We start from the raw sequence: 72,089 nt of genomic DNA, 5'->3' as shown, positions 1-72,089 counted from the left end.
TCTTTGATGAAGAGCATCCACAAACAGGCTACCACTATTTGCTGGTGAGAACTATCATTTTTGGAAAACTAGAATGAAAATCTTTTAGGAATCAATAGACAAGGGTGTGTGGGATGCTATGATAAATGGTCCCTATAAACCAACCAAGATTGAAGATGGAAAGACCAAACCTAAGGAGTTTTCTGAATGGACTCCGGATGAGAACAAGAGGGCTCACTATGATGTGAGGGCTAAAAGTATAATTTCTTCTGCACTAACCATTGATGAATTTTATAGCATTTATGTGTGTGAATCAACAAAAGAAATGTGAGACGTTCTTGATGTCACACATGAGGGAACCGATGAAGTTAAAAGGGCTACAAAGAACTCCTTGATTCAAGAGTATGAACTGTTTAAAATGAAAAATGGAGAAAGTATCTATGATGTGCAGAAAAGGTTTACACTCATAATCAACCATCTCCTTGCCCTTGGTAAAACGTTTGACAAAGAAAAATTAAACATCAAGATCCTGAAAAGTCTAAACATTGTTTGGAAAATTAAGAGACCTTACCACCATGAACATGGCAACATTGTTTGGAAAATTAAGGGAACATGAACTGGAACTAAGAAGGCTGAAAGAAGAAGAAGGGGAGAAAAGACATACAATTTCCCTGAAATCAGCTGCAAGAACAACCAACATACCCAACTCAAGAAAGAATGAATCTGAAGATGATCAAGAGGCTGAAAATTTTGACAGTGAATAGAACTAACAATGATTCTGCATAGAAGGTCCTATAGAAAGAAAGAAAATATAAAACCAGAGTGCCCTGTTTTAAAGATGAAACAAAAGTTGGAGGAGAAGAATGGATCTAACAGCAGAAACAAGAAAAAGAAGAAAGCATATATAACTTGGGAAGACAATGCTTCCAACACTTCCAATGAATCTTGTGAAAGCATTGAAGAAAAGACAAACCCATGTTTGATAGGTGGATCAACTTCATCAGAAAACAGTATAAGTAGTCTTGAAAATGAAAGCATAGAAGATAAATACTATCAACTGCTTGATGCATTGCAAGAGTTGCATGAAGAGGCTAGGAAACTTCAATACACAAATAATAGGCTTAAGAGTGAAAACAAGTGCCTAGAAGGAAAATTAGAAGCTCTGGATAAGGAAAAGAAAAGTCTGAAATCTAAACTAAAGTCCTTAGAAAATGCACCTAGGAAAAATATACATGGAAACAAAGTGTGTACTCAAGAGTGTGAAAATTGTTCAAGTCAAATGGAAATAGTAAAATACCTTATGAAAACACTATCCAAGTTCACCCTAGGAAGCTCCAACTTAGAAGTTCTTCTAGGATCACAAAGAAGTGAGTTAAACAAACAAGGAATTGGTTACACTGGCCAAAATAGCAAAATAAAAGCTAGAAAATTTGTTGACATTAGCAAACCATCATCAATTGCATGCTTTTACTGTAACCATATAGGCCATGCATCAAAATCTTGCTATTACAAAAATGTGAGTGTTCTAAAAGGCAAATTCAAGTGGATTCTTAAGGAATCATTGAAACCCCCTAATATGAGAGGACCCAAATTTAACTGGTACATGCCATCAACACTTAAACTATTTTGTAGGGAGATGGAAGAGGAAAGGAGTCCACGTGGTATCTTGATAGTTGCTGCTCAAGACACATGACAGGAGATGCTACAAAATTCAACAGCATATCTCATAAAACCAATGGACATGTCACCTATGGAGACAATAATAAGGGTAAAATCCTTAGTATTGGTAAAGTACAAACTCCTTCCTCATATACAATTTAAAATTTATTACTAGTTGATGGACTTAAACAAAATCTACTTAACATTAATCAACTTTGTGATAAGGGCTTAAAAGTCATCTTTGAATCAAATCACTGCTTGATTTGTTGTGCATCCTCAAATTAACTTATACTAGTAGGAAAAAGGTATCACAACATATACATGGTTGACTTTAAGAATACTTCCTTTGAATCTCATGTTTTCTACCAAAAGAAGACGAACCTTGGTTATGGCACAAAAGACTTGCACACATACACATGCCTCACCTGAATAAGCTTGTAACCAAGGACCTATTACTATGATTTCCAACAATCAAGTTTGAACCTAATAGATTGTGTGATGCATGCCAAAAGGGAAAACAAATAAAAACATCCTTCAAGTCCAAACAGGTCATATCCAACACTAGACCACTATAGTTGATACATATAGATCTTTATGGTCCATCTAGAACAAAATATCTAGGAGGAAACTATTATGGATTGGTTCTAGTAGATGACTATTCTAGACTTACATGGACATTTTTCATTGCATCTAAAAGTGACACATTAAGAGTCTTCAAGAAATTTGCCTCCATAATCCAGAATGAAAAAGAGCTTAAAATAAAGGCTATTAAGAGTGACCATAGAAGGGAATTTCAAAATGAGAATTTTTAGATCTTTTATGAAAATCAAGGAATTTCACATAATTTCTTTGCGCCTAGAACACCACAGCAAAACGATGTAGTTGAAAGAAAAAATAGGTCCCTAAGGGAACTTGCTAGAACCATGCTTAATGACAAAATCATTGCCCAAATACTTTTGGACTGATGTAGTTAGCACAACATGCTATGTGCTTAATAGAACCCTCATAAGACCGATACTAAAGCTTACTCCTTATGAGTTGTTCAAAAGAAGAAAACCTAACATCACCCAATTAAGGGTATTTGGTTGTAAAGGCTTTGTGTTAAATAATGGTAAAAGTAATCTTGGCAAGTTTGACTCCAAAGCAGATGAAGGAATTTTTCTAGGCTATTCCACAACAAGCAAGGCCTATAGGATCTATAATAAACATACTCTAACTGTAGAGGAATTTATTCATGTTGCTATTGATGAAAACTTTGATACTTTGACTAACATTATGAAAACTATTTTGTAGGGAAATGGAAGAGGAAATGAGCCCATGTGGTATCTTGATAGTTGCTGCTCAAGACACATGACAACAGATGCTACAAAATTCAACAGCATATCTCATAAAACCAATGGACATGTCACCTATGGACACAATAACAAGGGTAAAATCCTTAGTATTGGTAAAGTACAAACTCCTTCCTTATATACAATTTAAAATTTATTACTAGTTGATGGACTTAAACAGAATCTACTTAACATTAGTCAACTTTGTGATAAGGGCTTAAAAGTCATCTTTGAATCAAATCACTGCTTGATTTGTTGTGCATCCTCAAATGAACTTATACTAGTAGGCAAAAGGTATCACAACATATACATGGTTGACTTTAAGAATACTTCCTTTGAATCTCATGTTTTCTATCAAAAGAAGACGAACCTTGGTTATGGCACAAAAGACTTGCACACATACACATGCCTCACCTGAATAAGCTTGTAACCAAGGACCTATTACTACGATTTCCAACAATCAAGTTTGAACCTAATAGATTGTGTGATGCATGCCAAAAGGGAAAACAAATAAAAACATCCTTCAAGTCCAAATTGGTCATATCCAACACTAGACCACTATAGTTGATACATATAGATCTTTATGGTCCATCTAGAACAAAATATCTAGGAGGAAACTATTATGGATTGGTTCTAGTAGATGACTATTCTAGACTTACATGGACATTTTTCATTGCATCTAAAAGTGACACATTAAGAGTCTTCAAGAAATTTGCCTCCATAATCTAGATATGAGAAAGGACATGAAAGACACTCAATAGGCAAAAACACCTACTGAAATAGAAGATAAGAAGACAAAAGATCTTCCCAAGGACTGGAAAATACCAAGAGACATGTCAATAGACAATGTAATAGGTGATATCACCAAAGGTGTGTCCACAAGAAAACAACTAGGACAATTTTGCATGAATGTAGCCTTTGTATAACAAACAGAACCAAAAAACATCAATGATGCATTACAAGATGAAAATTGTTACTTGGCCATGTAAGAGGAATTAAATCAATTCACAAGGAACAATGTTTGGGAGCTTGTCCCACGAAACAATGCCCATCAAGTAATTGGAACCAAATGGGTATTTAGAAACAAGATGGATAATGTAGGAGCTAGCATAAAGAATAAGGGCAGACGAGTGACAAAGGGTTATAGTCAAGAAGAAGTGATTGACTATGATGAGACATATGCACTAGTTGCCAGACTTGAAGCAATTATAATTTTACTTGCTATTGCATCTATACTCAACTTCAAACTATTCCAAATGGATGTGAGAAACGCCTTTTTAAATGGATACATCAAAGAAGAAGTTTTTGTAGAGCAACCTCTTAGCTTCCAAGACTTTGACTTTCCTAATCACATCTTCAAGCTAAGAAAGGCACTCTATGGACTCAAGCAAGCACTTCGTTCATGGTATGAAAGTGTTAAAATAGAAAGGCTTAATTTCTCACACGAAGAGGGGAAGGAGGGGGGGGGGGGGGGGGGGGGGGGTGAATTGGTGAAATGTAAAAACAATGTTTCTTTAAATCTTTTTTCGCAAAGTATATGCCTTTAAAAGCTTTCTTGAAACGCAAGGAAAAAAACTTTGTAGTGCAACGGAATATAGTCGAATGCATGAAAAATAAAGTCGACTGAATGTAACAGAGTAGGGATAGAAAGATCAAACACTGGGTTTTTGTACTGGTTCGGCCAAGCCTACATCCAATGTCCTTCCTCACCAGGGAGAAAATGCACTATAATGATCAAGGTTTTTACAATAAGGCTTTTATAGAGACCTCCACGTCAAAAATATAAAACACCTCTCTAAACCTCTAATCAAAATATAGGCATACAACACACAAAGACCAACAACAAGATGTCCCCTCTCCTACCGTCTTCAACCCTTTGAGAAACCCCTCAAAGTCAAGAACCCCGCACGCTCTTCTTCCTGTAATCACAACAGGGAAATAACCCAATCTTCAGTAGATTGTCAACTCTGATTTTCTAGCAACACCTGTCTGTGCAGATTTGATTAGCTCTTTCAAAGTACAACAATCTTGTTCTTCAAGAAATCACAAGAGATGATCACCACAGTCTTCTTCTTTGATTCTTGGAGTGTTTTCATCTTCTCTGTAAGATCACACCTTTCTGTAATGAATATCAAAATGTTAGAATTCACAAAAGTTCTTACAGAATTCAAATTCGCGTCAATATATAGATAAACACATCCCAGACACATTTTAGTCGACTTAGCTACTAATGCAATCGAATATCACAATTTAGTTAAGGCAGTTAGCAGCAATCAATGGAGTTAATTGAATGGAAAATTAATGTAGTCGAATCACAATAAATGTTTGGTCAACATATTTAAAAATATAGATGTTATAACATTTAATACAAGCATTAACAGAATTTCAAAACTGTAACAAACTTAGTCGAATGCAGGTTGCATGTAGTCGACTATATAACACAGTTAAACAAAGTTTTGAAAAACTTTCACTTTGAAAATCTCACAGCACACTTTGAAAATGGTTTGTGCAAAGACACGAGTTTTAATTGACTCACCCCATAATGAAGTCGACTTAAAATTGTTGTTTTGCCACACAATCAAAAGTTCAACATAAGTGCTTGTGGTTTTCTTTTATAAAACATCAGACATGCATTCACCAATAAAATCAATTATATAACACAATGAAATGCAATGTATCAACACAATTATTTTCTTCAAATCCTTCAAACAGATTTAACACATATATAATATGCAAGTATAGAACATGTAACACAATGTAATACAATATAACAGAATAAACATGTGTTATCAATTATGTGTTGTCATCATCAAAAACAAACAGAGATATTACTGATATGTCAGTAATCTCAACAATCTCTCCCTTTTTTTATGATGCACAACAATGATTGATAATCAACCATGTTGCACAATTCAGCACATGTAAACAATCAATTACAATCATCAAAATTCTCCCCCTTTGGGAATTAGCAAAAAAGGTAAGCACAAAGTAATTGATTTGCATATAACCAGTCACAGAGATGCATAAGATATAACAGTTTAATCAGTTTATGATGCTCCCCCTTTCACAAATATTCACATGAATTAAAAAAATCTCTCCCCCTGAAATGAAGGCATGTGAATTTTATGAAAGATATGCAGTACTCCCCTTGTCATTATGCGTGTATTCATCTCAAGTTGCAGATACATAATGCAGTATACAAAATCAGTATCAGAGCACATTACAACATATATCAGCATCTAATCATATCAGATATATCACATTATGTAAAGCATCAATGATATAACTTCACTCATAAAAAACAATTTCATTTCTTTATCATTTCAAGACATGTAACAGAGACAAGAATAAGTAGTTTATATCACAAATATCAAGAACTAAAGTAGCAGATATTCCAGTTTTTGGAATCTTTAAACCTTGTTGAAACACATTCGATTAGTGCACAGTCTTAGTCGACTTCATTGTTGTCCTGTGAATTGATTTTCTAGATTTATCCTTCCAGTCAGCAATGTTCCTGTAAAACCTTTCAAGACCTTTACAGATCAAGCATTTTAAAATCATTGTAATGCAAGAATTAATACAGGTATAATTTGTGTGTGTAAATGTATGAATGCAATGATAAATAGTAAAGCAATCAACTTCATACATAACACAATTGACTTTAATCAGATATAAATCACTACTTTATACTATTGTCATTTAATATTCTTAGTTCATTTCGAATAGTGTAAAATCTTTCTTTGTTCAACGGTTTTGTAAAAATATCAGCCCATTGATGTAAGGTATCTACATATTCGACCTTAATTTCACCCTTGAGAATTTGGTCTCGTATGAAGTGACGCCTTATTTCAATATGCTTAGTTTTTTAATGAAGAACAAGATTTTTAGTCAAATTTATTGCACTTGTGTTATCACATTTTAAGGGAATGTGATCTAGTGATATACCGTAATCTTCTAGTTGGCTCTTCATCCAAAGAGAATGAGCACAATAGCTACTAGCTGCTATGTATTTAGCTTCTGTGGTAGATAATGCCACACAAGCTTGTTTTTTTGAATGCCAAGAGACTAAAGAAGATCCAAGTAGATGACAAGTGCCACTAGTGCTCTTTCTATCTAACTTACAACCTCCAAAGTCAGAATCACTATAACCTTCAAGAAAAATATTTGTACCGTTTGGATACCACAGTCCAAGACTTTTGGTTCCTTTAAGATATTTCAAAAATCTTTTTATAGCAATTAGGTGTGACTCTTTAGGTGAAGACTGAAATCTAGCACAAAGACATACACTTGCATGATGTCAGGTATACTGACAGTTAGATATAACAAAGATCTGATCATACCTCTGACATCTTTTGATTAACGTCCTTACTAGCTTCATCAAGATCTAGGTAGCAGTTTGTAGCCATAGGAGTTGCAGCTTCCTTGCAATCCAGCATTTTTGAATTTCTTCAACAGATCAGTACAGTACTTGGATTGGTGAATGAAAATGCCATTTTTAGCTTGCTTGACTTGAAGACCAAGAAAGTAAGTAAGCTCTCCCATCATGGACATCTCAAACTCATCCTGCATAGTCTTGCAAAATTCTTTGCACAAAGTAGGATTAGTTGATCCGAAGATAATGTCATCAACATAAATTTGAACATACAATTTATCTTTATTTGAACTTTTAATGAAGAGAGTTGAGTCAACTTTACCCTTGGAGAATCCCTTCTTTACCAGAAACTCACTTAAGCGCTCATACCATGACCTTGGCGCTTGCTTCAACCCATACAAAGCCTTTTTGAGCTTGAAGACATAGTCTGGATGTTCAAAATCCTCAAATCCTGGTGGTTGTTCCACATAAACTTCCTCTTTAATATATCCATTTAGGAATGCATTTTTGACATCCATTTGATATAGCTTGAATTTCATCACTGATGCAATAGCAAGAAGAATTCTTATTGCCTCCAGTCTAGCCACAAATGCATATATTTCGTCATAATCGATTCCTTCCTCTTGGCAATAGCCTTTTGCAACTATCTTGCTTTATTTTTTATGATTTCACCTGAATCATCCATCTTATTTCTGAAAACCCATTTTGTACCTATGACCTGCAAGTTATCTATTCTTGGTACCAGTTCCCATACATTATTCCTCTTAAACTGGTTTAGTTCCTCTTGCATGGCCATCATCCGATTTTCATCTACAAGAGCATCTTCAACCCTTTTTGGCTCAATCTTAGACACGTATGCAACATTCATGCAGAACTGATTCAGTTGCCTTCTTGTAGACACACCTTTCGTAATATCACCAATTATGTTGCCTGTAGAGACATTTTTAGGAACTTTCCATTCCTTAACCGATTTTGTTTTGGGAGAATAGATTACGTCTTCAAAATTCTCTTCTTCTAGAATTTCCTCATGTTCTTCCTCTTCTCCAACAGAGTTGTCAGTTTCTATAGATTTTCTAGTCTCTTCAGGATTAACAGCGGTTTCAACATTGTCAACACTCAATTTTGTCCGGGTTGTAAAAAATTCTATTTTTATTGGTTATTTATTATTTTCCTTTTTTTTATTTTACCTTTTTGTTTTATTCTATTTTTATGTATTTAGATCTTTGCTTTTAATTCAATTTCTATTTTATTTCTTATTTTCAATTTTTTTAATAGAGTTAATTAATCAAAATAATTAAAAAATTGAAAAATAAAATTAAAATTAAAAATAATGAAAATAAATAAAATAAAATTGAAATAAAAAATAAAAAATAAAAAAAACGTGGAAAAGGGGGAGAGGATGAATGGGACGCGTGTCTGGAATGAGGGGGACAAGGTGGTTAAGGGAAGATTTTTCGAAGATTTTTGGAAGGAGAAAGGAGAGGAGACCAGGTGGTTAGGGGGAGATTTCCAAGATTTTTGGAAAGAAGAAAAGGAGGTTTTGATAGCTCTGGTGATTATCTTGGATCATCCATCACTGAGGAATTTTTGACCATTTTTTGCACCGGCAGAGAACGAAAAACGCCAGCTACAAAGGTGAGAGATCATCGGAGACGAAGCAAAAAAGGCAAGCAGAGCTACAAGAGGTAAGCACTCACTCGTATGGATGTAATCAGGTAAGTTTGCTGCATTATGCTTCATTTTTTATGCTTGAAGTCGCCTTGTTTGAATATGTATCGTGGTAGGAGTCTTCCCCTTTCTCTATTCTACATTCTTACTGAAAATTTTCATCACTTTTCTCTAAGAACCCCTGCACATTGGAGCTCTGAAAATCCCTTTGGTGTCAATCCGTTTCAAAATACTTGAGCATCACGAGTTCTCCCAATTTCAACATTCTTTAATGCCTCTGTTCACCCCCTAACCAACAACAAAATTGAATCATTAAGCAGAAATTCATACACAACCTATAATTCCCTTCCTCTGCAAGAAGAACAAACAACCACCACACTGGTCTCACATAGCCAAAAAGCTCCAACTCACTCACTTCCAAGCCTCCACTAGGCTCCCATCATCATCTCGCCAACCCATTTTTACGTATGATCTTCCTAGAGTTAGTAGAGATCTCACACAGAGCACTACGTAATGAAACCAATGGTACCTGTCCTCTATTCATCCCTCACTTGCGCCAAATGAAACGAACCATTTAAAGTTAAATGCAAATACCTTAGTGTGGGTTTCAATTTCTTGAGTTTTAGAAGAATACAAGAGGGAATTTCCATAAAATTTCTTCCGTAAGCCATAAGCCATTTTTTCTCCTCATTCGAAAGTTGCAAGGACCCCATTTAACCTCACCGGCAGCGGCTGGTCTAGGTGGGGTCAGGAAGACTTCATCCCAGGGAGTGCGTTTTCGTCATTCACGAGAAGGGAAAGAGAGAGTTGAACGCCGCAACCGGCGGTAGCTCCGGTGGAGTGTGGTGTCGCTGGCGACGTCGAGACTAATAGAAGGAGGTGGCGGTGGCTGGTTCCAGCCGAGGTGGCGGCAGCGTGCCTCCCAGATTTAGGGTTTTCCTGGTCAGAGAGAAAGAAACTTGGGTCTCTGGAGAGTGTGTGAGATAAGAGAGGGAGCTTACGGGAGGGTGTTGGATCTGAGTGGGTGAGGAATGGAAGGGAAGATACTGAACCCCTAGGAGATTCTAGGTTAGAAGCCAACCGGGTGGGCCAAACCCAGAACGAACGCACGTCATTTGGCCTTTTTCGAACGTTCGTCATCCAGCCACATCTTCCCGACGAACGCTCGTCCATAACGAGCGTTCGTCATCCGGCCACATCTTCCCAACGAACGCTCGTCCATAATGAGCGTTCGTCATCCAACCTCATTTTCCCAACGAACGCTCGTCCCAAACGAGCGCTCGTCATTCAGCCTCCACTTCCCACAGCTTCCCAACGAACGCTCTTCCATAACGAGCGTTCGTTATCCCACCTCATCTACCCAACGAACGCTCATCCCCAACGAGCGCTCGTCGACTAGCCTCCTCTTCTCAGCGTCCGTTCGTCACATCATCCAATGAACGCTCGTCATCTACCTTACTGTACTCAACGTACGTTCGTCGTATCACCCAACGAACGCTCGTCATTCAGTCTATTTTTCTCAACGTACGTTCGTCACCTCTCCACAACGAGCGCTCGTGACTCTGAATCTTTTCCTAACGTACGTTCGGCCTTTACCACGGACCGTTCGTTATCCAAGCTTTTAGACTGACCGTTCGACATTATATTATTTTTATTTTGGTACCCCTATTTTTATTATTATTTAATTATTCATTTGCCTTTTTATTTATCTTATTTCATTTCATTTTTATTTTATTACTTTATCTTATTTATTTCTTTTAAATATCCAATTATTTCAAAATATATATATATATAATAATTTTACTTATATACATATATAAAATAGAAAATTACAAAAATTTGTTTTAAAGGTTAAGCACACGTGTGACCGCTCGCGTCGTCCTTGTGCTAAAAACCTTTTCTTCTTCTTTAAATAAATTTACAAAAGAAATAGTTTTGAAGGTTAAGCACACGTGTGACCGCTCGCGTCGTCCTTGTGCTAAAAACCTTTTCTTCTTCTTTAAATAAATTTACAAAAGAAATACGTTTTGAAGGTTAAGCACACGTGTGACCGCTCACGTCGTCCTTGTGCTAAAAACCTTTTCTTTTCTTAAATAAAATTTCAAAAAATACGTTTAAAGGTTGAACACTCGTGTGATCGTTCGCATCGTCCTAGTGTTCAATACTTTTCTCTCTTATTTACGTAATATTAAACGAGGGTACGAGTGCTCGTGCGATCGTCCGCATCAGCCTAGCACTCAATACTCTCAGGTCTTCCTAAATAAGTAAATAACGATATGAGTGCTCGTGTGATCGTCCGCATCGTCCTAGTGCTTAATATCGTTATTTCTCTTTTTAAAAAAGATGATTAAAAATATTTAAATATCATTTTAAAGGTATGAGTACTCGTGCGACCGTTCGCGTTGGCCTAGTACTCATTACCTTCTTTTTCTCAAAAATATTAAAAAACATAAAATCTCCAAAAATTAAAAACATCTGCTTTTCCAAACAACAAACAATCTCTTAACTAGAACTACGTAACCCTGATTTCTCATTTTGAATGAGAATACGTAGGAGCAAGGTCAATCCTTGTCGGGCCCAAAAAACTAAAAATATGTTTTGTTTATTTAGAATTTTATTTTAGGGGATAATTAAACATTTTGAAAAACCACATCATATTCGTGCATTTAGTTAAAGGTACTGCCTTAGGGCAGGCGTTGTGGGGTGCTAACACCTTCCCCACGCGTAACCGACTCCCGAACCCAATCTTTGGTTTTCGTGGACCGTGCTTTATCGTTTTGAGGTTTTTCCATAGTTTTCCATAATAAACTATGGTGGCGACTCCAAATCTCTTTTTAAAACCCGTTTCTTATTCGGATCGTCGTCCCGTCGCGATTCCGGTTGCGACAGATGGCGACTTCACTGGGGAGATCTAGAGAGTCGAGCCATTTAATTAGAGGCGCGAATTTGGTGTGGTTTTGCTTTGTGTTTTTCTTTCCCTTTTCTCTATCTATGTGTGATATTTGGAATAACTGCAATAACTGTGGAATATTGAACCCTAGGGTAGACAATATGTTTATATCTGCCTGGGAATTTTTCTGGTTGTTTTGCAGGTGAGGGTTTGGGTGTGCATAATTTCCTCCCTTCACACACACACTTTTGGCATATCATGAGTGGGGCCCTATACCCGGGTCTGAGCGTAGCTTAGAATTAGAGGAGTTGTGTAGCGGTGTCACTCTGGGATGCACTTCCTGTTTGGCTATCGTGAGAACTCCAGCTAGAGTCTGTTCTCTTCATATGTGTTTTCACACCTAGTTGATTACTCGACTGTTGTGGAAATGTTATGACGGGGGCCATAGCTCTAGTGACCTTTGACCTTTAGGTTCAGGAAATCATCCTTGTGAGATTGCATATACTTGACCTTGAACTCAAAGCAATGAACCTTTGGTAGGGCACGATGGGAGGAATATATGCTTCTGTAACCCTCACACTGTTCATGTTTTTTATGATATTACATTTCATATCATGCATGTGCTTTGTTTCGTCATGTTGTTTTATTATCATGCATCATATTCATACATCATTTAGTAACATGTTAATTTTAAGGGAAATCACAGGTACCTACTTGACTTCATACGAGATGGATGTTAACACAAGATCCGATGCTACACGGCATACCGACTCTTCCGATTTAAGAAAGAAGTATAGTCTAAGGACTCATGTTGGAAATTTGACCGGGCTGATAAACTTGGGCAAAAGGCTTAAGACGATAAAGAGAGAAACCTTTCAGAGAAGATATGGAAATTTGTTGAATTTAATGGAGGTTGAAGTACAAATACCCGCTATCACAGCCTTGGCACAATATTATGATTCTCCGCTTCGATGTTTCACATTTCAAGACTTTCAGTTGGCGCCAACCATAGAAGAGTTCGAGTATATCTTGGGTTTGCCACTGGAAGGCACCACTCCCTATCAACATTTAGAGCATCATGCCTCTATACCCACCATTGCTACCATCATGAAATTACATCCCAAGGAGCTAGAAGACAGGATGATGATGAGGAATCAAGTGCATGGGTTATCACAGGGATATCTAGAGCAATATTTACATCACTTGGCTGATAAAGAGGATTGGGAAACTTTCATGGATGTATTAGCCCTCACCATATATGGCATTGTCTTGTTTCCCAAAATAGAAGAATTTGTGGATTACACCGCGAGAGACGTCTTCGTGGCGAGTAAAACCAGGTCAGAGAATCCTATAACAGCAGTTCTTGCGGATGTTTATGGGACTTTGAGTTTTTGCCATGAGAGAAAGGGAAAGAAGATTCTATGTTGCTTACCGGCGTTGTATACATGGATGACAACGCGCGTGTTTAAGGAGATGGTCGACGTCAAGAGTCTATCGGAGACTCTGTCACACCAAGGGCTTAAAGGTAAAGGAGGAAACGATTGGGCCCGATTCCTTGCCGGCTTGAGCGAAAGAAGTATAAAATGGCGCCTTCCTTGGCTCGGAAATAAACTGGCCATACAGCATTGCGGTAGTTTTCCTAATGTGCCTCTCATAGGTGCCCGGTACTGTATAAATTACAACCCTCTTTTGGTGCAAAGACAATTTGGGCATCCCATGAAAGGGGCACCTTCATCAGATTACCTTGCTACCCTATTCATTTATTACGAAGACGGGCATTTCATCGAATTGTTAAGAAAGGTTAAAAGCACCTGGGAAAATGTTGTTCGAGCAGAGAAGGACTTGAGGGATGGAGTAGTGGATAGCAGGGTTAGTTATCACACTTGGATTCTGGAGAGAGTGAAAGTAGTCAAGCTGCCTTTCAAGCCGATCAAGGATCAATCAGCTAGTGAAGGACCATCCCAAGCTCCAGAAAGTGAAGAGGTGCAACAACTAAAAGCTGAGATGGAGAAATTGAAAATTAGGAATGCTAGGTTGGAGAATGAATTACAAAGAGCGCGTAATGATCTTATGGATATGAGAAGTGAAAATGAAGAAAAGTCGCGAGCTTATGAAAACATTATCAAAAGCCAGAAGGCTAAGAGGGATTACACATTTCGAGTGAAACAGGATTTAGCTGCCGCGAGTAAGGAATTATCCATGAGGGTAAATGAGAAGAAGGTAGCTTTAGAAGAGGGAAAGGAGTGGAAGCACCTCTACGAAGAAGCCAAAAGAGATAAACGAGAAGCCCTGAAAAGACTAAGAGAAGCGCAGGTTCAGGTAGAAAAAGCGGGGCATGAGATGAAAGAGATGGCCATGTCGTTTGAGGCGGATATGAACCGGGAGCGTTGGAAGCTAGCAGAAGCAGAAGAAGAGCATCGAACTCTGATAAAACAAATGGAGGAATATATTGAGGAACAGGAGGAGCGATGGAGGTCGATAGAATTTGAAGAAAGGCATCAGGCCTTGATAAAGCGAATGGAAGAGCACATCGCCGAGCAAGAAATGGCTGTAAAGCACTGGAAGGAAAGATTCTCTCAGTTGGCTGCTTTGGCAAACGGGGCAATTGAAGACATCCCCAGGATGGTGTCGAATGCTGAAGCAAGCACTCATTTTTGTAACTCACCAGCAGAAATAGAATTGTTTATTAATCATTGTAAATGGTTGGTGGGAGAGATGAAATCTTTCATTGCCCGGGTGCGGGATTGATGTACATCAGAATCGTGCGTTTTGTTCCTTAGACGATGTAATGGATCAAATTTTCTTTAAATGAAAGATATGGGATGTTTGGTATCGGCTTGTGTTAATTTTCCATCAGTATTGTCATTGTTATCCTGTGATTTCCATTTATCACTAGCATGCATCATGTTTTCTTTTTGCATTTTTCATCCTTATCTAATTTAATTTAATAAAAAAAATAATCAGCAGTACAAGTGAGAAAACAACGGCAAATTTTCCACGACATCCGTACAGGACCAGAGCTAACTCAAAGGTCATGGAGAATTGGGAGCAGTCACACGAATCTATTAAGGCCGATGTCAACCAGTTGAAGGATCAAATGGCCCAGATTTTGGCGGCTCTCGAAGCCCTAAAGACTACGGGAGGGACGACGCCTGCGCAAGTTGAGGGAAGTGCTCAATATTACCCTCCGGTGTTCAGTTCTGGGAGCCAGTCTGTTCCGTTCCCAATGTATGGATTACCTCCAGGTTACACCCCACCTGTGGGAGAATACACAGAAGGGAAGCAGACTTCATTCTCTTTCCCTACCACTGCCAACGTACCGCCAATCAGTATTCAGGGACCTGTTGTAATGTCCGCACCCATGGTAAATGAAGGAATGCATGCAAGCATGTCTGATGGAATACGAGTAACTCCGGTGCCACCTGTGATTACCGGAAAGGGCTTTTCTACAGGGGCTGCGCCGTATACTTTGTTTCAGGGAGTAACTAGTAATGTCGATGGGGCCAAGGATAAACTTGAGAGCCTAGAGGCAAGATTGAGGGCTGTGGAGGGGTATGAAAGTTATGGATTTGGGGATGTTTCTAGATTGAGCTTGGTTCCTGGCGTCAAAATTCCACATAAGTTCAAGGCGCCAGATTTTGAGAAGTATAAGGGAAATACATGCCCAAAGAGCCATCTAACCATGTTTTGCAAAAAGATGGCTGCATATGCTTACGATGAGCAGCTGCTCATTCATGTTTTTCAAGATAGTTTGGCTGGAGTGGCATTAAACTGGTATACCCATTTGGAGCCGACTCGAATTCGTTGTTGGGCAGACTTGGCTGATGCTTTTGTGAAGCAGTACATATACAATACACATGTCGCGCCAGATTGTTTACAGCTGCAAAACATGTCGAAGAAAGACAACGAAACTTTTAAGGAGTATGCTCAGCGGTGGAGGGAATTGGCTGCACAAGTTGAGCCGCCTTTGTATGATAAAGAAATGGTGGCAATGTTTGTAAATACGCTCCAACCACCATTTTATGAACATATGGTGGGAAATGTATCTTCAAATTTTGCCGATATCATCGTGATAGGCGAGCGAATAGAGATCGGGTTGAAAAATGGGAAGATTGCATATGGCTCGTCGGCGGGTGCAAACTCCAAAAAACCCAATTTCAACTCAGGGAAAAGAAAGGAGGGAGATGTGCATGCAGCATCTGCAACCCCCGTGTGGAGAGGTCAAGCTGCCACCCATAACTATCGACCATACTGGGGTCAACATCCACATGCAGCTAACGCGTCATTTGGTCATTAAATTAGACCTCAACAACAACCAGGGTACTATCAACCACAATACATTCCGATGAATAATTGGAGGGGTGGGGCAAATATAGGTTCCAATATGAATGTGGATCCCAATACTTATCCAAGAAGGAACCAGGAAAGAAATTATGTTAACTTTACCCCAATTCCTACAACTTATACGGAATTATTGCCTCATCTTATCAAACAAGGTTTAGTTGTTGTTTGTCCCCTGAAGCCTTTGCAGCCTCCGTACCCAAGAGGTTATGATGCAGATGCAAAGTGTAGTTATCATGGAGGGGCCGCTGGTCATTCCACTGAGAGGTGTCTGGCTTTCAAGCATAAAGTGCAGACTCTAATTGATTCTGGGTGGTTAAAGTTCCAAGAGGATAAGCCTAATGTCGAGGCCAATCCTTTATCGGGGCATGGAAGTGCTTCGACGAATGCTATCGAAGTGAAAGAACATGAGCTGGTGAGAAATGTGAAAGAAATCAGGAGCTCTAGGAGGTTTATTTTGGAGGCGTTGCTGAAAGTGGGTATCTTGAAGGGTGATTATGATGAGAGTATGGCATGCGTGCTTCACTCAGATGATGAGCACTCTATTGAGGAGTGTGTTGAGTTTGAAGAAATTCTGCAAGACCTGCTAGATCGTGGTCTGATGCAGGTATGTTACAAGAATGAGGATGGAGAGGTATTTGCACAAACTGGTGATGAATCCGGCATGATTGTACCAGAACCATTGGTGATTCGTTTCACTAAGACTATTTCTATCCCACCAACTCAAGGAAGGTCGCCTGTAGTTATCCATGTACCAGCCCCTTTTCCTTACAAGAACGAAAAAGCCGTCCCATGGAGATATGGGACGCATGCGTCAGGCGAAACGCAAAGCGTTGATCCTGTCGTCAAAAACATATCAGGGATAGGGGGAATGACTAGGAGTGGTCGAATTTTCACATCACCAGAGTTGGCTCGAGAAAGGGTTAATGATAAGGAAGCAACGATGGCCGCGAAGGCAAAAGAATTCTTAAAGGGGAAGGGTGCACAGACAGAGGAAATCCCCGACAAGGAAGAGAAGAGAGAAGTTTCTGAGGAGGAGGCTTGCGAATTTTTAAAATTCATACAACAAAGTGAATATAAGGTGGTGGAACAGTTAAATCGTATGCCTGCTCGTATATCCTTGTTAGACTTGCTCATGCATTCGGCATCACATAGAAAGTTGCTAATGAAGATACTCAGTGAGGCTCATGTGGAGCAAGGTATTTCGTTGAATAAATTCGAAGGTATTGTTGGCAATATTGTTGCTAATAATTATCTCACTTTTACGGATGATGAGATACCAGCTGAGGGAAGAGGGCATAACAAGGCTCTTCACGTCTCTGTGAAATGCCTGGATCATGTTATTGCGCGTGTTTTAGTGGACAATGGGTCCTCCTTGAATGTCATGCCGAAAGCAACTCTGGAAAAGCTACCTTGCGAAGGAATGCATATGAGGCCAAGTTCAATGATTGTGAGGGCGTTTGATGGCAGTAAAAGAGAAGTGATGGGAGAAGTGGATTTACCAATGCAAGTTGGCCCATGCGTTTTTCAAATAACATTCCAGGTTATGGATATCCTGCCAGCTTATAGTTGTCTGTTGGGGCGCCCATGGATTCATTCGGCGGGAGTTGTGCCTTCTACACTACACCAGAAGTTGAAGTATGTGATAGGAGATAAGCTGGTGATAGTATCAGGAGAAGAGGATCTTCTTGTGAGTGGACCATCATCCACGCGCTACATCGAGGCGGCTGAAGAAGCTCTCGAGACAGCCTTCCAATCGTTGGAAATTGTGGGAAATGCTTGTGTGGAACCGTTTCCAGTATATCCTCGCCTATCATGTGCTTCTATTATGATGGCCAAGATTATGATAAAAGAGGGCTATGTATATGGGGAAGGTTTGGGCAAATATCGGCAGGGGCGAACATTCCCTCTAGAAATTGTTGAAAATAAGAACAGATATGGCTTGGGGTACAAACCTACCAAGGAAGACAGGAAAAGGATGATTGAAGAAAGAAAAGAGCGCAGTCTGGCCCGTGCAGAAAGACGAGGGCCCAGAGAGAGCAAAATTCACATTGTTGACATCAAGGAAAGCTTTCGTAGTGCTGGGTGGATCAACACTGGCCAGATAGCAGCCGTGGAGGATGAAGAAAGGCCTCAAAGTTTGAGCTTTGTGTGGGCTTGCTCCCCTGATACTCAACTCGACAATTGGGAAACACTGGATTTACCTGTGATGCTTAATGTGAACAAAATGTAATAGTTTTAATTAAGCTTATAGTTTCGATTGGGGCTTTAGAACTGAGGTTTTGCGGATTGATTCTTTTTACTTTTCACTCAGCGTGATAATAAAGTTGCATTTCATCATCATTTGGCATTTTTCTTTGTTTATCTTATTTATTTATACTTTTTCATAAATTTAAATGATGCAGATGTGACAATGATTGTTTTGAAAATAATGATATCAATGTTCCTAATTTTGAGCACCCTATCAATAATACGGAAGATGATTTCGAAGATGATGTGGAACCCTCTCCAGAATTGTTGAGATTAGTGGAACAAGAATCTAAGGAGATAAAACCCCATCAGGAGGAGATTGAAATACTCAACTTGGGAGAGAAGGATGAGATAAGGGAAGTGAAAATCGGTACTAGTATGAAAACGGAAGTGAGGGAAAGATTGCGTGCCCTATTGAAGGAGTTTAAAGATGTGTTCGCATGGTCTTACAATGACATGCCGGGTCTGGATACTGATATTGTGCAGCATAAGCTCCCACTCAAGCCAGAATGCCCTCCAGTCAAGCAAAAACTAAGAAGAATGAAGCCGGAAATGTCACTAAAAATTAAAGAAGAGGTCCAAAAGCAATTTGACGCAGGATTTTTGGCTGTGGCAAGATACCCACAATGGGTAGCGAATGTGGTACCAGTGCCTAAGAAGGATGGGAAAGTTCGGATGTGTGTTGACTACCGTGATTTAAATCGTGCAAGTCCGAAAGATAATTTCTCGTTACCACACATTGATACTCTGGTTGATAATACGGCCAAATTTTCGTTATTTTCATTCATGGATGGATTCTCGGGATATAATCAAATTAAAATGGCACCGGAAGATATGGAGAAGACGACCTTTATCACGTTGTGGGGAACATTCTGTTATAAGGTGATGTCTTTCGGACTCAAGAATGCTGGGGCAACATACCAAAGGGCAATGGTGACACTCTTTCATGATATGATGCATAAGGAAATTGAAGTTTATGTGGATGACATGATTGCAAAGTCGGAATCAGAAGAGGAGCATATTTTCAATCTAAGGAAATTATTTGAGAGGCTGAGAAAGTACAAACTCAGGTTAAATCCTGCCAAATGCACGTTTGGAGTAAAGTCTGGAAAATTGTTGGGCTTTATTGTCAGCCAAAGAGGGATAGAAGTTGATCCGGACAAAGTAAGAGCGATAACGGAAATGCCTGCGCCCAGAACAGAAAAGGAGGTTCGAGGTTTTTTGGGAAGATTGAACTACATTGCTAGGTTCATCTCCCAATTAACTGCTACTTGTGAACCAATGTTCAAGTTACTACGGAAAAATCAGGCCGTAGTCTGGAATGAAGATTGTCAAGTTGCTTTTGAAAAGGTCAAACAATACCTGCAAGACCCTCCTGTATTGCGTCCACCTATGCCAGGAAGACCGCTCATTTTGTATTTGACCGTATTGGATAATTCAATGGGTTGTGTATTGGGTCAGCATGATGAAGACGGGAAAAGAGAGCATGCTATATATTACTTGAGCAAAAGATTCACAGATTGCGAACAACGATATTCGTCGTTAGAGCGAACTTGTTGTGCACTGGCGTGGGCTACTCATCGTTTAAGGCAATACATGTTGAGCCACTCTACTTGGTTGATATCTAAAATGGATCCTATCAAGTATATTTTCGAAAAGCCCGCTCTAACTGGAAGGATAGCTCGATGGCAGATGCTATTGTCAGAGTACGATATTGTATATGTTACTCAGAAATCTATCAAGGGTAGCGCTTTAGCGGAATATTTAGCCCATCAGCCCATTAATGATTATCAGCCAATGCAACCTGAATTTCCTGATGAAGATATCATGGCTTTATTTGCTGAGAATAAAGAGGACAAAAATGAAAAAGCCTGGACGGTATTATTCGATGGGGCCTCGAATGTAATGGGGCATGGAATAGGGGCAGTGCTTATCTCTCCTAAGAATCAATACATTCCAATGACGGCAAGGTTGTGTTTTAATTGCACGAATAATATCGCAGAATATGAAGCCTGTGCCATGGGAATTCGAGCAGCTATAAAGTCTAAAGCAAAAATTCTGGATGTATATGGAGATTCAGCTTTGGTCATCCATCAATTGAAGGGAGAATGGGAGACTAGGGATACTAAATTAATTCCATACCAAGCTTACATCAGGGGATTAATTGAGTATTTCGATTCCATCACGTTTAATCATATACCACGAGAAGATAATCAATTAGCAGACGCATTGGCTACCTTGTCATCGATGTTTGAAGTTGATCAAGATGCAGAATTGCCAATGATTGAAATGAAGAGTCATGCGAAGCCAGCGTATTGTCATTTTATCGAAGAGGAGGTAGATGGTAAACCTTGGTACTTTGATATCAAGCATTATCTTAGGACCCGAGAATATCCAGAGAAGGCATCAAAAAACGATAAAAGGGCGTTAAGGAGGTTGGTTGGCAGTTTCATTTTGAGTGGGGATATTCTATATAAGAGGAATCATGATATGGTTCTCCTTAGATGCGTAGATGCAAAAGAAGCCGAGCTGATACTAAAAGAAGTACACGAGGGTACATTTGGCACGCACATGAATGGGCACTCAATGGCCAGGAAGATACTGAGAGCGGGGTATTTTTGGTTGACTATGGAAAATGATTGTTGTACACATGTGAGAAAGTGTGAGAAATGCCAGGTATACGCAAGTAATATCAATGTTCCACCCACGACCTTGAACGTGTTGTCTGCACCATGGCCCTTTTCGATGTGGGGAATAGATGTCATCGGAGCTATAGAGCCAAAGGCGTCAAATGGACACCGTTTCATATTAGTTGCAATCGATTACTTCACCAAATGGGTTGAGGCCGCTTCTTATGCTAATGTGACTAGAAAGGTGGTGACCAAGTTCATAAAAAGGGAGTTGATTTGCAGATACGGGCTCCCTAACAGGATCATCACTGATAATGCCACTAACTTGAATAACCAGATGATGACAGAGTTATGTGAGGAGTTCAAAATTCATCATCTTAATTCTTCTCCTTATCGTCCAAAGATGAATGGGGCAGTAGAAGCTGCTAACAAAAATATCAAGAAGATTGTGCAGAAAATGGTAGTCACATATAAGGATTGGCATGAAATGCTTCCTTTTGCTTTGCATGGTTATCGCACTTCGGTACAAACATCGACTGGGGCAACGCCTTTCTCGCTCGTATATGGAATGGAGGCAGTACTTCCGTTTGAAGTGGAAATTCCGTCCTTACGAGTTTTAATGGAAACCCAATTAGAAGAGGCGGAATGGGTTCAAGCTCGTTTCGACCAACTCAATTTCATCGATGAAAAAAGACTAACAGCAGTATGCCATGGACAATTGTACCAAAGAAGAATGAAGAAGGCATTTGACAAAAAGGTACACCCAAGAGAATTTCATGAAGGTGAGCTGGTGTTGAAGAAGATTCTACCCATACAAAAGGATCATAGAGGCAAATGGACTCCAAATTATGAAGGGCCATTTGTAGTGAAGAAAGCATTTTCTGGCGGGGCACTAATTCTCACGAGAATGGACGGAGAGGAGTTACCATTGCCAGTTAATTCTGATGTAGTAAAAAAATTTTACGCATGATGATTCCGTGATAGTGGTTGCTATTAAGAGGATGTTGATATTATCTTCAACGCTTATTGTACGCTGTGTTTTATTCAATAAATTTCACGTGATTTCATTCATATTTTGGTTGTTTGCATTCCATCTGAAATATTGCATGTCACGCTGAGTTGTTAAGTAGTCAAGTGAAAATGGAAATGAAAATAAGTAAACACGTGTTGATAAAAGCATCACAGGTATGTCAGGTTGGCAAGCTCGGTCCTGGAGGATGTTGAAAAGGAAAAACGAAAAAAAGAAAAAAAAAGGTTACATGTTGAGTTTGTTGTTAATAAAGTTGTCAAGGACATAGTATTTTCGAAAAAAAAAAAGTTTTGAAAAATACCGTTGGTGAGTACTTCCCTGATTCAAGGTTTTGGGAGTAACCGGTGTTCTTTTCTTGATAAAGCATCTGCATTCACATTACTTGAACCCTAATGTTTTCGCTTCCCATAAGATGAAGGATTTCGCCATACGCCTAATATTGGGGCAGTTTTCATTATGTTACATATCACCGATAATCCGTTGATCAGGGAGATATATATATATATATATATATATATATATATATATATATATATATATATATATATATATATATATATATATATATATATATATAAAGAAACAAAGCAAAGGGAAAATGAAGTGGATGTGTCAAGCACTACATAGTTTTGTTTCAGGTTTAAATTCAAGAGAAAGTCAGACAAACAAGATTCAGAGTGACGTGTGGCCATTTTTCGTTATCCAATCGTCAAAAGCAGTTCATCCAATTGCACCCCTTTTGAGCCAAAATTCATAATTGTTTTCATCACCCTAGACAAGAATCATTAGCATATCGACGTCAACTTAAAAAGATACATCATAAGCATCCAAAGTTGAGGAGGAAATCTCTAGAAGGAAGAAAGAAAAACGAAACAAAAATGAAAAGGAAAGTATCATAAAGGACCACAGCAGGGGCAACAAAAAGAATGATCCAAAAGGAAAGAAAAAAAACAACAATAAAGGATGCCTGAAGTTCAAATCTCTAAAGACAGTTGACTGGGCACCTTGCAAATGATTCTTGTTTAAAAACTTTAACCGTCAAACACTTATTTGGGCCTTCATTATCCTTTCTTTCAAAACCTTTTGACCTTTAACCACGGTACAAGCTAATAAAAGTCCACGCTGACTGAAAACTGTTTGTCCTAATCTTTCTCACGAATTTAACTTGGAAACGGAATGATGTGGTGAACGACGCATTCAGTTAAAAAAAAAAAAAAAATGGGTCTCCCTGTCAATCGAAGATCATCCAATTTGGGGGGAATTCTTCATACACAAATCTTTTCACTTTTCCAAAGCATACTTATTGTGCAAAATTGGGGCAATATGGGAGCCCAACATGTTAATAGCACTTTCCCCCAAATAAGGGACACGCATACGTTAATATTTGCTCACAGAAAATCATTATTCATATGCTTTTCATAACCATTCTTCCACATCCTACAGGGTTCAAGTTAATTTGGATTGCAAAAAGCGATAAAAAGAATTTTAACTCAGGGTTACGCTTTCTTCCTGCTCATCAAAGGGTTTTATACATATCAACGTTGTTTTTAAGGAATGCGTTTTGAACGTACATCGTGTTTGATGACAATATTAACAATGGATTCCAAGCATGGAACTTTCAAAAAAAAAAAAAAAAATTGATGATGATGAGAAGCGAGAGTAAAAGAAAAGAACAAAATGAAAGTCTCATGTGTCTATGCATTCATGCACCATCATGACATAACATCGTCTCAGAGGAAGCGAGGAGAATTGTTTAACTCGGCATTTATCAACTTTTCAAAGCTACAAATCATGTTTTAATTTTCTGTTATCGGCCCTCTGCATGGCAATCGCCGGATTTAAATTTCTGTTCTGTGAGTTTGGCCCTCTGCGAGGCAATGGTCAAATCCAGGTTTTAATTTTCTGTTATCGACCCTCTGCATGGCAATGGTCGGATTTAAATTTCCGTTCTGTGAGTTTGGCCCTCTGCGAGGCAATGGTCAAATCCAGGTTTTAGTTTTCTGTTATCGACCCTCTGCATGGCAATGGTCGGATTTAAATTTCCGTTCTGTGAGTTTGGCCCTCTGCGAGGCAATGGTCAAATCCAGGTTTTAGTTTTCTGTTATCGACCCTCTGCATGGCAATGGTCGGATTTAAATTTCCGTTCTGTGAGTTTGGCCCTCTGCGAGGCAATGGTCAAATCCAGGTTTTAGTTTTCTGTTATCGACCCTCTGCATGGCAATGGTCGGATTTAAATTTCTGTTCTGTGAGTTTGGCCCTCTGCGAGGCAATGGTCAAATCCAGGTTTTAGTTTTCTGTTATTGACCCTCTGCATGGCAATGGTCGGATTTAAATTTTTGTTCTATGAGTTTGGCCCTCTGCGAGGCAATGGTCAAATCCAGGTTTTAGTTTTTTTGTTACTGATACTTTACTTGACATTGGTCGTTTGGCATCGTGACTTGAACCATTTGGTTTTTTTTTCTTCTTTCATGATTGAAACCCGGACAAAATTAGTGTCTTTATCTTTACTTAGCTTTACTTAAATAATACGAAAAGATTAAATTTTCATATTATTTAGTAATATCTAAGTAAAGAGGGGCAGCTGTCAACACTCAATTTTGTCCGGGTTGTAAAAAATTCTATTTTTATTGGTTATTTATTATTTTCCTTTTTTTTATTTTACCTTTTTGTTTTATTCTATTTTTATGTATTTAGATCTTTGCTTTTAATTCAATTTCTATTTTATTTCTTATTTTCCATTTTTTTTAATAGAGTTAATTAATCAAAATAATTAAAAAATTGAAAAATAAAATTAAAATTAAAAATAATGAAAATAAATAAAATAAAATTGAAATAAAAAATAAAAAATAAAAAAAAACGTGGAAAAGGGGGAGAGGATGAATGGGACGCGTGTCTGGAATGAGGGGGACAAGGTGGTTAAGGGAAGATTTTTCGAAGATTTTTGGAAGGAGAAAGGAGAGGAGACCAGGTGGTTAGGGGGAGATTTCCAAGATTTTGGGAAAGAAGAAAAGGAGGTTTTGATAGCTTTGGTGATTATCTTGGATCATCCATCGCTGAGGAATTTTTGACCATTTTTTGCACCGGCAGAGAACGAAAAACGCCAGCTACAAAGGTGAGAGATCATCGGAGACGAAGCAAAAAAGGCAAGCAGAGCTACAAGAGGTAAGCACTCACTCGTATGGATGTAATCAGGTAAGTTTGCTGCATTATGCTTCATTTTTTATGCTTGAAGTCGCCTTGTTTGAATATGTATCGTGGTAGGAGTCTTCCCCTTTCTCTATTCTACATTCTTACTGAAAATTTTCATCACTTTTCTCTAAGAACCCCTGCACATTGGAGCTCTGAAAATCCCTTTGGTGTCAATCCGTTTCAAAATACTTGAGCATCACGAGTTCTCCCAATTTCAACATTCTTTAATGCCTCTGTTCACCGCCCAACCAACAAAAAAATTGAATCATTAAGCAGAAATTCATACACAACCTATAATTCCCTTCCTCTGCAAGAAGAAGAAACAACCACCACACTGGTCTCACATAGCCAAAAAGCTCCAACTCACTCACTTCCAAGCCTCCACTAGGCTCCCATCATCATCTCGCCAACCCATTTTTACGTATGATCTTCCTAGAGTTAGTAGAGAAATCACACAGAGCACTACGTAATGAAACCAATGGTACCTGTCCTCTATTCATCCCTCACTTGCGCCAAATGAAACGAACCATTTAAAGTTAAATGCAAATACCTTAGTGTGGGTTTCAATTTCTTGAGTTTTAGAAGAATACAAGAGGGAATTTCCATAAAATTTCTTCCGTAAGCCATAAGCCATTTTTTCTCCTCATTCGAAAGTTGCAAGGACCCCATTTAACCTCACCGGCAGCGGCTGGTCTAGGTGGGGTCAGGAAGAGTTCATCCCAGGGAGTGCGTTTTCGTCATTCACGAGAAGGGAAAGAGAGAGTTGAACGCCGCAACCGGCGGTAGCTCCGGTGGAGTGTGGTGTCGCTGGCGACGTCGAGACTAATAGAAGGAGGTGGCGGTGGCTGGTTCCAGCCGAGGTGGCGGCAGCGTGCCTCCCAGATTTAGGGTTTTCCTGGTCAGAGAGAAAGAAACTTGGGTCTCTGGAGAGTGTGTGAGATAAGAGAGGGAGCTTACGGGAGGGTGTTGGATCTGAGTGGGTGAGGAATGGAAGGGAAGATACTGAACCCCTAGGAGATTCTAGGTTAGAAGCCAACCGGGTGGGCCAAACCCAGAACGAACGCACGTCATTTGGCCTTTTTCGAACGTTCGTCATCCAGCCACATCTTCCCGACGAACGCTCGTCCATAACGAGCGTTCGTCATCCGGCCACATCTTCCCAACGAACGCTCGTCCATAATGAGCGTTCGTCATCCAACCTCATTTTCCCAACGAACGCTCGTCCCAAACGAGCGCTCGTCATTCAGCCTCCACTTCCCACAGCTTCCCAACGAACGCTCTTCCATAACGAGCGTTCGTTATCCCACCTCATCTACCCAACGAACGCTCATCCCCAACGAGCGCTCGTCGACTAGCCTCCTCTTCTCAGCGTCCGTTCGTCACATCATCCAATGAACGCTCGTCATCTACCTTACTGTACTCAACGTACGTTCATCGTATCACCCAACGAACGCTCGTCATTCAGTCTATTTTTCTCAACGTACGTTCGTCACCTCTCCACAACGAGCGCTCGTGACTCTGAATCTTTTCCTAACGTACGTTCGGCCTTTACCACGGACCGTTCGTTATCCAAGCTTTTAGACTGACCGTTCGACATTATATTATTTTTATTTTGGTACCCCTATTTTTATTATTATTTAATTATTCATTTGCCTTTTTATTTATCTTATTTCATTTCATTTTTATTTTATTACTTTATCTTATTTATTTCTTTTAAATATCCAATTATTTCAAAATATATATATATATAATAATTTTACTTATATACATATATAAAATAGAAAATTACAAAAATTTGTTTTAAAGGTTAAGCACACGTGTGACCGCTCGCGTCGTCCTTGTGCTAAAAACCTTTTCTTCTTCTTTAAATAAATTTACAAAAGAAATAGTTTTGAAGGTTAAGCACACGTGTGACCGCTCGCGTCGTCCTTGTGCTAAAAACCTTTTCTTCTTCTTTAAATAAATTTACAAAAGAAATACGTTTTGAAGGTTAAGCACACGTGTGACCGCTCGCGTCGTCCTTGTGCTAAAAACCTTTTCTTTTCTTAAATAAAATTTCAAAAAATACGTTTAAAGGTTGAACACTCGTGTGATCGTTCGCATCGTCCTAGTGTTCAATACTTTTCTCTCTTATTTACGTAATATTAAACGAGGGTACGAGTGCTCGTGCGATCGTCCGCATCAGCCTAACACTCAATACTCTCAGGTCTTCCTAAATAAGTAAATAACGGTATGAGTGCTCGTGCGATCGTCCGCATCAGCCTAGCACTCAATACTCTCAGGTCTTCCTAAATAAGTAAATAACGATATGAGTGCTCGTGTGATCGTCCGCATCGTCCTAGTGCTTAATATCGTTATTTCTCTTTTTAAAAAAGATGATTAAAAATATTTAAATATCATTTTAAAGGTATGAGTACTCGTGCGACCGTTCGCGTTGGCCTAGTACTCATTACCTTCTTTTTCTCAAAAATATTAAAAAACATAAAATCTCCAAAAATTAAAAACATCTGCTTTTCCAAACAACAAACAATCTCTTAACTAGAACTACGTAACCATGATTTCTCATTTTGAATGAGAATACGTAGGAGCAAGGTCAATCCTTGTCGGGCCCAAAAAACTAAAAATATGTTTTGTTTATTTAGAATTTTATTTTAGGGGATAATTAAACATTTTGAAAAACCACATCATATTCGTGCATTTAGTTAAAGGTACTGCCTTAGGGCAGGCGTTGTGGGGTGCTAACACCTTCCCCACGCGTAACCGACTTCCGAACCCAATCTTTGGTTTTCGTGGACCGTGCTTTATCGTTTTGAGGTTTTTCCATAGTTTTCCATAATAAAATATGGTGGCGACTCCAAATCTCTTTTTAAAACCCGTTTCTTATTCGGATCGTCGTCCCGTCGCGATTCCGGTTGCGACAAACATACTCATCAAACACAACGTGAACTGATTCTTCAACACACATTGTTCTCTTATTGTATACCCAATAAGCTTTACTTATAAGTGAATATCCTATAAAAATTGCTTCATCAACCTTGGAGTCAAACTTACCAAGGTTTTCCTTTCCATTGTTTAGTACAAAACATTTGCATTCGAAGATCCTTAGATGTGAGATATTTGTCTTTCTTCTTTTGAATAGCTCATATGGAGTTACTTTCAACATTGATCTTATTACAGTTCTGTTCAAGACATAGCATTTTGTACTTACTGCATCTGCCCAGAAATACTTTGGCACGTTCCTTTCATTCAGCATTGTTCTTGCTAACTCTTCCAATGCCCTATTCTTTCTTTCAACCACACCATTTTGTTGAGGTGTTCTAGGTGCTGAGAAATTGTGAGATATTCTCATTTCTGCACAGTATTCATCAAATGTTTCATTCTGAAATTCTTTGACGTGGTCACTTATAATCGATTTGATTATGAGTTCCTTCTCATTTTGAATAATAGCAGCAAACTTCTTAAACACTTTGAATGTATCACTCTTGGCAGGGATGAAGAAGGTCTAAGTGAAGCGAGAATAGTCATCCACGATTACTAATCCATAAGAATTTCCACCTAGACTTTTCATCCTTGAGGGACTGAATAAGTCCATGTGTAGAAGTTGCAAAGGTCTGGAAGTTGACATCTCCCTTTTGTTCTTGAAGGACTACCTAGTTTGTTTTCCCTTTTGGCATGCATCACATAATCTCTCAGAAGCGTAGTGAATGTTGGGAGGACCAATGACAAGATCCTTTGATACTAGCTTGTTCAGTTGACCCATGTTGATGTGAGCTAGTCTCTTGTGCCACAGCTAGGCATCATCTTCCTTAGTCATCAAACAAACGACAGACTTGAATGACGTTTCTTTGAAGTCGATTATGTAGATATTATTATGTCTTTTTCCCACAAGTAACAACTCATCAGTTGAACCGTTGCTGGTCAGACAATATTTAGGTTCAAATGTAATCTTCAATCCTCTATCACATAGTTGACTGATGCTGAGTAGATTGTGCTTTAACCCCTCAACAAGAAGTACATTTTTAATTTCATAAGAAGAAGGAGTTTTGATTTTACCTATACCGATGATCTTTCCTTTGTTGTTGTCGCCGTATGTGACATAACCAGAAGTCTTGTAAGATATACTAATGAACTTTGTTGGATCTTCTGTCATATGTCTTGAGCATCCACTGTCCAGGTGCCACATGGAGCTTTTGGTTCCTTGTCTGAAGCATTGTTCTGCTGTCTCAGATTTTGCCATCATGATGAGATCCCTTTCATGTACATTTTCTTTGTTTTCACTTTGAATCCTGTCATCTTTCTTCATATTGAGGAATCTCGTAAATCTTTCAGCCTGCAGATTTAATCTTTGTGATCTGGAGCTGAACTTGTTGACACAAGTAACTTCTTTGTTTCGTGAAATCCCTGTTTCAAAATATTCATAGAAGCCGTTAGTAACAGAGTTTAATTTTTCATTACAAGTAGTTGATATTAGTTCAAATGCAGATTCACTTATCCTTCTTGTTTGAGAAACATAAGCCATTTTCCAAGAATGGTCGATTTAAAGAAAAAGATAATCGACTTGTTTTTCAAATATCTTGTGAAAACCAGCTCTAGTGCCAATTTTTAAAATAGAAAGGCTTAATTTCTCACACCAAGAGGGGGGTGAATTGATGAAATGTAAAAACAATTTTTCTTTAAATCTTTTTCGCAAAGTAGATGTCTTTAAAAGCTTTCTTGAAAAATAAAGTTGACTGAATGTAACAGAGTAGGGATAGAAAGATCAAACACTGGTTTTTATACTGGTTCGACCAAGCCTACATCTAGTGTCCTTCCTCACCAGGAAGCAAATGCACTATAATGATCAAGGTTTTTACAACAAGGCTTTTATAGAGACCTCCACGTCAAAAATATAAAACACCTCTCTAACCCTCTAATCAAAATATAGGCATACAACACACAAAGACCAGCAACAAGATGTCCCCTCTCCTACCGTCTTCAACCCATTGAGAAACCCCTCAAAGTCAAGAACGCCGCACGTTCTTCTTCCTATAATCACAACAGGGAAATAACCCAATCTTTAATAGATTGTCAACTCTGATCTTCTAGCAACACCTCTCTGTGCAGATTTGATCAGCTCTTTCAAAGCATTGCTCTTCAAGAAATCACAAGAGATTATCACCACAGTCTTCATCTTTAATTCTTGCAGCATTTTGCTCTTCTTTGTAAGATCACACCTTTCTGTAATGAATATGAAAATGTTAGAATTCATAAAATTTCTTATAGAATTCAAATTTGCGTCAATATATAGATAAACACATCTCAGATGCATTTTAGTCGACTTAGCTACTAATGCAGTCGAATACCACAATTCAGTTAAGGCAGTTAGTAGCAATCAATGCAGTTAATTGAATGGACAAGTAATGCAGTCGAATCACAATAAATTCTTGGTCAACATATTTAAAAATATAGTCGTTGTAACATTTAATACAAGCATTAACAAAATTTCAAACTTGTAACAAACTTAGTCGAATGAAGGTTGCAATTAGTCGACTATATAACACAGTTACACAAAATTTTGAAAAACTTTCACTTTAGAAATCTCGCAGAACACTTTGAAAATGGTTTGTGCGAAGACACGAGTTTTAATCGACTCACCCCATAATGAACTGATGAGTCAATATTTTCTTGACTTCACTTAGTTTATTGTACCGAATTTAATTAGGGAAGTGTGCTTAAATGTCCAGTATTTCCCCATTTTTGCTAATTGTGCTTAATTTGACCAGAAATTCTTATTTTTTATTAATTTGAATTATTTGAGGCTAATTATTTGCATTATTAATTGTAGGGAAATTGTTGGATTATAATTTGGTACATTTGGAGGGTTGTCACATAATTCAAGACTCTCCAAAAAAAAGTGTGCAGAAAAAAAGGGCACTACGGTGATTTCACTCTTTGGACTTTTGAGAAAGGGGTGCTTCAATATGAAAGGGGAGTGGCGTCCAGTAAAAAAACCATGTTGCTCATGGGTTAAAAAAGGACGCTGGATTCAGTGGATGATGTTATACACGCTGTTACGGAGCAGTGTTTTTTTAGTGTTTCATCCTACACCTCCAAAATCTCATCCTGCATTTCTAAAAATTTCACTTTTAACCTTCTGACATCTCATCACTATCCTACACCTTTAACTTTATAAAAAAATTTATTTTTAATTTTAATAAATATATTTTTATTTTATTTTCTTTTTCTTGTTAAAAAGACTCTACACCACCTTAATAATAATTAAATTTAAAATTCTAATATTATTTAATATAATATTATATTTTAATAATTATTAAAATATAATTTATATTATAATAATAGTTATATTAAAAATATAAAAATAAAATAATTAAAAAATAATAATAACAAAAAAGTAAAATTATATTAAATAAAATATTTAATATATTCAAATACATTAAATTATATTATTATATTAAATTAAATTAAATAATTATTAAAATTTAAATAATAAACAAAATTTTAAAACAATTATTTATCAAATAACAAATAAAATTATATTAAATAAAATATTTAATATATTCAAATACATTAAATTATATTAATATATTAAATTAAATTAAATAATTATTAAAATTTAAATAATAAACAAAATTTTAAAACAATTATTTATCAAATAACAAATAAAATTATATTAAATAAAATATTTAAATATACTAAATTATATTAAAATATTAAATTAAATTAAATAATTATTAAAATTTATATATAAAATAAAATTTTAAAAACCTTTCTTTATCGGATATCTATATCTGATTCAAAACTTATCGGATATCTATATCCGATTAACAAATTTTTCAAAATTTTGTTTTTTTTAAATTTTAATAATTATTAAATTAAATTTAATATTTTAATATATTTAAATATATTAAATATAATTTTAAGTATTATTTTTATTTTCATTTTTATTCTTATTTTAGTTGTTATTTTTCAATTTTAACTATTTCAAAAATATAAATTATATTTTATTAATTATTAAAATATAAAAATATAATAAGTAATATTATAATTTTTATTTAAGTTTAATATTTATTAAATTTTAAATAAAAAGCAAAAGTATTAACATATTTTATAGATTTTAATATATAAATAAGATTTTTAAAATTTTCATTTTTATTTAAAATTTAATAATTATTTAATTTATTTTAATATTTTATTATAATTTATTATATTTGATATATTCAATCAAATTTATTATTATTATTATTATTTATTATTATTATTTTTTTTATTATTTTTATTTTATTTTTATGTTTTTAATATAACTATTATTATAATATAAATTATATTTTAATAATTATTAAAATATATAATTATTTTAAATAATATTTAAATTTTAAATTAAATTAAATTAAATTATTATTAAGATAGTGAAGATTGTTTTTAATAAAAAAGAAAAAAAATGGAAAAATATTTATTAAAGTTAAAAATAAAGTTTTGAAAAAGTTGGAAGTGTAGGATGAGATGCCAGAAGGTTAAAAGTGAAATTTTGGAAGGTGCAGGATGAGATCTTGGAGATGTAGATGAAACACTCGTGTTTTTTTATGAGAAAAAAAAGTGGTGTAGTGTCACGATTGGTAAGAAAGCACACAACTGAATCACTTGGGCTTAAAAGAAAAGATGCTGGCTGGAAGGAAATAATACACAAGCGGCCCACGGGAATTAATTCTGGTCCAGCTTGGGAGGTGTCACGGCATGGTGTGCTGGATAAAAGAAAGGGCTGCACATCCAGCAGCTTGGAGAGGAAACACGGTCCAACAAGCAAAGAGGAAGCCACGTCCATGTGAGAGGAGCTTCAAAAAGCAATTGGCTGAATTCAATTGTGTGTGCGCTGTCCAGCGAAGCCCATGGGCAACTTATACTTGGAGCATCCAGCCACGGGAAATGGAATATTAGGAACCATCCGCCACTTGTTTTAGGGAGCTCATGTTCGTCCAACAGCAAGCAGCACACGGACAGGGGAGCAAAATTCATTTTTTTATTTCTTTGGAAGCAAACGGTGCTAGAGGTGTGTGGTCCAGCCGCCACCTAAGTAAAAGAGATTTTTTGGCTTAAAATAAGAGAGCACGGAGATTGATATGCTTCATGGAGTGAAGCACGCGTGTGCGCGGAAAGTGGGTGGAAGAAATTCTCGGTTTTTCCAGCAACACGCTAGAGTGTCACGGACACTGCACATGGAGGGAATCATCCTTCATTTTGAGAGCAGCCACCAAGAGCAAGGGATGTAGCGCGGAAGGAGAAAAATGAGGCACATGGGTGATTGAAAAGGGAAGCACTTTCATTTCGTTTTGTTGAAGCAGCGCTGTCACGGCCAGCTGGAGATGCACACACGGAGCTGCTGCTGCCACGTCCAGCATAGGATTTCACTCTTCATTTTCGGTCATGTCCAGCAAAGAAGGGAGTTGCTGTCACTCGCGTACATTCATATTTTTTTCTTAGGAAAATGCTGACTCATGATAGAAGAGAGCGGTGCATTCAGCTTTTCAAGTGCTGCCCCAATCTCTATTTGCATTTAAATGCTTAGCTTGCATCTTAAATTGGTTCACACACTTTCTTGAAGTTACATTCCAGCTGCACGGGTTTCTAAGTTACAATGTGCTTTTCAATTATTAGCTTGAATGTTACAATTTTTTATTCCTGCTCATACTTTGTCTGAGTTAGCAATGACATTCTAATGATTCACGTAACTTGCATTGAATTTTATTCTGCGGCATTGTGCTTTAAATTGGTGACGCGTCACATTCAAAAATAAGATATGCATTTTCGTTAAATTTTAGTTTCTTGCTTGTGCTTCCAAGGCTGAGTTTACGGTTTTTGTTCATTATGATGACTATTATATTTGATTTATTATTTTTGTTCATTATGCTATTGTCTAGTTTAGTTTCTTTATTTTCCTGCATTTTCAATTTTTTCACTAGCTTTAGAGACCGTTCGGTCTCAATGTAGAATCGTTTGGTCATCTGTAGGATCGTTCGGTCTTCATGCTTTGTTCATTTATTTCAATGTTTTCAATTATGTTTGGTTGTATTTAATTTTCAGTTTTAATTTAGTTCATTTCTAATCAAGAAAACACTTTCAAAGCCCCTCACTACGTGTTTGACCTAAGTCTCGAACCACATTTGGTCATTGAGAGACGACCTAGGAGTCACTTCATAGCACTATACTGCGTTCTTAATGCACATCAAATTTGATGGGTCGCGATAGCCGCATCATGAACCCTCCGTGCGAGAATGACCAGCAACTGAGCAAAGGAAAATGAGCCTCCTCTTCTGCAAAACACAACCCAAACCAAAATGGAAGAATAAAACCTCCTCCATTGCTCTGCAAAATTCGAAACCAAAGCCTGAAACGGGACACAGATCAGTGCTTCTCTCCCTTTAAGGCGAAGCAGAAAAGGAAAAGAGAAAGGGAGCCTCCCTCCTTGCACCACGAATCGGACCGACCAACGTCCTTGTGCAGTCGCCGCGACCTCGCTGCACCATCGTTCTTTTATCATCGCGCCTCCGCTGCGCCTCCACAAGGTATCTGCCTCTGGTCGAAAACGCCGAATATTCTCGCCCCCAACGTTGAGTTTGTTCGCGTGAAAAGAGAAAGGGAAGAAGCTTCAAGCTTTTGGAGTTTTGCGTTTAATTGGAACAAAGAAGAGATGCGGAAAGAGTTTTCCCTTACGCGACCTCAGGGGGCTGCACTTAAATTTTACATTTTTCCCGCTTAGTTATTCCCTAAATCTGATTCAACATATGTGCAATCCAAATTTTTAAAACAAAACTCGTTTTTAATGTCACGTGAGATTAAGAAATACACTTTTAATGTCACGTAACCCAAACTTAAACAGCTGTTTGTCCAATTTGACGGCAGGCCTCTAATTGCTTCAATTTTACAACAAAAAAAGAACTCAATTGAGACGCCGAAAAAAAGAGAGACTTATTTGAGATTCTGGAGCAAAATAGGAACCTACCGAGACAATAAATCTTTTTTATTCTCTAGAAAGACCACTTTGGGTAAAGCAATTATACATCGGATTTCAAGCCCTGAATCTAGAAGTGATAACAGAATTACTTAATGAGAGTTATTTGAATCAAAAACTGCAATTTGGTTAATGTTTTACAAGGTGTATTTACTAGACTCGACAATCCCGTGCATAACTCCGAATGGAAAAAGCTTATTAGATTTATCAACCTGATAGAGTTTTTCTTGGATTCAGAGATATATGTTGGATTGTTCAATTCTGTAATTACATTTCTGAAAAACATTTACCGGATTTTAGGTTTCGATATACACTCTCTCATATTAGGTAACATAACTGTTACATCCAAATCTAGGGCTTCAAACCGAAATTGTCATTCTGGTATACATGAACCTTACTCGAATTATGTAATTCAATTCCTTAAGGACGGATTAGTTATTTAAGAAATGATTTATGCAGTCAAAATCATATGCAATTATGTTAAGAATTTTTTAGTGATATTAATTTGTGTTGTTTGTATAGTTGGTTATAATTTTGATACTGGAGATGGAAGTTTATTCTTTAGGGTTTAAGGAATCAAATGATGATATAGATCTTACATCTAGAATGAGTGTGATGTGTTTGTGTTAAACTTCTTAAGAAAAATCCAAGAAAATTCCCATTGGACACTAAAATAATCAAAAAGTTATCGTGAAGGTATATTTTAAAAGAGTTCAAACGAGGGAGAGGAGGTTGAAGAACTATGATATGTTAACAAATTTTTTTAACAACTTTTTGACAATAGACTATGTGTCACTATTTTATTGGTTCGTATATTTAAAACAGACCAATCACAAGCTATCACATACACTGTTGTAAAAAAATTGTCAAAAAAAGTTGTTAAAAAACATTTTTCGAGATTAAATTCTAACAAATAAACGAGAGAACAATAATGAACATAAAAGATGCATAAGCATAAAGAGCAAGAACATAAAAGAACATGGAATAAAATACCAAAAGATGAAAAGAATAAGAGGGGATAGGGAATGGAATGAGGCACAACACTTAAGGGATAGCAAAGTCTCTCCAACTCAAGATAAGTGGTGATTGTTGCCACTTGAACCAAGGTTTAAGTTAAGACCAATGGTAAACACTCTCACAAGAGCAAAATTCACAAATTCATACAAAGGTGTCTCTCAAATTCAATATTAATCGATCATTTACATGTGGTTTAGAGGCTCCCTTAACTAAGCATGGTTAAGGATCTCTTAGCAAATACGAAATGTTACCAAGGTAACATAGGCAACCCATGATTTCTTCCTTGTGTCCAAGCCATCTAAAATGTCAACAAAAGTATCTTTTTTCTCTCCAAGGCTCTCTCCCACATTTTTTACCATCTAGAAGTGGCTTATCAAATGAAGTAACTCAAAGCTTCAACATGGAAGACATCATTTTTGTGATTGGAAGTAAAATGGCACATATAGATTATAATAGACCTTTCAGAACTGATGAGATATTTTCTACACATGATAAGTTATTTGAGTGGGTGCAAGGTATTGCTTTTTAGCTTGGTTTTATTGTTGTTATTATGAGATTTAATAAAACTAATGGCCAACCTGGAAGGAAGACAGATGCGTTGTTAAGAATGAAAGGGATGGAAAGTATAGGAAATATAAATCCAATGTGCAACCTAGTATAACTAGCACAAGAAAATGCGATTATCCTTTTAAATTGCGAGGTAAACCAATTGGTAATAGAGAGGAGTGGGTATTGAAGGTAATATGCGAGTCTGAGAACCATGATTTGTTAAAGACTTTAGTTGGTCACCTTATGTTCGAATATCAAAACCACATGAACATTCAATACTTGTTAACATGACTAAGAGTCTAGTTAGCCTACAAACATTATGCTTACCCTGAAAGAAAATAATGTGACAACAATAAAGCAATTGTATAATGCAAGATATACTTGCAAACGATATTTGAGAGGGTGCAAAAATGAATTGCAACAATTAATGATGTTGCTCAAACGTGATAAGTATATTCATTTTAGTATATGTGTAGAGGATTCTGATGTGGTAACACTTGTTATAGTAACACTTCTAGACCATGCAGTCCATACAAACGCACTACATTATGTAATCTGGTATCTCATTTGTTAACTGGAACATATAATCTGATTATCTTCTTCAAAACAAAACCAAAAGTTACACCTCTCCTCCAAAATCTGGCAACCAAGAACACCTTTACAAACATAAACAAAATTCCATTGCTGAAAATAAAATAGTATTTACCACGTGGCATACCGTTAGTCACATCATAAAAAATGAACGATATTGGTGTTGGAAAATTAAATCTTGAGTTTCTATAAAAAGAGAGATGAAAATGAATGAATATTTAAAAAAAAATGAACTAAAACCAAAATCGCATAATGGCTGAGGGACAAAAGATACTTAACCCTTTATATGTTCATTTTGTTAATCTTTATTTAATGTACGACTATAACTTCACACTTCAATTCCTCGTAGCTATAAAATGTTGAAAAGCATACCAAAGGAATACTGTAATAAAGAAATAGAAATTTGAAGTTTCTTAATATTTCAATGCTGAAATAAATACATATTGTTATAAAGAATAACCAATAACAAAGATGTTTAAACAACAAAAATACAATATTATTATAAAACAGCTTTTTTAGACTACTTACCAAAATTGTTTCCTTGTTGTAAGTTTGTACCTATTCGGTTTAATTTGATAATGGTGATTACGAAAGGTGAGGATCGTGCACTCAAATGAGGCACTTTTTTCTTTTACTTAATTTGATTTTTTTTTAAATGTATGCTGGCATATAACAAGTTTAAAAACACAAAGGAGAAGAAGAACAAATTGGAAGGAAATAATATGAAAAGAAACAATTTTTTTTGTATTTTTTAATTATTTGGAAAACAGGAAATTTAGAAATGTAATAAGGAACAAGTTTGAATCGAAAAGAAAAAACCAATATTTTTTAGGGTTTTTTAAAAAGGCTATAGCAGAAAGAAACGCAAGGTAATTAAAAGCAAACTTAAAATATACAGAAAATATATGTTTCTTAAGCTTCTTTATTTTTTTTTAAGTTTAAACCCTCGGATGGTCCTCGTATTTATATGAGGGATGGTCCTCGTATTTATATGGGAATCTCAAATGGGTCATTTTTTTTTCGGTCTCAATTGGGTCCATAAACTTGTAAATTTGAGCCGATTAAGCTATCTCCGTTAACTTTTCACTGACGTCGTTTAACTGTGCTGAGGTGTATTTTTTTTTACATGAAGTGGCATTCTATATTAAATTAATGGCGGAGGCATGACGCCCTGATAAGGAGAAACTCGATTAAGTTTATGTGCTTTGATAGATGATAAGGAGAAACTCGATTAGGTTTATGTGCTTTGATGGAGGTGCAGAGCGTTCTAGTTCTGGTCATGGAAGCACGATTTAGGATTAGGGACTTGATTTTGTTAATAATTAAAAAACAATTTATTTCTTTTTATTAAATTTTAAAATTTGTTGAAATGTTTAAAAAATGTTTTATTTTGAAATTTAACGAAGACTAAATCTAAATTTCAAAATTTGATAAAGAAAAAATTCTTTCTTAAATTTTGAAATCAAATAAAAACAAAATTTTCATAGGATTTCGAAAATTAGATGTATAAGATAAAATGATTAAAGGTACAAGATGAACGGATAAGAAACATTCTCAATCTTTTCATTGTGTGTTCGAATTTCTATTGCATGTATATAGGTCTAACACCATAATAAAGGACGAGTTAATAATCACGAATTCAATATGATAGTTTTGTATAATACAATTATTGGTAAATTATCACTCTTTTTTGTTTGGAATGTAGTATTGGTCAATAATGTTAACTAATAAAATATATATATAAACTATGACATTTTTGTGTAGATATTTATTTTCTTAGCTATATATAAAGGATTGACACCAATCTTTATCCAAAACTTTAAGACAATGTGTTAATGGGTCTTTTATCTTTATATACTGTTTTACTTTCTCATTTCTATCCAATGTGAGACTTGGACTCACACTTGGATACCCAACATCTCCCCCTCAATGGTGAGTCCATTTCACATAGGTACACTCCCCCTTCAGCGGAAGCATTTCCAATTAACCACAACCACGAGTAGCCCTTTTCAACCACTGTATCTTAATGAAACTCGCTTACCTAAATATCCTTTGTCAGAAAAACTTTCGGTATAGGGATCATTATACTCGCCTATTATCTTATTCGGTGCATCCACTTTAGAGAAAAGTGGTGGCAGTAGTTAAAGCCTTTCTTCACCAATTAAATAACTAATGTAGAAAATTATTTTCGATACTGATTAATGCAATAATCAATAAATAATATGTCATTTTTTTAATAACCTCTGTGTTATGTATACATCTCACTCGGTAAATCAGAAAACCAACAAAGAATACTTATTCCAAATAAAAGTTAAGTTCATCACCCATCACAAAGATTTTATTAAAAAATAAAAAATAAATAAAAATATAGAAAACCATACTAAATTCATAATAAAATTACATCTCACACACACAAAAAAGAAACCTATTATTAGAGCTGTCAAAACGGGTAACCCGGCCCGACCCGACCCACCACGGGTTGACCACTTAGTGAGTCAACCCAACCCGGCTCATTTATTAGCGAGCCAAAAAAATTTGAACCCGACCCGACCCACCACGGGTTGGTGGGTTAAACGGGTTGGCTCATTGGCTCACTTAATTAACTTTTTTTTTCACTTTCTTCTTCTCAGATTCTTATAACATGTTACTTTGATCGATCAAATTGAAACAGTAATAATTGAATCAATTGATATAAAAGAAAATGAAACAAAAAAAATATATTGTTATATATATTCTAAGCTATCAAGCGTAAAATTTTGCCAATTTAATTTAGTGAGACATACAAAAAACTACATATAGACGTTAACAAAAATATATAGCACAAGATAAATTGTCATGCTTGTAGATAGGTCTAAAAACAAGATAAAACAAATGATATATTCCCGAATTATCTAATCTATAATATTATCCATCTATTAAATTGGAGTCCTGAATGGATAAATCCACAGTATTATGTTCTCTTGAAACATCTTCTTCTTTATCTGCATCTATAATATTATCCAATCTATAATCTTAAGGTTTTATTTGCGAAGGGGAACTTTTGGAAAGACAGGAACGCGAAATGCTCTATTACTGAGTAAATGTTGTGCATTTTGAATAATTAATTTAATTAATTTGATTTCAATAAAAAAATAAGATTTAAATAATTAATTTAATTTAATTAAAAAAATAGGTGGGTTGGTGAGCCAACCCGACCCACCACGGGTTCAACCCGTGTGAGCCGGGTTCTTAGTGAGCCGGGTCAAAATTGGCTCGCATAAAAAATTTTGCATTTTTTTCCAACCCAACCCGGCTCAAACCCGTGGTGAGTCGGGTTGGCTCACGAGTTTCAACCCATTTTGACGGCACTACCTATTATAAAAAAACTCATAATTTCTTTCACAAAAGTCATTTTACTCTTTGAACTATACGAAAAAGACAAATTCCTAATTATATTAAAAAAATCATTAATTAATCATCTCACAATAAAAAATAATTTTTTTTGTTTTAGATTATTTAATATTAACTTATTTTTAACCAAGAATACTTATTCAATCATACCTTTCTTTATGTAATTGAATAATTAATGCATAAATGTACAACTGTATGCTAAACTAATGTAGAGTTGCAAAGTATCTAAATTCATTCTAAAGAAATATAAATTTGACCAACAAATAAAACTGAAGTAAACTACCCTAACACCCAATAATTTTCTCTCTTCTGAAAATTATCTCGGCTGAATCTTTCAATAGCGTCTTCTGATAGTAGTTCTTCAGTCTTAAATAACTGCAGAAGGTAAGAATTTAACATTACCACAATAAATAATGAAAACTATAATTAATCTAAATTGTTAAAGAAAAACAAAACCTACATTACCGGTGTCCATGAATTCCTAATGTTTGCAGAGATTATGGCTGACATCCAGTAATAGTCACCTTTGTTTATTTCACTAAAATGAATATAAAATAAATAAAAAATCATTACATGACATGATTATTATTATTATTATGATTCAAGGAATGTAAATTATCAATATACATATTGGTAGGTAAAATATATTGGAATGAAATATGTTTCTTCTCCCACTAAAATGTTATAAATTTGTTTTTAATATCTCTTCAATTTTGTGTCCAGATTTAATATCTGCATATAGTATATCTTTTAATGAATGCACTTTTAATGCAAAGAAACATCTTTTTTTCTTCATTGCACCGTGAAAAAGAAAACTGAACTAAAAATTTTTAATGAATTATTTGGCCTATAGAGAATATGCAACTAACTTAAAATTCAAACCAAACAATAGATAATTCATAACAATGTAGGTGAATGTTAGACGTAAAACCACTTAAAAATAAGATTTATCATTAACCTTTATTCGGATGTGTAATTATCACCATCACTGCTTCCTCTATCAGTTGATTCCATGACGGAATCCCCCTCAACCTAAAACCAAATTAAAAGAATAATTAATACAAGTATCCTTTCAACATATTTTCAAAATGGGTTAAATGTGATTTTTGAACATTTTGCATTATTGGAATTAGCTTGCCCTTTTTATTTTGCTCCAGTTAGTTCAAGTACTTTCAATATCAATTTGAAGCAGTGTTTCATATACAGGGAATGGGAAAAGTATGGAGCAAAAATATCAAACACGAACAATATTAATGCAACCATAGGGAAATCATAAAAATTACAGTATAGCAGGATGATGCATAGCTACATTTGGAAATATGTTGCAGAGGGTGTGAATGTACGTTTAAAAAATGAAAATTGATATTGTAATATGTTTTTGGTTTCTCAGATGTATCCTTTTTTCACGACAAACTTGTTTTAAGCATAAATATGTTTTAAGCATAAAATACAGCATGATTGCAATATGGACAGACCTATAAGTGTGACAGTAAGCTTATAAACATACAAGAATTCAATTTTCCAAAATGAATTCCGCACCTGTTTGTGACACAAGTTCTTGATTGTAGTGTTGAGATCATCGTGGAAGGTTAAATCAAAATCTCCAATCGAACTTCCAACCCCAGAAAAAAATGGTGCATTTATGTCTCCTTGAGAGAAAGTCTTCATATTGGGGCATTTAGATAAAGTTACTTTTTTTAAACGTGAAAATTGCAACGTGGCTTTCCCTGAATAAAAGCTTCCAAGCAATGGTAAGGAATCCAGATTTAATGTTTTGAGCCATCCAAATATGATCTCATGAGAAGCATCTTCATTTTGATTTTTGACTATTTCTTTTATTGATCTACAATTTTGTATAGATAGGTTCACTAGTTGCACCAAGCTTTTGGCAACGGAAAATGTGAATAGATACTCCATCCTTTTACAGTCTGTCACATGCAACAATTTCATATTCATGAAAGATACTGCACCAGACACTAATTTTACTACTTGCGGACACTCAATAAGCTCTAATGATTCAAGTCTTTCAGAGTATGGTTTTACCCATGGGTGCTCCAACCCTATAGACTTCAACTCTTCAAGGTTATCTAGGGTTAAATGTTTCAATCTGGAAAGTATTTTATCATGAACTTTGAGCTTTTTGGAGGGAAATATCTCCGTCAGACCAAAGTAATCCGACAGTTTAAGATGTTCTAAACTGGGTACCTTGCGAAGGAAATCAAAAGGCAGAGTATCTTTCCTGTTGTCTTCATCCTCATCCTCTTGGCATAGCAGAAGAAGATTTAATTTGCGAAAGAGGTCTTGCGGCAAATTTGCATGGCTCAACAAGATAATGCTTTCCTCATTGAGGGTCAATTCCTTCAGTTTGGGAACAACCTAGCAAAGTCAAACAAATTCCAAAGAAAATGGTGGCAGTTAGAAGGAGGTGTTGATAAGAAGAGGAAATGAAAAAAGTTGGGATTCAAAAGGGATAAAGCTGTCACCTTTTCAATCAAGAAAAGAGGCTGTTGAAGACGGCTAATTGTAACTGTAGAACTAACTTGAATTTCTATAACTGATTCTTTCTGACTATCATGAAATTCCGAACTGAATAACTTTAACTTAGGACAATAGGAAACGTCTAAGGTTTCTAACAAGGGGCATACCAGATGGTGTTTTCCAGGATAAAAGCAACTAAGTCGTGGCAGCCTAAAAAGAGTTAAAAGCAACAAACAAGGGAATTTGAACATTTTAGTTGTTTCAAGCTCTATTTCATCATCCTTTCCAACAATATCTACCAACTTCTCACAATTCTGTATATCAAGTTCGTCAAGCTTTACAAGATTTCTGGCAAGGGATGAAGGGAACAGTGCTTCCAACTCCCCACAATCAGAGACAAACACTTCTTCCAAATTGGGAAAGCTGACAATTCCTAGAGGATTTTTGTTCCATACACACTTCAAATTTGGCAGGGTATCTAAAGTAAGCTTTTTCAATCGAGACACTATTCCCTTTTTCTCCGTGTCAAGATCATTTACATCAAATATTTTCCCCATTTCCTTGCAGCTTTTTACCTCCAATTCTTCCAAGCTCTTTAAGCAAAGAAGTACTTGAGATGGAATCAGATGATCCTTTGTCACGTTGTTCACCACCAATGATTTTAAACTGCTAAAATTATTATCATGAAACGCAGCTTTGCTGTGCAAAATTTTCTCCAGCTTAGAATCATCCGCAAGAGTTAAATGCTTTGAATGTTCATCCGAAACCTGTGAAAATGAAGAAGTGTGAAAAGTAGATTTTGGCAAGACAAATATAAAATCTTGAAAAAGATAACAGCAAGTCAATTATATCATTTGTTATGTGTGTGTAACATATATACATGTGTGTGTATATAATTAAAATATACATACATTTTTAATATCAAGACATGATATCCACGTTTTTTGTGATTTTTGCAAAACTATTAGATTAGAACATTAAATTTAAGAACGATTATGTAAGAGGATTGTGTCTACAAGGTTGTTTAGTTATGACTTCTTTTTAATCACTCAAGGTTATATCTAATTCATTTTAATGTTTTATTTGGATTCTCTTGATGATATGCTTAGATGATTTAAGAGTGAAATTTCTATTTTTATAAAGATCAAATAGAAGATGTGGTGAATTACGGACAATGAAACTAATAGTACATAAATTAGCATTTTCTAAGTGATATAATAATAATCAAACGAACACATGTAAAAATCGTACCCAAATAGAAACATAAAACCTTGTTTGTAGTCAAACAAATGTGCTTTACATTGCTAAAACATAAAATTAAGCATATTAAAAATAATATAAATACACTTTGGCATGCATCTTCCATTGAGGATTTTGGACAAATCATTAGTTTATATCTATTAACAATTACCCTTCTATGTTACCAATATTACCTCACAACATAAAAAAAATCAACTAGATTCTGCTTCGTACTCAATCATGTAACTTTTTAATCTATACTATTTTAGATTTTAGATTTATAGACTTTATACATAAGTGAAAGTAGAAGATGATGGATATATGAGTATCCAATAGGCATGAGGATAGGATTAAAGCTGATACCCACACAAAAATGGAAGCAAATTCTAGTTTTTTTTAAAAAATAAAAACGGGTGGTACCCGATCCAAACTCAACCTCTTATCATCCCTATACTTATTAGGCCATTTAATGTGATAAATACATAAAGATTTTGGAAAATTTATCATATAAAAGTTGTGAAAACTTTCTAATCTGAAACTAAGTATTCCCAAAAATACTCATGTCTATTCAAACAAATTTTAATCATTCCTATAAATTATGAATCAATACATCACCAAGCACCTCCTTTGGTGTAGGGAATTTTTCAGAGGGAAACGAAGTTTTTCCAAAAGTTTCTTTCAAACATGGTAATAAAATCCTTCTTGTATAAATTAAAAATTAATTTTTGCTCAAAAAATATAATGGGGGAATCAAGGAGACCCATTTGAATTAATTAAATTCACTGAGAATATTGATCTAATTTGGGTAATGAATTACTCACGTGTTGGTGAAGCCACCGGACTGTCGAGTTGAGATCATTGTGGAAGTGGAAATCAGAATCCTTCAAAGAAGTTTTAATCCCCGAAAACATTGGGGCATTTAAACCTCCTTTAGAGAATGTATTCATTTTGGGACATTTAACTATCGTCACTGTAATCAAACATGCCAATTGCAACATGGCATTCCCTGAATAAAAGCTTACTAGCTTTGATAAGAAATTCAACTTTAACTTTTTGAGCCGTCCAAGTATGATCTCCTCATAGGCATCTTCATCTTCATTTTTTACTATTTCTTTCATTGATTCACAATTTAGTACTGTTAGGATCTCAAGTTGCACCAAACTTTTGGCAGTTGAAAAAGTGAATAAATTCTTCATCTCTTCACACGACTCAACAGCCAACTGTTTCAGATTGCTGAAAGATACCACATCGGACACTAATTTTTCTAACCGGGGGCACTCCTCTAGCTTTAAAAAATCAAGCTTTTTAGTGTATGGCTTTATCCATGAGTGCTCTAACCCTATTGTGTCCAGCTCTGGAAGGTTATTTAGGGTTAATTTTCTCAATCTGACAAGTATTCTTTCATGATATTGGAGTGTTTGAGATGGAAATATCTCCATTAGACCAAAGCACTCATACACTTGAAGATGTTCTAAACTGGGCACCTTGTGAAGGAAATGAAAAGGAAAAGTATATTTCTTATTGTTCTCATCCTCAAAGCACAGCTGAAGAAGATTTAATTTGCAAAGGAGGTCTTGTGGCAAATATGCATGGCTCAACAAGATAATGCTTTCCTCATTGACTGTCAATTCTTTCAGTTTGGGAACAACCTAGCAAGCCAAACAAATTCCAAAGAAAATGTGACAGTTAGAAGCTAAGAGAAAAATAATGAAAAGGAAAAAAGAAAAAAGATTGAAATTCAAATGCTTTGTCACCTCTTCAACCGAAAACAGAGGTTGCTGACTCCAGGTAGTTGTAATTGGAACACTAACTTGACTCTCTGTAACTGCTTCTTTGTAACTATCATGAAATTTTGATGTGAATAGCTTCAACATAGGACAACAAGACACGTCTAAGACATCTAACATGTGGCACTCCAACCGGTGTTTTCCAGGATAAAAGCAAGTAAGCAGTGGTAGATTATAAAGAAGCAACGAAAACAAACAAGGGAACTTAAACATTTCAGCTGTTCCAAGTTCCAGTGCATCTTCTTTTTCAACAATTTCTACAAGATTATCACACCACTGTATTTCAAGTGTCTGAAGCTTAAGGAGATTTATGGCAAGGGATGAAGGAAACAGTGATGCCAACTGTCCACAATCAAAAACAGACACTTCTTGCAAATTGGGAAAGCTAACAATTCCTTGAGGATTTTTTTTCCATACACGGCTCAAATTTGGCAATGTAGTTAAAGTGAGCTTTTTCAGTCGAGCCACTGTTCCTTTTCTCTTCGTGTCAATGTCATTTACATCAAATATTACCTCCACTGCCCCGCAGTTTCCTACCTCCAATTCTTCTAAGTTCTTTAAGCAAGGAAGTAGATGAGATGGAATCACATGATCTTTTGTAATGTCCATCACCAACAATGTTTTTAAACTGTGAAAGTAGTTATCTTGAAAAGCAGCCTTGCTGCGCCAAATTTCCTCCAAATCAGAATCCTCTGTAATTGTTAAATGCTTTGAATGTTTGAAAGAAACCTACAAAAATGAATAAATATATATTACCTTAACCACCTCCGACTTTGAACTTCCAGTATAAAAGAGTAATGACATTTTCAGATCCCTCAATTTTTTAGGCTATCTCTACACCTCCTCAAGGAAGATAATGAAACCTTTCCTTCCTTCTTTTTTACCATAAATAGGAGGAAAAACTGTAGTGTATAAAATAAGAATTTGAAGGAAACTTTTTCTTTTTTTAATTTTAAACTTTTCTAAATTAATCCATAAAATATAACTATTATTTCAATAAAACCTTCTGTCAAAGGTTTAATTATTGATTAACAGAAGACGTCACATGATAATATTTATCTTCAACAAATCTAGATCATCAAATAAATTATTTAAAATATAAATTTCTGACATTTTTAATTAAAACACTCTGAATAAAAAAATACCAACAACACCACCAGCCACCGTACCACCTAGAAAGTTTCAAAACAAAACATCATTTGTGCCTAACCAGCTTATTTCCAGAGGTAATACTATGAATGGAACCAGAGCTTCTTCTTCCTTGGATCTCACAAAAACCCTCCTGAAACTATAAACCTCTATGTTGCCTCAACATTTAACATGGCACAACCAGGACCAAACAAATGAACTAACACAAATCTTACAAATACACACTGTCTTGTATTGTTGGAGACATGACTGCATGTATTTGATTTAACTTATTTCTAAAAGATAATTATTTTCTTATATGACATAATTATCCAGTAGCAGAACATCAACTGAAAATTTACATTCGAAAGAAAAATGTGTGATAATGATAATGATTTCTAATATATGCATACCTTATCAGTGGAAAGTTTTTGAAGAGTACTATTTAAATCACCTTCCCAATACCATCTGTCTTTTTCACCCACTAGAACATGTATTTTTCTTAGATTAGGTGCACTTTGGACTTCAGAGAATGTTTCCATTAGAAGACAATCACTTACTACTAAATTTTCAAGCGAGGGGAACTTTAAGTCACACTTCTCAGAACTGCAGAAACAGGTGAGGCTTGGTAGAGACACCAATTCTATAGCTTTCAGATGTCTAAACTCAATCACTTGTGTTTTTTCCTCTTCCGCAACAATTTTCTCAATCCCTTGACAGAGGCTTACCTTCATGATTGTTAGTTGAACCAAGGTCATGGCAGTTGAGGATGTTATTAAATTCCTCAGTCCTGAACAATTAGTTACTTCCAAGTATGTCAAGTAACTGAAAGACACCGAGGAAGGCAATAAACTTTTCAAATTTAGGCATTCAGAAATGACTAAGCGCTCTATCCTTTGAAGAAGCAGGTCATGTTCAAAGCCTATATTCTGTAAATACCTCAAATTGTCAATTATCAACTCCTTAAGTTGTACCACAACCCCAACTTTTTCATGTACAACAAGGCTTGTAGAAGCCCAAACCCCTTCGAAGAGACAATTTTTCAATGTAATGCTTTCCAAATTTGGAAGTCTGTGAAGCAACCAAAAGAGAATCTCAGTATTCTCCAATCCAGACAAAACAAGTGATTGTAGTTTGTGCATTCTATGAACACTAAAAACATAGTCTCGTAACCACTGTGCTTCCTTCAAGCTAATAGACATATATTCCAAGTTGTGTATGACCTAAAAATAGTAGTTATCAAAGCAAATTTAGAGCCAAAATCATGCATGCTAAAATATATATATATATATATATATATAATATAAGATGACTAAATATTTTGTTAAGAAATAAAAATATAACTTCCAACCTCCTTCAACAAGAGTTTCATAAGTTTCATGGCTTTCTTTAAATCATGTTTTTTTTAACTTATACCTTTTCTGTAGCTAAAAAGATCGACTTCACTTGCAAATTTGTGGTTTCCTCCAACTTGCTACAAAAGAGTATAAATAATTTTTTCAAAAATGGCCATTCTACATCATGTGGTCCTTGATAGAAACTCCTGAGTTCAAATAAATGTTGTAATGATAGAGTGTTTAGTTGAGGGAACCTAAAGGTGATACGGTTTACATTTGATTGATAGTTACAAGCAACAACTTCCTCCATTTCCCAGCAATTACATACATCAAGTGTTTCCAGTTTTTCTAGGCCTTTGGCAACTGAGAGAGGAAAGAGATATTTTAACATTTTACTCTCATAAACAACAATGCTTTGGAGATTACTAAAATTAAGAATTTCATCAGTGTCCACCTTCCATATATGCACCAACTTTGGCAGCTCTTTTAAAAAGACACTATGCAAGTTTGTCCCATTTGTACCATAAGTTTGTGAAATATTTCCAAAATCAAATATGGTTTCCACTGACATACAATTAGTAATCACCACACTTTGAAGGCTCTGAAATCCTTCCCCCGTGTGACTAGGAAATATTGTCTCAAGTTTGTTGCATTCTCTTATTATCAAAGAATCCAAACTGTGGAAGGAATGAAAACCAATATAGGGCTGCCATAGGGTACTTAATTTTTCCATGCAGTTAACCTCCATTTTCTTCAACTTAGGAAAAAACGTCAATATTCTGCTGCAAGAGGAAGTAGATTGAGTGATCAAATAAAAGACCTTAGCAATTACGGACACTGCCGTTAAGCAACAAATTAACCATAATTTAATTAAATTGAATGAATATACCTACCATTGCATCTTCTGCACAAAATATGTCCTCCATCAATTCACATCCACTTACAAAAAGACTCTGCAGATTCACTAAACTTTCAGACATGGAAAGTGACAATAAACATTTTAAATTGCCACAATCTGATACATTCAGTGTAATCAAACTTTGAAAGCAATGCAAAGATTTCTCATTCCATATCTGCGGGATGTTGATTGAAGACAACTCCAAGAACTCTAATTTGGGCATTGCAACCTATAAGAGCACATAATATTATTGTCTTAAGGATAAGTAACTTTGATGTACAAAAGTTGACTGACCCAATCGAAAGAGAAAGTGATCAAAACCATGAATTCTTACATCTTTTAGAGAAATAACATATCAAATTAAACATGAAAGTTTGCAAATGTGAAGTAAAGGATAAAAATCTATCATAATATTTATTTTAAATACCTTTCCATTGAAGAGTGAAAAGCAAGCATTTGTATCTTGACCAGCTACTGCGGTAATTTCTTTGAGCTCCCTGTTTTTCACTTGGTCTTCTGATGATTCAGAGATGGAAGGCATTTTATCATTGGTATACAAACAAAAAAATGCTGGTAAAGATTGCAATGTTAAAAATCGTAATTGAGGAAACTCAATCTTGTCAGTTTGCACATCACTAACAATATCAGATTCTCTTTCAACATAAACAATCTCCTTTAATGAATCACAATCACACACTTCAATTGTTTCAAGCATGGTGAGACGACTGAGCATGAAAAATGAGAATATACTTTCCAATTGACCACATGTTTTAATCTTGATGATCTTTAATCTGCAGAAGGAGGCCTCTGTGAGTTGATTGTCACATATTTTCTCCAAATTCTCCAATTTGTAAAGACACATGGACTCCAATTTGGGGAAAGCAAGTAAAGGGTGAAATCGCTTCACGGAGTTGATAATGTACAAAAGGCCAACATTGTTTACGATAAACAAATGTTTCAAATTTGGAAACCCTTCAACATTTAATTCATAGAAAACATCATGAACATCATTGAGTTCTCCTAGAAGCAAATATTCAACTCTTTTGAACAACATTTTAATCCATTTTTCAGAATGAATGTTAATACCATCTTTTAGGTTCAATGCCAAAAATTTCACTACTTCATACTTGTCAGGGATTTTGAATTCTCCCACTGAAAGCATGTTAATTTCTCCAATGATAATCTTGTAGCTATCCAACTTGTCAAAGAATAAGTTTTGTGGAAAATGGGCAACACTTGGAATGTGTATGTCTAAACTTCTTAATTGCTTCAAGTGCCTCAATTCAGAAAGACTAGAATTCTTACTTTGAATTTCCTCATTAGTTTCCCTCAAAATCAAGTCATCTCTCATATAAAACTCTTCCAAACTGTTCATCCCTAATATCATATTGGAAGGTATTGCTCTTAATTGCGAGCAATTGCTTAAGTCCAAAAGTTGCAACTTATCCAATTGCCTCAATTCAACAGGCAAATTTTCAATATTAGATCCTGAAAGAGAAAGAATTCTTAATTTCTTTAACTCTCCCATGATTGATAAGTTATTTCTTAGAGTGCATCTCTCCAAACAAAGCATCTTTAGGTTTGTTAGGCATGTAATTGAAGAAGGTAACCATGACAAATTAACACCAGTCAATATCAGTACTTTGAGTTCAATCATATATTTAAAAAGGTCATCTGGTATTTTCAAAAGATCATCTTTACTGTCAATGTGGAAGACTTCAAGTCTAGAACAATATTTACTCTCAGGAAGCCCAACAATTTCACAATAATGTAAATCAATAGCTGTGTACCTTTCCAATTTATCTTTGTGAGGCCACTCATTTAGTTTGCCATTTTTCATGAAAAATACATTTTTCTCTTTAGATGAAATTGAAAGAGCAACGTCGCGCACAATGTCATGCATGTTGAAACAGTCATTAGAATAACTTTTCATCAGCAAACTTGACTCGGTTAGCTCTTCCATCAATACATTTACTCTATACTTCGTTTCTCTTATTGTGAAAACCCCTTGAAGCATATCCAAACCAATACAGAACTTGACTAGGTCCATAATCGAAAAATCACTTCCCATTCGAGCACATTGTAAGAAAATATGCTTAAGCTCCTCAGTTTTTAGATGATCATAACTTAACCTTGCAGAGAATTCAATAGGTTCCTGACCTCCAGTAAAATTTTGTCTTTCAATTTGTCGACAAACATCCTCCCACACATAATGGTTCTTATTCTTTAATGTTTTTCCAATGGAAATCAATGCTATGGGCAAGCCAGCGCACATTTTGGATATTTCAATAACTTTGTCATCAAATGCAGAATTGGTAACACTTATTTCAGCCATTTTCTTAAGTAAAGCCTCTCCCTCCTTTTGGTCAAGGACTCCTAATGGGAAAGTTGATCTTTCTTGGACATCCATTTGATTACATAATACTTCTTTATTTCTAGATGTTAAGAAAATTTTGAATCCTTTGTGATCAACAGATAACTTTTCTTTTTTAATCTTATTGTAGTCACTAGATAATTTTTCTTTCTTCATCTTATTGGAATCAGCAGGTAACTTTTCTGTCTCCACCTTTTTATAACCATAATCAGCAACATCCTTGGCAACCTTTTGGCTGACACCATCATCTTCATTACGTTGAATCCCCAGTCTGTTCAAGTCCAATCCATTCCAGAGATCATCTAGGATTATAAGGGTATTCTCCTTTTCTTTCTTTAATCTTTTTCGAATACGATCTGCTCTTACAATCTCACTTTCCTCTTCCAATCTCATTCCTAACATCTCAGCAATTTGTCCTTGAACTTTCTTTATGTCAGGATTTCTTGTTATATTTGCCATAACCACCTTATTGAACAATTTCCTTTCTTTAGCTTGCTTAGCAACTTCTTTGACTAAAGTGGTCTTTCCCACACCTCCAACACCGTAAACTCCAATCATACTAATTGTAGAGTCCTCAAGTGCTTGCATAATCATTCCCATAATTTTCTTTCTCGACGTGAAACTTTCATAACCAGTGTTTGACAAAGCAGCATCCATGGATGGGCCTATATGATACGAGACTTTATTAAACTTTTTATTCAAAAGTTCATCTGCTATGATTTCCTCTACAATCTTCGTAGCTTTTCTTCCTAGCCTATACCTCAACTGCAAGTTATTAGGAAAGAAACCAATGGAGCCCCTTGTCTTCTCATGGCGTTTATCGCACAGGAAATTTTCATATTCTTTGATCTTCTCATCCACATGTTTCAACCAATGTTTAACATCTTCTTCGATTTCTTCTGCATTCATTTCTGCAACCATAACATCATTTTGCACCCTCTTTCTAGTATCATCAAGCATCTCAATACGACGTTTCACCTCTTCAAATTTGCCATTGTAATTACAAAAGTAACCCAAATGACGGGTAACCAGATTTTCCCCAAATTTAAATACACTTTCAGTGGCTGTAGACACTATAATGCTTGGGTCCATGCTTCCTGGACACTTCCTGTTGACTTGTTTTCAACTGTGATTACAACTTCTTCCTGAATTTTACAAATATAAATTTAGACTAGAAATACAAAAATAAAATCACAAGACAAATGATCGAATGGTAAGGGATTCAACAAAACAACATATATTAAAGAATTGTGGAGTAGTCCCAGCTCAGTTTATATTTCGGGTCAACTATGCATGTAAAATATGCATATGTTAGAGTTTAATTCTGAGTTGAAGTTCATATTGCGTAAAAATAGACAAGTTGAATAACACACATATAGCCGAGAAAGACAAATTGTCTTCAGGTTTTTGGTTAATACTAGTCTAAAATTTCTAGTGTTATTATTGCAACCATTGATCCTCGTGATTAAGGTTATGTTGGGCAAAACTAATAGATAGATTTAAATTTAACTCTATATTTAATTAATAAAAACGCATTTTGTGGTATTTATAACTTTATTTTGTAATTAATTTTAAACTTTTATATTTGACATCAATTATTTTGGTTATATTACTTAGTTTCAATTATTATATTTTTTATATGGTATTATTCTATTATTAATTATTAATACTATACAATGTCTTAACATTTTTCTGATTATGTTTAAAATAAAATTGATATCATAAAGTACCATCATACTTTCATTGTGTTGATTTATGTATGTCTTCAATTACAATAAAACCTACCATATTTGAGAGAAAGTAAAATACTAAGTTAACAAGTATCATAAGACATGGAAAGGAATAAAAATAATAAGTTAGAATCTAGTGTCCTAAAAGACGCTACTTGAAAAGCTACTAAACAAATCCTGTTTATAAGCTCTTAAAGTTGTTTAGGCAGAAACAAACTGAATATAGTCTTGTAAACATATATCTAAGTGGGTAACAAAATGGGAGGGGGAATTACAAAATATTGGTAGGGTGGGTTTTCTTTACTGTTTTATGCATTTCTTATGTTGTCTTTATCGTAATATTAGATTTTATTCATTATCTTTTTGTTCTATTGTGATACCTAACATAACTTAGGTCATTGATGCTATAATTTAATAGAATGCCTACTTATAACTCACTAGGATAGGCTCTAACCATGGCTCTAATACCATGTTAGAAGGTGGGTTTAAGCCTAACTCAACCCCACAAAACCGGCTTGTAAGGTGAGGTTTGCACCTCACTTATATATTATAATTTAGCCTTATCTCTAGTCGATGTGGGACTTCCAACAGATATTAAGAATGTCTTCTTCCATAATGAGTTGCGCTTCCAATTTATTGTATGTTGACTCAACCACCTTGAATGTGAACTTTGATGTTCCATATATGGCTTGAAGCAGTCTCCATGTGCCTAGTGCGGTCATTTTAGCTTTGATACTAGTTCTTGTGAGGTTGATCACTTTGTTTCTCCCATTCACTCCCCATATAGTCTAGACATATATTGGGTGATCTATAACTCCGTCATCACTAGTAATGATTTTCAAAACATCCCTGGAGGACCTTTGTAATTAGTTTTAAATAAGACTTGAGTACACTAAAATATTTTTTGGACATTGAGTTGCTCAATCCACCTTTAGCATTGTCTTTTCCAAAATACTCCAGATATTCTTACTAAGACTGGTAGTTTTAGATTGTCATCCCAATTACACTCCTATACATAGTTGTCAAAACAGAACGGTCTTGGCCATACCCACTTAAAATTTAATCTTAAAAATATCAACTTAGTCTAGCCCAACATGGATTAATAGGTTAAACAAGCAAGTCCACCTAAAATTAAAACAATTATATTAAAATAAAAACACAAAAAATCACTTATTAGAACTTTTTTTTATATTTGGAGTTAGAAATCCCAAGTGGCCTAGAGATATGGTCAACTAAAAGTATATATATGGATACAAACCTCACCTTACAAGCCATTTTTTATAGATTTCATTTTCTTAAGATTTAGTAAATCATAATACATGAAAACTAAGACTCCATAACTAAGAATTAGAGATTTCACATCATATATAATGCTTATTGAACTAAGGAATTAAATATTCCACACCAACTTAATTTTCAATACTCCTCAACTTCAAGTTTTCCAAGTTTTAACATTATTTATGTCCATAACTCCAAGTTTTCACAAAATACACAATCAATTAAAGAATTAGTTTTAATTTAACATTATTTTTGTAATTATGCTGATCTTTTATCTTTTTTCTAAGTTAGTAGGTGACTCAACTCAACCCACCACAGACTCAACCTAGGTGGCTATAAGTGAAGCGAGCTGCTCCATGGATTTCGGCACATTTTGACAAATCTACTCCTATAGACCCCAACATTAATACCAAGTCAAGGGAAACCACTAGAAGACCTACGAAGATATCATTAGATTCAATCACTTCACCATCACCTGGTGACATATTGCTTTTGCAGTCAAAGTGGCACATTAATGTCCCTTGTGATAGCCATTCAGGCATTGTGAAGCAGATCCTTAGATATATCAAGAATGCACCAAGTTGCAACCTCCTATATGAAGACAATGCAATGCCAAGATTGTTTGCTACTTTGGTGTTGATAGAGTAGTATCACCATTAAATAAAACTAAATGCATAACATGGCAAGAGGTGCATGTGAAATTACATGGCTTAGGAACCTTCTCACGATTTGGATACATTTAAGACATCAAGCTTATTTGCAATATTCAAGTCATTCTTCACATTGGATCTAATTCAATCTTCTATAGGCAAACTAAATGCAACATTTGTGAAAGGAAAGGTACTCTATTTGTAAAAGGAAAGAAAGGTAGTCTTAAGAGAGACACCAATGACTTGGATGACAAATATCTTCATGAAATCACTAAAATGGTCTCGCATCAATTGTATTTTTAACAAGCTTGGTGTACATGACTAATATACTCCAATTATAGATAAGTGTTAATGATATGACCAATAAATAGAGATATTTGCATAGCTTTAATTTAGGAATTATATTTCATATTTATTTTCTTTCCCTTACTATTCTTCGTAAATAGATTATCAAAAGTACACCTAGGGATGACAAATTAACTTGTACCTATAAGTATTGTCCGAACTTGTCCCGATTTTGATTTGGAATACCCAGGTTGACTAGGCATGGCTCAACTTTTTAAAACGAGTACAAGATCAAGAATGAGTATCTACATATATATACCCCAACCTTATACCCATCTTGTCTTAAATTACTAAAACACTCTTTAGTTTATTTGGTACTCTGTTTTGAAAGTTATTCAATTATAATTTCTTCATTATTATTTAATATTAAATAAAGAAAAATGTATGTTAGTTTGGTATTGAATTCTTGGTAATATCATGTTTTCTTTGTTTAATATTTTTTTAAAAGATATTTAATAAATATATGGAGAGGTATGGATACGGGTATGGTATATTCAGTACCCGATGAAACTTAAACTTCATACCCATCAAATATCAAAGACGGGTAAGGATGAAGATGGATTTTTACTTTAGAAACAAGAACAAGTACAGTCAACTCTGCATTGTCATCATCCCTTTGTGAGGTCTTAGGACACACAATTCCTTAATTCTATGTACCAAATAACTCATTTACATATGAGAAGGGAAATAAATGACAATATTCATAAAATTATTGTCTTACCACTTTGCTATGCCTATGAGCTCCTTGCTAGAGGAGGAAAGGAAACAAAAATATTGTTTAAATGATATAAAATATAAATAATAAAAATGCTAACATATCCCAAAGCAACATACGTACTACAAGTAGATGATCTGTTATTGAGTTTTCACTTTAAATATGTCAAAGATAAAGAAATTTAATATTTCTAAACTTATATAACTTGTAATGTTAATCCCTCCTAATCAAAATATAATTGAAACAAATATATAATGCTGGAATGTAATGGAAAGCAGGTAAAAAGAATCTTATAGAAATAAAAAGAGTAAATTAAGAAACAACATAAGAGTGCAATTTTATGGAACAGCTTGTTTGTATTACATACCAATGGAGTTCTTCCTGTTTTGCTGCAGCTATTCAGTTTCACTTGAAAGAATTTGTTTTCCTCCTCCTGCTTTCGGAACAGCTATTCAGTTTCACTTTACTTTGGAATTTAGCAAGGTCGTATTGAACAAGGTTGTAGTAGGAGCTTTTTTTTTTATTTTTAATTTTTTTCAAGCAAATAACAAAAATACAAAGGATAAACAGTCCAAACTGGAACGTAATAAACATAAAAGATCAATATTTTTCCTTCTCTTTTGGCTTCAAACAATTTTGCAGAACACAATAAATTTAGAAAACACAAATGATAGAGAACAAACCAGAACAACAATAAACAGGAAAAAAAAGAAAAAAAACAGTTTAATTTTGGTTCTTGATTTTTTTTTTTAATTTGTTCAATCAAATAACAAATTTAAAACACTACAACATAAAATGCAGAAAATAACACTTTTTTCGTCTTTACACCAGATCTAGCCAAAAGACAAATTCAGAAAAACAAAGGTAAACAACAAAGTGGGAATTGAATTATTAAGAAAATGGCTGATGAATTTCTGAGGCAAAGGTTTGAATTCACTGAAAAGAGAATTTGCCTTTGTTTTCCTGAAAGGTTTCTTTGCGTCAACAAACAGTGATCTTAACCTACATATAGACTTTGCGAGAATTTTTATGATGAGGAAAATGAAGGGGAAATTCTTTGCCTTACCAGAGCGAGAATGAATGTTGAGAAAAGAAAAGGATTAATTCTTATTCTTCATTGAAGGCTACTAAACCTAAAAGTAAAATTCTTTCATTAATTGAGAAGATATTAATAAAACAACAGGCTAATGAAACCTTTAAGATCATGAGATGCTTAATTACTTTTTGAAACCTTTAAGATCATGAATTAGCAAAAACCTTTAAGATATTAATAAAACAACAGGCTCATTTTGGATGAACAGATTATTCAATAAGATACTTGTTTGTGATGAGATTGATCTTGCTGAAATAATTTGTAACAAAGAAACACTTAAGTGAAAGATCAAGGTTATTAATCACTTTCACAATCTCAAATGAGCTCCACATAAACTTTTGTAAATGCCCTCAAGCTGAAATTACAAACACTAATTATTAACAGGCAAAACCAAACTCTAGTTGAATGTGCAGTAGTTAGAGAGAAGGTAATTTTTAGTTTTCTTTATTTGAATCAAGATTTGTAAAGGAGAAAAATAGTTACATAATATTGAGTATATAGTCTTCAAAGCTATGGCCAAATGATTTCTGTGAATTTGATTATGGTTGCATCATAATGTAAATTATTTATCATAAATTTAAAATATAATTTTTTTAAAAAATTATTTTTTTATGAAAAAACTGTGATTTCTCTTATGTTTTGCAGCGATTAAATCGGAATCAGCATGAACTATTAGTAGAACTGAGAAAATAGACAGTAGATTAACCAATTTCCTATTTAGTCCACGGTCCTCATTTCAAAAATAATATTTAAAATTTTAAAAAAATTAAAAATAATATTACTTCATTGAAACTCATGCATGTTTTAGAATTTATATTTCGAATGACTACATTTAAAAATTGAAACTAATTTTATTTGTGTAAACCTAAAATTTAAAAATAAAGGACTCTATTTTCTAAGATTTAGAATTATTTGTTATTTTCTTTAAATTGGGCCAAAATGGCCCATTGGATAACCAAAACTTTCACTTTATTATTGGGCCAGCCTAAACAATTTGCCAGCTCTAATAACTACTTTTTGCACCGCCAGAGTTTCTTTATGTTGGAAATTTCTAAAATACTAATGCCTTAGATTTCTTGATTGCAAAATTTAGAAACATGTTTTGGATCTGAAAATGAATTCCTGGAAGGTATTTCTGGGTTTCATAATCCAATCTAAAATGCGTTCCAAGTTACACAATCCAAAAATATACTTTCAATTGTACCATCCTGAAATATATTTTAGATTTTGGAATCTGAATGAATAATCCAAAATATATTTCTAAAGTTATGAAATATAAAAGTTTATTTCAAATTATATAATCAAAAATACATTTCATAATTAAAAAAAAATTTCAAATTTAGAAATGTATTTCAATTTGTTCAATTCCTAATATATTTTTGACTTATATATTTGGTAATACGTTGATAGATTATATAATTCAGAATAGCTTTTCAAACTTTAAATTTAGTGAGAATAGATTTATGTATTATTGACTATTGAATATTTTCAATTGAACTTTTTTTCACACCTACAACGGTACGGAGGAAGGTACAAAAGGTATGGGGGTGCCAAAAGAAATGCCTCGAGTATCATTTTGGTGGTTCAATGGGACTTCCACTGTGGAAAAAACTCCATTTTCTCTACCCAAGATTAGATTATGGATTCTTCCAACATCAGATATATGTATCAGACTTAGTATCAGGTAACCTTACTAAAGAAGATATGAGGAGTACCAACCATTCAAACGGCACAAATAACATATATAAAAGAAAGTGAGAGAGAAACAGAGTGTACCTAATTCGAATGAGGTCCATCGCAATTGAGCTATTCTTTAAAGAGTCCAAGTGAAAGTCCCACCCTTAGTTGGCTAAGACCGCAACAACTTCAACCTTCAGTTATGCACTTCAGAGACAAATCAATGTGTTTTGGCTGAGAAGATGCAAACTTTACTTTGGATGGTCATGAATTTATAAATTTGATCTTGGTTAAATTTGTGTTTGAAGTGAAATATTTGGATACCTTTTGTCTAAAAAGTAAGTCTGAAGTCAAATTCTCAACTGATCCCAAAAGCTGCATTTTTTTTCCACTTCTACTCAAACTAGATTTTAACTTCACATAACCGAGCAGGATTCTTTTTCCCTTGTGAAACCCCGATTCAGAGTTTCAACGCTCACCATTCCTTCAAACATGCTATTACTTGTTGTTTTCCTAAGGCGTGATATCTACAAAACAAAATCACAAAAAAACTAAAGCTAAATCATAGACTTGCATATGTTGAAGCATAAAGATGAATACATCCCAGTGAACACAATGTGCAGAAATCATAGAGTTATCTCAAGAAAGACAAATCAAGTTGTATCATTAGGAAGAGTAACATGATTTTAGTGGAGAAAATCTCACCTTGACTTCTGGATTCAAATAGGAGATTCCAATATCTTCAAAGTTCAATCATCCATCCCTGTTCGTGGAAATGTCAGCTGTGAAACGAATATCAAGCATTTTGGGATAAATTTGATTTCATCATCAACACGCATTCTGTAACATTTTCTCAGTAACGAAATCCCACTTGGAAGCACCACAAGAATAAATGGGGCATGCAAAGGAGCCTTCTCATTCCAATCACAGCCACACAAATAGCTACACTTTTTGAACGCACAACTCCAATTTATCATCCAAACCCAAATTTGAATCCAAAAATGTTGGATTTCATTTCCCAAAGGAACCAAGAATCGCTTGAGATAAAACAGGGATTTTTCGCGGTGGAACTCCCATTGAAAGCACAAGTGGAACTGGCTACTACTTCTTGTAACCATTGAATCACTTCAGAGAAATCAAAGGTTCTCTTACAGCCAACTTCTCTGTTACGAGTTCGGTGTTCCTTTTCTGAGGATTTATTTTCTGAAATTTCTGCCGAAACTCAATGAAACGGTTTCTTTTACTTTTTTTAATCTTTTTCAGCTAAAATATCATTTTTTTTTTAGGTTTAATTGCTTGCATTGTCTACAGTTTGGCTGCAACTTGTCAAGTTAGTCCATCTTTTTAAAAAAGTCCAAACTTGGTTTAAAAGTGTCAATTTTGTCCAAACGTATGTAAAATTTGCTTCAATCAAGTCCCTTCCGTTAAATCCCACGGACGTTAATTTTTTTTTCTCTCTCCTCTGCTTCTCTCCTCTACTGCTCTGCTGCTATGCTCTGGTGCTCCTTTAGTAAAATGTTTTTCACTTATATTTAATATTTACATAAATTAAATCATGATCATGATGTAACTAAATGATTTTATCTAAATTATTATTCCACTTTTTTTTTACCAATATGTTACATATGATTTATTAATAGAGAATTGTGCCTGTTAATTGAAAGAAAAAATTAAAGTTATACAGTATCTATTAATTAAAATATGTGTGTATTTTAAAGTAAAATAATTTTATTAATCTCAAATATAAATATCTATCTTATATTTTATTATCTTAAAACTATTTTAGTAAATAAATTAATTAATAAATTATTTTAAATATATATGATTTATCCTATTATCTTATATATATTTTTAATATACTTTTAATGACGATAAATTATATATATATAATTAACACAAAACCTATAATTCTTTTTTAAAGAAAATGAAAATATGTAGAAACAGTTCAACCAATATTATACCAAAATAAATAATTTTGTAAATACCTTTTTAGTTAAAGAACAGAAAAATGAATTATTTGATTTTTAGATAATATTTTACTACGAATTATAATATTTTAATTATATTTATTGTTATTATTTTAATATAATATTTTACTACGAAAAGCAATTATCGAATGAAAATGGGTGTGAAAAGAATACTTTTTGTTTAGATTTAGTTTTCATGTTTTTGTAAGATAAACTAAAACCAAGTATAAATATATGAGAAATGAGAGTTTCATCCACAATCATTACTCTGTGCAGAAGTTCTGTATAACTTAGTCCACGTATACTGTTTTTTTCATTTAATATATATGCATAATATTTTCAAATTTTCTAATAATTGCTTAATGTATTATTTTATATTTTATATTATCATTATATTATTTTATAATGTCCAGAGGAGCAGAGCAGAGAAGCAGAGGAGAGAGAACTAAAAAATTAACGTCCGTTTTGGTGAATTTAACGGAAGGGACTTGATTGAAGCAAATTTTACATATGTTTGGACGAGATTGACACTTTTAAACCAAGTTTGTACGTAATTGAAATTTTTTTAAAAAGATGGACTACTTTGACACGTTGCAGCCAAACTAGGGACAATGCAAACAATTAAACTTTTTTTTATTATTATTTATTCGGGTGCTAATACGTAAACGGAATTCAGCGCCATAATTCAAAAAAATTTATATTTTAAACTCTTTTACTATTAGGCTGTTACACCTTCATTTAGAATCTGCATCTCTAATTTTCTAAACTAACTTTTTTTTATTGAATTTGAAAATTTGATAAATATATTTTTTTTTAAAATTTGAAATTTAATTAAAAAATATTTTATATTTCTTATTAAATTTTAAAATTTGATGAAGAATTTTGTTTTTATCAGATTTCAAAATTTAATAAAAATAATTTCAAAGATTTTATTAGATTTTGAAAGAAAATAAAAAATCTTTTACTGAATTTTAAAATTTAATAAAAAATAAAAATAAAATATCAGATTTGATAAAATACGAAAAATAAGGTATTTTGAATTCTAGAAAACAGTTTTAGAATTTTAAAAAAATTGAAAATATAAAATGAAATAATTAGAGATGTAGAATGAAACAACCTTTCTATTGCCATCTTATTTATTAATAATTGTTTAGCTTGTGATAGGGAAACATTTATCACTAAATATATAAAGTATATTGATAACCATATATTTTTATATTACATACAGACAATTAAAATTTATAAATTAGATATTTTTAAATGTATGAAGTATCTTTTAAATCATGATATATAATTCACACTTGTAACTGTATCATTATCATTGATAACTTTGTTGAATTTGCTAAAGACCAACAGTTTTTGTCTTAACCAGCTAAATTTTGACAAATAAAAAAGTTGAGTTTGTAAAAGAAATTTTCTTGTTATAAAAATACTAAATGGGCGGAAATGTCTTATATTTAAGCCACATCAAAATTTTCAATTTTTCTTCTACAAATTGAACAGCTGTTTGTAATCCACTCCATAAAATTAGTAATTCTTAAATAATCTTTTACTAAATTATTATAAAAAAGAATCTTTTTATCTCTTTTTACACCAGTTTTAAGATTTGTTAATTAGATAACCTGTATCAAAATTTAGTTGACTCTATTCATAAAAAAATACATATTTAAATACAAAGATATTTTAATAACTTTTATCTTTAATTTAAAATAAAAAAATATAAAAAAGACGCAAAATATATATATATATATATATATATATATATATATATATATATTTTTCAGTTGGTACATTTTAACATGAGAGAAGTTAGTAAGGATTTAAGAGTTTCTTTTTTATATTTTGGGAATAAAAATTATTAAAATATCTTTAACCTTAAAGCTTAGAATCCATGATATATAAGGGTATTTTTGTTTATTAAAACTTCGGTATACATTGCTAAAATGTACCAACTGAAAAACAGGATGTACCTGCGTTAACAAACATATATATATATATATATAAAGTTTCAAAATGCTTTAGAAATGTTTTCCAAAATGTTTATTCAGGAATATTAAAGAAAAAATCTTTCAGAGATGGTAAATTCCCATTATGCCCTAGTCTTCATCATTGGAATACATCCATTCTTCATTATTTCCTCATTCGTACCCATCCATGCCAAATCCGAATCCCATTAATTCATCATTCATCTCCTTTCTCGGCGTTGCAGATAATATTTTTATTCAGAAATTCTTCTTCATTCTGCAATAGCAATCCGTGGAAGCAACACCAGAGGGTGGTGGTGTGGCTCAGTAGGGAGAGGTATTTGAGTGTTTTCCTTGTTTTGTGAGGTGCACGAAGAAATTTGATGGAATGCACAATAATCAACGGTCAATCAATTTTTACTTTTTATACCAGCCAACTTTTATGATATAATTAACAACCATTTAATTAAGATTCAGAAATCTATACAAATCTTAATTATTTAGCTAATCAATCAAGTTTTTATTCCTACTCTCAAATAAAATACTTTTGATCAAATAAGATTTTCAAAATATGGTTTACCATAAAACTCTCCATTTAGTTTTCTCTAGTGTCTGTTTTCATCATTTTATAAAGGCTTAATAGCCTATTTTGTTCACAGTTTCGCTCGAAAATGTCAAATTAGTCCATCTTTAAAAAAAAATGCGTCAATTACGTTCTTACTTAATAAAATTTATATCAATGAAATCCCTTCCGTTAAATCTGTAAAACGGCGTTAATTATTTTTCTCTCTCTTATACTTTTTTTGCTTTTTCTGTGCAACGCAGCAGCTTTTTTTTTTCTCTTCTACTATTCTTCTTCTCTCTCTTCTACCAATTTTGTTAGTGATTTAATTTTATAACAAAAGTTAGTGATTTAAGCATAATAACTTAAAAAATATGTTTTATAGATAAAATTAAATAATTATCATTTTATCTTGATGATAAATATGATATAAATTTAAATATAAATAATGAATATTATATTAAAATGAAATTGAAATTGTTATTTAAAATTGTAAATTATTATTATTATATTTTTATTATTATTATTATTTTTATATTAATTTTATTATATTCTTATTTTATATTTACAACAAAAGCAAAACAGTAAAACAACAAAAGCAAAACAACATTGAACGCTGCAAACAAAATTCAAATTAATAGTAGAACTTGAACATGCACATTCACAAGGGGACGATAACTCCCTTCAATTAAGCCTTATAATACATAAGCATTTCACATCCACAAGGGCACCCCTTCCCTCCATTCAGTTCAGCCTCATACAAACTTGCATAGGCATGCATGATTAATAAGCTCCCTGTGTAGCCTCCTGAATTTTACCCTAAGCATAGCTTCCATAATCTTTTGCCCTCTCCTTCACATCCCTAGCCTTATCAGCAAGATACCCTTTTGCATAGTCAAGGGTGTCAGAATCTGCAGGCTGGTTCCCAGATACGTAGTTGTAAATCCAAGACAAAACAGCGGTTTTTACACCAAAGTAGGCAAATATGCCTTCAATATTACCAAAATGGGCAAATTTTGACCCAAAGTGAAGTCGTGGGGGCCAAAACGACTTCAAATGAAGAAGTCGTGCCCCCCCAGCACGACTTCACACTGTTCATTTGTTCAGTGTTGAAGTCGTGCAACTCAAAAACGACTTTAGAACATGGTAATCGATTACCAGATACTTGTAATCGATTACAAAGTCATTTTTCATAAAGAATTAAAAAAAAATTAAAGTTGTGTGGGGGTTAACGACTTCTCTAATTGAAGTCGTGCACCCCCCTCCCATTCTTACTTTTTATATTTTCTAATTTTTTTATTAATTAAAATCATTTATAATTTGTAAATAATATTATTAAATAAATAAATTTTATAATTTTAATTATTTTTGTAATTAAATTAAATTTTTTATAAAATAATTTTAATTAAATAATTTATAACTATAATTATTTTAATTATGTAATTAAAATTTAAAAATAATTATATTTTATTATAATTTATTTTTTTGAATTTTTATGATTGTAGAATATCTTTTAACAAATTATAATTAATTAATAATTTTTTTTCACTATAAACTATTTAATTAATAAAAATACTAAATATTAACTATTTAATTAATTAACTATTTTTGTAATTAATTATAATAAAAAATAATTTATGATGAAATATAATAAGTTTATACATTTTTATTTATGTAATCACAATAATTATGGTTAGAAATTATTTAATTGAAATATCTTTTATAAAAAATTAATTTAATTACAAAAATTAAATAAAACTATAAAATATATTTATTTAATAATATTAAAAAACTTTAATTATTGATTATGTATAATTTAAAATGTTTTATATACATTTTAATATATTATATAAAACTTATAAATCTTTTTAAATAATAAAAAACTAAAGAAATAAAAGTGTGAAGGGGTGCACGACTTTAAGTAAAGAAGTCGTGAACCCCCCAAACGTTTTCAACATTTAAAATTTTGGCTTAATTACCTACTTAGTCCCCATGTTCGGAGGTAATTTGCTGTTTAGTACCCGGTTTTAAAAATGTAGGCATTTGATACCTATGTTTTGAAATTTGTATCAATTGAATCCTACCCACTTAACGCCGTTATAAATCTAACGTTTTTCTGACTGTGTATGTGATTTGTGGACGAGCGTTTGTGGACGAGCGACGAGGACGATCGTCCAGCGAAGAGGACGCTCGTCCAGCGAGGCAGAAGAGGACGCTCGTCCAGCGAAGCGAACGCCCAGTCAGGCAGAAGAGGACGCTCGTCCAGCGAAGCGAACGCCCAGTCAGGCAGAAGAGGACGCTCGTCCAACGAAGCGAACGCTCGTCCATAACCGCTCGTCCACAAATCACATACACAGTCAGAAAAAACGTTAGATTTATAACGGCGTTAAGTGGGTAGGATTCAATTGATACAAATTTCAAAACATAGGTATCAAATGCCTACATTTTTAAAACCGGGTACTAAACAGCAAATTACCTCTGAACATGGGGACTAAGTAGGTAATTAAGCCTAAAATTTTTTATTATTTTAAATAGTTTATAATAAAAAGAAATTATTAATATAATATAATAATTAAAATTCATAAAATTAAATTATAATGAAATATAACTTTTAAATTTAATTAGATATAATTTATATTATTTTAAATATATTTAAAAATATTATTTATTAATTATAAATCATTTTAATTAATAAAGAAATTAAAAATTAAAAAAAAGATAAAAGTGTGGGGGGTGCACGACTTCTCATATTAAAGTCGTGACCCCCCGGTACAGCTTCAATACTTTTATTATTTTTAACGAAAAAAAGACGTGGTAATCGATTACAGTGTTTGATAATCGATTACAACACCCCGAAGTCATTTTTGGGGTGCCGACTTCAACACTGGTCAAATGAACAGTATGAAGTCGTGTAGGGGGGCACGACTTCTTCAATTGAAGTCGTTTGGAACCCCCCACGACTTCCCCATTTTCGTAATTTCGGTTGAATCTGCCCATTTTGGTAATATTAAAGGCAAATATGCCTAGTTTGGTGCAAAAACCCAAAACAGCAATGGGAGCCATACCACAACTGCCAGAGAACAAAAATTCGGAAGTAACTAGAAACAACACAAAAGCTGATGGGACAAGGATGGGGTTGAAGATCACAAGAAGAGGAGTTGCAACTATCAACCCTATGACAGTACTTGTGAAGATCAACCCAACCAAGAGCAAGAGTGAGATGCCAATAGTAACAACAGTTATGAACTTGATGGAGAATGTGCATGTTCAAGCTCATGGTGCAGTCTCTGGTATTGTGACCTGATAATGCCATTGTTGGTTTGGCCTGGAGGTGTGGCTTGATGGTGCTGTCCATCGCTGTCGTGGAGTACTACAAATGAAGATGGGTTCTAGGAGGATGATGAGTTCTAATAACAGGGTTCTAATAATAATAATATAAAAAAAATAATAATAATAATATAATAAAAATAATAATAATAATAATATAATAATAATAAAAAAATAATAATTTGCAATTTTAAATAACAATTTGAATTTCATTTTAATATAATATTCATTATTTATATTTAAATTTATATCATATTTATCATCAAGATAAAATGATAATTATTTAATTTTATCTATAAAACATATTTTTTAAGTTATTATGCTTAAATCACTAACTTTTGTTATAAAATTAAATCACTAACAAAATTGGTAGAAGAGAGAAGAAGAATAGTAGAAGATAGAAAAAAAGCTGCTATGTTGCACAGAAAAATCAGAAAAAGTATAAGAGAGAGAAAAATAATTAATGCCGTTTTACGGAGGATTTCATTGATATAAATTTTATTTTATTAAGTAAGGATGTAATTGATGCATTTTTTAAAGAATGACTAATTTGACATTTTCGAGCGAAATTGGGGACAAAATAAGGTATTAAGCCTTTTATAAACTATCCCGATTTCATTCTAAGAAAATGAAATATTATGTTTAGAATTATCGTGTGAAAATCTTCTTTACATAACTATAATTAAGAATTAAATATATTTTTAATTATTATACTCTCAGGTGAAATTAAAAATTTATTAATAAACTTTAATATAATTTAGTCTTTTAAGTTTTATAAATTAAAAGATATAATTATTTATAATATTTTTTATATATAAATATTGAATATTAATGTTATAATTTAAGTGTTATAATTTTTTATATATAAATATTTAGTATTTTTTAATATATTATAATTTAAGTGTCAGTTTGACATGTTATTTATTATATAAAAAAAATTAACATAATTATATTTAGACACTAACATAATTGTAAAGTTTGAAAATTAAAGATCAAAGTTAGAGAGATAACTGAATTTTAATTTTACATCTAACTATAAAAACTATAAACATATTTAATCTTATAATTAAATTAAAAGTTATCTATATTTATATATTATCAATTAATTTTATCTTATAAAAATCTCAATACACTTGTTTCGGTTAAATTGGTCTGAGGGTCTGTGGTATTTCTTTCTTTGCTCTCTTTTGATCTTCAATCCTCCTCGAGAATGCAATCCTCTTGCAGAAGACACTCCAAGTCTATTGATTAACCATTAGTGCAATATATTTTTAGCCAATCAAACCCAATAATACCGTGTATTTGTAAAGCGTAAGGCAATCTGACCTATTAATACCTGTTAATTGTGCATAAATAACAATTAATTCTGATCGATATATTTCATATAGTACATAAGCCCCCCAAGCCCAAGCTCTTTATTAAGAGAGGTGTGTATGGATTATTATGAGCTTTAAAAGAGGTCGCTCACGTCATTGTATTTAGGGAGTCTATTTTCGACGCGCTTTAAGTCTTCATTCCTTTCTGTACCAAGCGGCATATTGTGCAAGAAATTTTCACTCCAAAAATTATGTGTTAAACAAAATAAAGTAAACACTTCAATATCTATTTTTATAATGAGAAGGCATTGGAACCTGATAAAGATAAACATAGGTGGTCCGAGCTAGAAAGGACGGGACTTGTTGAGTAGTTGACTGATAGGAGTTCTTTTTTGAACTTTTTTCTTTAGGCCGAGCGGTAGGGATTCCCTTTTGAGCTTAAGAGCCCGAGAACCTTTTCCTATGTTGAGCGACGAGTGATAGAGACTCCCTTTTGAGCATAATAGCCCGATAGCATTTTCCTACGTTGGGCAATGATCGGTGGGGACTCCCTTTTGAGCTTAATAACCCGAGAGCTTTTTCCCACGTTAAGCAACGAACGGTAGGGACTCCCTTTTGAGCATAATAGTCCGAGACTCTTTTTCTACGTTGGGCAATGATCGGTGGGGACTCCCTTTTGAGCTTAATAGCCCGAGAGCCTTTTCCCACGTTGAGCAACAAACGGTAGCGACACCCTTTTGAGTATAATAGCCCGAGAGCCTTTTCCTACGTTGGGCAATGATCGGTGGGGACTCCCTTTTGAGCTTAATAGCCCGAGAGCCTTTTCCCACGTTGAGCGACGAACGGTAGGATTCCCTTTTGAGCTTAAGAGCCCGAGAAACCTTTTCCTACGTTGATAGGAGTTCTTTTTCCAGAACTTTTTTTCTGAGCCAAGCGACGACTGATAGGAGTTCTTTTTCTAGAACTTTTTCCTAGGCCGAGCGGCGAGCGATAGGAGTTCTTTTTAGAACTTTTTCCTGCGCAGGATATTTTTACTCACAAAAATATGCGTTAAATACAATGTTTAATATTTTATTTTTATAATGAGAAATCATTAGAACCTGATAAAGGTTGAACGTTGATGGTCCAATTGACGAAGCGGTAAGGTATTGAACCTTCCTGTGCAATACTCACAAAAATATGCCTTAAATAAAATATTCAATATTTTATTTTTATAATGAGATGACATTAGTACCTGATAAGGTTGAACGTTGGTATGAACATTCCTGTGCAGGATATTTTTTACTCACAAAAATATAAAATATTCAATAATGAGATGACATTAGAACGTGATAAGGTTGAACGTTGGTCTGATCCTTCCTATAAAGGATATTTTTACTCACAAAAATATGAGTTAAACAAAATAAAATGCTTCAATATATTATAATTTATAAATTATAATAAAAAGTGGAACTTGACAAGGTTGAACATAAGACTGAACCGTTATGTAAAGGATATTTTTACTCACAAAAATATGAGTTAAACAAAATAAAATAAATGCTTCAATATATTATAATTTATAAATTATAATAAAAAGTGGCAAGATTGAACGTAAGACTGAACCTTTCTGTGAAGATATTTTTACTCATGAGTTAAACAAAATAAAAGTTATAATTTATAAATTATAATAAAAAGTATTGAAACCTGACAAGGTTGGATGTAGGGCTGAACGTTCCTGAAAGTTCTCAAAACAAAAGATATGCCTTTAGAAATTATTATGGAATTTTGTACTCTTGTTGCAAAATCTGGTATTGATCCGAAGTAACAATGAGCGCACGTTTACACGTCTGATTCCTCGTAGTTTTATGAGGATGTCGCTTGGCCCCACGGTGAACACCAATATTTTATGCAGAGACATTTTGTACATAAGTTTAAATATTAACAATAGTTGAATATAACCTAGTTTATAGATCCTTCAATTTTTGTTATATTAGAAAGATATTAATCTTAATCAATATGTAATAATCCTTCTAAGAATGGAAATAGAGATAAAGACTAATTACTAAAAATAAACTATTTGTACTGAAAACTAGAGATGAAGAGAAATTGCACCGAAGACGTTGGTGTTTTCTTTGTTATGGTGTCCTTTTGTAGGTTCAGAAATTAGGAGGGTTTTCACTCTGTTCTTGTTCTTTAACTTCTCTGTTTGAAACAACCAAGTTTAGGAAGGGTATATGAAATGACATGAGAGTTGAACCTCAAAAATATAAATCAGCAATAGTGATTTCTGGTCCCTTTCTTCTCTGCTATACATTGAAGTTGTCATGTTCAAAACAGTGATCTCAACTAAACCATGCATGCTTTCTTCAAGCTAAGGTCTATTATTCATAAACTTTTTACACGTACCAGCTACTGTATATTCTTCTTTTACTCTCTCTCTATATATAAACCACACACACCTATCTGCAATTTCAGCTTCTTTAATTTTATAAGTGCTCATATTTAGTCTCTTTTCAACTTTTTACCCCAAACATTCGTCCTATAATTAACAAAGAAAAACGCAATGGAATAGATTCATTAAAAATATATAAAATTAGAAAAACATTATTATGCTTAAAATTCACGGTATATTTGTCTGATGTTATCAGATCAGTTCAGTGAGAATCTAACTAGGAAAATCATAATTTATTCTAATTATATCTTTAAGTTCAACCAATAAATGAGAGGCTAGTTACTAGTTTGTTAGCTTTCTACTTTTAAGTTGTACAACACATCACTTGAAAACTCTCACATTAACCTCTCCAACAATTTTTAAAACTTTAATATGTTTTGCAAGTCAACTTTTATCTATAATAATCTTAAGATTATTAGAATAGAGGATTATTTTATTTACTTAAAAACTAGGTGGGGTGATTACTGTAATACTCCCCAAAATAAAAGTAGCTAAACAATATCATTTTATCATTATTTATAGTTAATAATATGAGTACACATCTCACTTGTATACTAAGTTAACATAAATAATATAAATATTAATATTATAAGAAAAATTAATATTACCGATGATTTGTTAATAATATTTAAAATTCGTTGATAAATTAAAATTATCGATTATCAAAAATTTATTGTTAAAATCTTCATTAATAAATTTTAAACATAGATTAAAAATTATGTCGATAAAATTTATCAATGGAAATTGAGATCAGGTTAATCTTCTTTCTTTTTATTTTTTTTCTTTTTTCTTTTTCCTTTTAACTTATCATTTTTCTTCTTCTAATACCTCCCACATTCCTCCTCCTCCTTTGTCACCATTGTTACCACTTCCACCATTGCTTCCGTTCTTTGCCATCGCCAAC

General features: G+C 34.0%; 2 protein-coding genes across 2 annotated transcripts; one reads left to right on the top strand and one right to left on the bottom strand.

Annotated features, from left to right (window-relative positions):
• The first annotated feature begins 17,168 nt into the window (after positions 1-17,168).
• LOC148199076 (uncharacterized) lies at positions 17,169-18,473 on the top strand. Its single transcript, XM_088112570.1, has one exon. It carries the CDS (start codon positions 17,184-17,186, stop codon positions 18,471-18,473), a length of 1,290 nt encoding a protein of 429 aa, XP_087968696.1. The 5' UTR covers positions 17,169-17,183.
• Positions 18,474-41,031: 22,558 nt separating this feature from the next.
• Positions 41,032-57,496, bottom strand: LOC148199075 (uncharacterized). The gene is given in 13 exon segments (XM_088114731.1): positions 41,032-41,264; positions 41,350-41,427; positions 41,848-41,921; positions 42,429-43,265; positions 43,373-44,134; positions 45,428-46,255; positions 46,361-47,122; positions 47,935-48,744; positions 48,938-49,624; positions 49,626-49,640; positions 49,752-49,985; positions 50,184-53,275; positions 57,216-57,496. Coding segments are annotated over 10 exon segments (8,046 nt in total). The 5' UTR covers positions 53,223-53,275; positions 57,216-57,496; the 3' UTR covers positions 41,032-41,264; positions 41,350-41,427; positions 41,848-41,849.
• Positions 57,497-72,089: the final 14,593 nt, after the last annotated feature.

Source organism: Vigna umbellata, chromosome 4 (genome assembly GCF_029865625.1).
Source record: "Vigna umbellata cultivar VRB3 chromosome 4, Vumbellata_1.0, whole genome shotgun sequence".
NCBI classification, from domain to species: Eukaryota; Viridiplantae; Streptophyta; class Magnoliopsida; order Fabales; family Fabaceae; genus Vigna; species Vigna umbellata.
This window is presented reverse-complemented; position numbering and strand designations above follow the sequence as displayed.

What these genes read in the sequence shown, in the direction of transcription:
- LOC148199076 (XM_088112570.1), top strand. Translation starts at nt 17,184, where the DNA reads ATGGCCGCGAAGGCAAAAGAATTCTTAAAGGGGAAGGGTGCACAGACA.